At 38.6% G+C, this 70,171-nt stretch overlaps 10 protein-coding genes across 10 annotated transcripts; all 10 read left to right on the forward strand.

Moving 5' to 3' along the window:
• The first annotated feature begins 2,102 nt into the window (after positions 1–2,102).
• On the forward strand, positions 2,103–6,212 carry LOC113165237 (extracellular calcium-sensing receptor-like). Its single transcript, XM_026364623.1, has 9 exons — positions 2,103–2,227; positions 2,478–2,772; positions 2,908–2,994; positions 3,217–3,486; positions 3,881–4,087; positions 4,191–4,466; positions 4,781–5,008; positions 5,097–5,220; positions 5,302–6,212. Exons 1-9 carry the CDS (start codon positions 2,118–2,120, stop codon positions 6,210–6,212), a joined length of 2,508 nt encoding a protein of 835 aa, XP_026220408.1. The 5' UTR covers positions 2,103–2,117.
• Positions 6,213–7,758: 1,546 nt separating this feature from the next.
• Positions 7,759–12,420, forward strand: LOC113172432 (extracellular calcium-sensing receptor-like). Its single transcript, XM_026375402.1, has 9 exons — positions 7,759–7,946; positions 8,219–8,513; positions 8,672–8,758; positions 8,989–9,258; positions 9,608–9,814; positions 9,901–10,176; positions 10,488–10,715; positions 10,801–10,924; positions 11,507–12,420. Exons 1-9 carry the CDS (start codon positions 7,837–7,839, stop codon positions 12,418–12,420), a joined length of 2,511 nt encoding a protein of 836 aa, XP_026231187.1. The 5' UTR covers positions 7,759–7,836.
• Positions 12,421–16,076: 3,656 nt separating this feature from the next.
• Positions 16,077–23,283, forward strand: LOC113172442 (extracellular calcium-sensing receptor-like). Its single transcript, XM_026375413.1, has 9 exons — positions 16,077–16,249; positions 16,435–16,729; positions 16,881–16,967; positions 17,146–17,415; positions 18,470–18,670; positions 18,751–19,026; positions 19,226–19,453; positions 20,910–21,033; positions 22,376–23,283. Exons 1-9 carry the CDS (start codon positions 16,140–16,142, stop codon positions 23,281–23,283), a joined length of 2,499 nt encoding a protein of 832 aa, XP_026231198.1. The 5' UTR covers positions 16,077–16,139.
• A 1,715-nt stretch (positions 23,284–24,998) lies between these two features.
• LOC113165245 (extracellular calcium-sensing receptor-like) lies at positions 24,999–29,281 on the forward strand. The gene is made up of 9 exons (XM_026364637.1): positions 24,999–25,198; positions 25,395–25,689; positions 25,847–25,933; positions 26,153–26,422; positions 26,607–26,804; positions 26,890–27,165; positions 27,467–27,694; positions 27,782–27,905; positions 28,356–29,281. Exons 1-9 carry the CDS (start codon positions 24,999–25,001, stop codon positions 29,279–29,281), a joined length of 2,604 nt encoding a protein of 867 aa, XP_026220422.1.
• Positions 29,282–33,356: 4,075 nt separating this feature from the next.
• Positions 33,357–34,265, forward strand: LOC113149745 (succinate receptor 1-like). The gene has a single exon (XM_026342009.1). The coding sequence runs from the start codon at positions 33,357–33,359 to the stop codon at positions 34,263–34,265; it is 909 nt and encodes a 302-aa protein (XP_026197794.1).
• A 2,283-nt stretch (positions 34,266–36,548) lies between these two features.
• On the forward strand, positions 36,549–45,829 carry LOC113165255 (succinate receptor 1-like). Its single transcript, XM_026364648.1, has 2 exons — positions 36,549–36,785; positions 44,894–45,829. Exons 1-2 carry the CDS (start codon positions 36,549–36,551, stop codon positions 45,827–45,829), a joined length of 1,173 nt encoding a protein of 390 aa, XP_026220433.1.
• Positions 45,830–49,649: 3,820 nt separating this feature from the next.
• On the forward strand, positions 49,650–50,588 carry LOC113165266 (succinate receptor 1-like). The gene has a single exon (XM_026364658.1). The coding sequence runs from the start codon at positions 49,650–49,652 to the stop codon at positions 50,586–50,588; it is 939 nt and encodes a 312-aa protein (XP_026220443.1).
• A 4,507-nt stretch (positions 50,589–55,095) lies between these two features.
• On the forward strand, positions 55,096–56,034 carry LOC113165275 (succinate receptor 1-like). The gene has a single exon (XM_026364666.1). It carries the CDS (start codon positions 55,096–55,098, stop codon positions 56,032–56,034), a length of 939 nt encoding a protein of 312 aa, XP_026220451.1.
• Positions 56,035–61,121: 5,087 nt separating this feature from the next.
• Positions 61,122–62,060, forward strand: LOC113165284 (succinate receptor 1-like). Its single transcript, XM_026364678.1, has one exon. It carries the CDS (start codon positions 61,122–61,124, stop codon positions 62,058–62,060), a length of 939 nt encoding a protein of 312 aa, XP_026220463.1.
• Positions 62,061–63,406: 1,346 nt separating this feature from the next.
• On the forward strand, positions 63,407–68,298 carry LOC113165291 (succinate receptor 1-like). Its single transcript, XM_026364692.1, has 2 exons — positions 63,407–63,469; positions 67,366–68,298. The coding sequence occupies exons 1-2, from the start codon at positions 63,407–63,409 to the stop codon at positions 68,296–68,298; spliced, it is 996 nt and encodes a 331-aa protein (XP_026220477.1).
• The last annotated feature ends 1,873 nt before the right edge of the window (positions 68,299–70,171 follow it).

The raw sequence follows: 70,171 nt of genomic DNA on the forward strand, positions 1-70,171 counted from the left end.
GCATGCTGGATCCAGTTCATCTAAGAGAGTATGAGGTGGGCTGCTCAGAGACAATTGAAATGGCTGCATGTATTGGTAATGCTCATTAATTAATTTTATTTATTTTTTTTATCCCTGATGTGGCCGTGGATGTCCAAACTGAGGGAGATGTTGACAACGAAGCTGAAAAAAGTAACACTGGAGAGAGACTTTGTGTAGCTTTTGAGGCAGCTATTAAAGTGAGAAGACAAAAGTTCAGTACACCATAATAGCAAAAAAAAATCTTTTGATCTTTCCCATTCCCATAATGGAAAAACCTGCTGTGGTGGTAGTGCCGCAATAAACACTGACGTCCTTCATTGGCTTACTGTGAAAAATGGACTTTGCATACTGATAAAGATTTGTGTACCAGCTGAATGTCTGACAGTGTGTTAATCTTACAAGCATGCAAATACAGGTATTTCTCTGTTGCATAATACTTCTGTCTCCTGTGTTTGTTTCTTTAATGTCATTAGCAAATAGTCAGCGTCAACAGAAATATCTGAAGTTAAGCAAACCCTAGTGGCTAAAGATTATCTTTTTAAGAATTAATTAGAGTTTAATCCAGACAAATTTGACACGTTAAGGGAGATGATTATACTGTATATCAACATAAGGCAAAAATTTAGGACTTAACTTGGATGATTCTGCACAGCATAGATCAAGAAACAAATCTTTTAAACACCTTTATTGATTTATCTGTTACAGGTACCAGGTTGCAGCACCTGTAAGCAGCTATACATATCCTGAAATACAGGAAAGAACTGATGAGACAGGGAGACGTGGCTTTCCTTTGCTGAGATCTCCGCCATTATTTATTTACACACAACTTATTCATGCAACTTTGTCACTTACTACTGTACATTTTATCCATTTTCAGAGTTATCACTGCCCATGATGTGTTTTTATACATACTTCATGTCCACAAAACAAACACAAATAACAAACAAATCTTAACCATGTTCAGACTGTTAAATTCACACTTTACACAACAGATTTTGCTGCCGGAGTCACTGTGGAGATGCACAACTATTAGTGAAGACGTGGCCCAAGCTAATCATTTATCCCCGAATAGCATGCTTGCTAGCAAATAAACCAGTGTACGGCCGCTTTTGCCACTACTCGGGGGAAAGATACCGTTCTCACAAATGCAAACAAACAAACTAATCATCAAAATCATCTCTCGTTCTTTGTTAACAGAACTTTTGCAAAGTTTTACACCTTACTAAACTGAAATACAGGAAAGAATTGATGAGACAGGGAGACGTGGCTTTCCTTTGCTGAGCTCTCCGCCATTATGAGAAAGACGGCGCGAGACACGCTAGAGGCTGCGGTCTTTAACGTAAACCACCGACTCACACTGCCACCTACTGTCGTAAAATAGAACATTGCCTTGACACTATACCACATAACCCTTTGTTAAAAAAAAAATAGGTCTTTACAGAAGAAAACCACATCATCCATTAATATTCACATAAATGTGATCACATATTAGTGGGCATCACATATCAAGTCAAATGTTTTCTGGATTTGAGATAAACCACAAGGTATCATCTGCAAACAATGTCACTTTTTGACCTTATGGTTTTCAAGACTTATTCTCTCAATATTATGTGGTTTCTATATTCTGCAAGAGGTACATTTGTAAACAGTAATGAAAAGATGGGAGAACACTGGTGGGTTTGTCTGTTCTTGAGGAATCCTATTTACATTTATAAATATTTTATATTCTTTGAGAGAAATGTCTACAATCAGAATTATGTGTGATGTCTAATACCAGAGGGAGTGAATACAGTGAATCAAGACAAAATAAGAAAGTCCTGCCCACAACCTGTGCCCTGATAGGTGAGGCAAATGATCAAACAATAACTGAAACCATGGGAAGAGGATGACATATGCTGTATATAAAACAAAGAAACCTTGTTTGAAGAACACAAAAGTGTGAAAGACGGAGAGCAGTTATGAAGGGTTTTACTGGCACTTATTTTAGCATCTGTGTCTACTGTGTCTTGTTTATCTGCACCTCCTCCTCTTTATTCTCAGACTCATCCTATCATTCCTCATCTTGTAAACTACAGAGAAAGTTTAATTTTAATGAAATGCATCGGCCTGGTGATGTAATTTTAGGTGGGCTGTTTGAAGTACACTACACTTCTGTCTTCCCTGATCGGACATTTACATCAGAGCCACAACAGCCCATCTGCAAGGGGTGAGTTTGTCAAACTGCAGCTCACTGCAGGGAAATATTGATGCTGTTTGCCTGAGGTGTTGTGGTAATAAAGAAAATGCTACTGAGCTGACATGACAAATGAGTAATAAATATAACTTCATGCCAGTTTTAGCAACATTTTTTAAATAACTAACACAGAAATAATATGTTCATTATTATTTAGATATGTCCACCTATTACGACTGTCATATCATTTTTTAATGATTAACAGTGATGTTTTGTGTTTTAGTTTTGACACCCTAGGCTTCAGACATGCTGTTACCATGGCCTTTGCTATTGAGGAGATCAACAACAACTCCAACCTACTGCCTAATGTAACCTTGGGATATACTCTTTATGACAACTGTGGTGCACTTGTTATAGGGTTCAGTGCCGCACTGTCACTGACCAGTGGTCGAGATGAGCAGTTTCTCCTTCAGGAGAACTGTTTAGGCACCCCTCCAGTCCTGGGGATTGTGGGTGATCACTATTCAACATTTTCTATTGCCATGTCTAACGTGCTAAGTTTATACAGAATGCCTATTGTAAGTGTCTTACTGAATTCTTCTTCTTTATCTAATTGTAACATTGTTGGTACAGTAGGAATTATAAATAATTTTGACTGGACGTGACTTGCAATATATTAATACTTTGAGTACATTTTATATATTTCTTCATAGGTTAGTTATTATGCAACATGTTCCTGTTTGACTGATAGACAACGGTTCCCATCCTTCTTCAGAACAATACCAAGTGATGCTTTCCAGGTGGGACACTGTCAACAGCATTAAGAACTCAAAAGCAGTTTCGAGGACAGAACAGCATGCGTGTTGCCCCCAGGGAAACACTTTCTTAACTGCTTTCAGAATATAATTTACTGGTGACTGTGATTCCATTGTGAAACATATGTAAACAAATGAAGTTTATATCTTTTAAAATAATGTTTAAACAATTCTATCCTTCTAATCCTTTCATTTTTGCATATTTAGGTGCGTGCTATGATTCAGATTCTAAAACACTTCAGCTGGACCTGGGTTGGCCTTCTGGTTAGTGATGATGATTATGGACTCCATGTTGCCCGGTCCTTTCAATCTGGCCTTCCTCAGTCTGGTGGAGGCTGCTTGGCCTACCTGCAGGTGCTGCCTTGGGACAATGACCCAAATGAACTCAGGAGGATTGTACATTTGATGAAGACTTCAACAGCTCGTGTGGTCATGGTGTTTGCACATGAAATCCACATGATTCAACTTATGGAAGAGGTTGTAATTAAAACTTACTTTAGAGTTACATGAAAAAAAAAAAAGTATTATATATATATAAGTCATTTCTTTGCCAGCAGCAAAGTTCAGTGACCAAAGATCCCTGCAAGATAATTATCAGGTCAATGTTTCAAAGGTCAAAGATAATTTTACCGGTGCACTGTATACTGCTGCAGCATACATTTGTTGGTTTCTGTACTAGAATGATGTCAATACAAAGTCAGCAGCAAACAGATACCTGACATTAACCTTTGTTGAATTACTGTTACTTTTTAGTCTATGAACTTTACTGGCTGCCAACTGTTGAACAGTGGTGAACATATTTATTCTTTGCGGTTGTATGGCAGCCATTGGCACAGACTATACACCTTACGACTGGATTGGTAATATATAGGTGGTGAGGCAGAATGTGACAGGCCTGCAGTGGATCGCAAGTGAAACCTGGACAGCAACTTCTGTGCTCCAGACCCCCCGCCTCATGCCATACCTAAGCGGCACACTGGGCATTGCTATCCGTCGAGGAGAAATACCAGGTCTTAGAGAATTTCTGTTACAAATACGTCCTGACCAAAGTGTCAACAACAGCAATGGAAATAGTTTGGTAAAAGTTTGATTCTCATTTCTCTCTCTTTTTAATTAAATCTAAAACTGGTTAAATTATGTATTATAATTTAAGGTATGTATATGTTTTAAATTTATTTCAGGTGAAACAGTTTTGGGAACACACATTTCAGTGTAGCTTTGCACCACCTCCAGCAGGTTGGGTGGAAGCTGGTGGAGCACTGTGCACTGGGGATGAAGATCTACACAATGCAGAGAAAGAGTTTTTGGACATTTCAAATCTTCGGCCAGAGTATAATGTTTACAAGGCTGTGTATGCTCTGGCATATGCCCTAGATAGCATACTGAAATGTGAGCCAGGGAGAGGACCTTTCAGCGAGCACAGTTGTGCTACTTTGAAAAGATTGGAGCCATGGCAGGTGTGATATCACTTTAAAATCCACCTGTTTATATTTTGAATACAGGTGCTACACTATAAGGTACTTCATGTATATAGTTTTGTGAGTATAGAATAGTGAAATAATTTGATAATGTACAAAAGTAAAATATTTATTTAAGATAAAACACTCTTCACAAATGTTTTGGGACTTTGACAACTAATGACCTTAATTTAAGTTTCAGAATGTCTCTCTGCTTAAAGATTTTATTGCGGATCATTTAAAATGTAGGATGGTTTTAGGTTCTTCCGTACTCCTCCTTTTTTAATTCAGTTTGTTTTTGTTTCCCATTCTAGCTTGTACATTATTTGAAAGAGGTCAGCTTCACCACATCATTCGGTGATCAAGTATCATTTGATGAGAACGGTGATGTCTTACCAATTTATGATATCATGAACTGGTGGTGGCTCCCTGATGGAAGTACTCAAGTCCAGAATGTGGGTGAGGTTAAGAGGTCGGCTTCCAAAGGTGAAGAACTCACAATTTATGAAGAAAAAATCTTCTGGAACTTTCATTTAAACAAGGTTATTACTACTTGATCAGAAATGTCTTCTTTTTTGACAACTAATTGTAGCAAAGTGTAGTAAAATGACTTTACTTTTCTCTCTACAGCCCCCTCAGTCAGTGTGCAGTGAGAGCTGTCCTCCTGGGACCCGTATGGCCAGAAAAAAGGGGCAGCCTGTCTGCTGTTTTGACTGCATTCCTTGTTCTGAGGGAAAGATCAGCAATATGACTGGTTGGTTTTTTTGTTTCAGTATATGTACTGCTAACATTATATGCATAATAAGTATGTTTGAATACCATCTTCTTTTGTCAGACTCCATGGAGTGCACAAGGTGTCCAGAGGATTTTTGGTCCAGTCCTCAGCGTGACCACTGTGTTCCTAAGAAAACTGAGTTCCTCTCCTACTATGAACCTCTGGGTATCTGCTTGACAACAACCTCATTGCTGGGCACATTTATTTGTGCTGTTGTTCTGGGCATTTTCACGTACCATCGTAGTACACCCATGGTACGTGCCAACAATTCAGAACTGAGTTTTCTTATATTGGTGTCACTTAAATTGTGCTTTCTCTGTTCACTACTGTTTATCGGTCAACCCAGACTGTGGACGTGCCAGCTGAGACATGCAGCATTTGGAATCAGCTTTGTTCTTTGTGTCTCATGTATTCTGGTGAAAACCATGGTAGTTGTAGTTGTGTTCAAGGCCTCAAAGCCAGGAGGTGGAGCCATTCTGAAGTGGTTTGGTGCTGTGCAGCAGAGAGGGACAGTGCTAGTTCTTACTTGCATTCAGGCAGCAATATGCACTGCATGGATTGTCTCTGCCTCACCAGCTCCTCATAAAAACACTCAATACCACAATGACAAAATCATTTATGAGTGTGTAGTTGGCTCCACAGTTGGTTTTGCAGTGTTATTGGGTTACATTGGCTTATTGGCCATTGTCAGTTTCATGTTAGCTTTTCTGGCAAGAAATCTTCCAGACAACTTCAATGAGGCCAAACTCATCACTTTCAGCATGTTGATCTTCTGTGCTGTGTGGGTGGCATTTGTTCCTGCTTATGTCAACTCCCCAGGAAAATATGCAGATGCTGTGGAGGTATTTGCCATCCTGGCATCAAGCTTTGGCCTCTTGGCGGCATTGTTTGGACCTAAATGTTACATAATTCTAATGAGACCAGAGAGAAACACAAAGAAAGCAATCATGGGCCGTGGCATCAAGACCTAAAACCACATTGAATTTATCAGATTATCAATGTATATTTCTTAGTTTCATTCATTTATTTGTGATCATCAGTCTTAATGTAGAGCCAATAATGGCATACTAATTAAGTTTACTGACAATATTTGCATGTAAATGATTTTCAATGTTCATTATTTGAAAGACAAACATTTCCTAAATAAATAAAAAAATCCAACAATAGTGGATATCTATCTATCTCATATATTCCAATATACCGGGTTTGGCTTCACCACATATTTTGCCAGAAGTTTCACTTGTCCACAGGGTCGAAGGTGGATTCTGGTGGTCAAAGGTTACCATGACTGTAATGATATGACAGGAACTTCTAAACACCAGGGCCATCTCATCTATTTACCCCATGCCTGTGGACATCATCACAGGAATGAGCATTTGCTCAAGTTTGGCACAATTGTCCAGTTTGAGATGATGGTCAACTGATTTAGTTATGGTCCCAAGGAAGTTTTATGAAGAAGGTGAAACTGCATGTTGCTTAGCTTCATAAAGCTAAAGTAGGTAATGACCTAGCATATTTAGTTAACATCACACAGGAGCTCAGCACACTCAAACCAACCTATACAACTAACATTATAGAAAAACCCAGCTCATTGAAAACCTCTGCCACATCCTGACAGGTAAGACTGAGTTCAGTAGTTATTGGTATGTTGCTGCCACAAAAATGCTACAACATGAATTGGACCAGTCTAACTTATCAAGATAAACCTTTAATGAATTATCAAAAGTAAGAATTAACAGACAGTTGATGCAATGTGTATTGGTGCAATACCAGCTCCAGCATCTGTGAGCTGATTATCTTTAGACAGTCTCAGTCATCCAGATCACCGTTACCCCAAATGTACTCCCACCAGGCCCATCTTGAGTTCTAATTCTATACACAACCATACAATTAAAATATGTAAAATTATTTAATTGATGACACTTTTCATGTTCTGCCATCTATCCACATGTTGAGTCAGTAACTCGTGTGACAGTATGAACAGCAGACTTGCTTTAGGAGAGCTGATAGGAGAGCAGTGTAAGTGGGTGAAAGTAATGTCTTAAACGACCTTCTTTGTTTAGTTATGGTTAGTCCAGTTTGACATACTTGTCTTTCAAATGCAGATGGGCTGCTGAGTCTTGGCCTGAAACACTTGTTTTGTTTCTGTGCATTATCTAGTGCAATGAACTGCTTACATGACATGGCTGCTGGTTAGACTACAGGATTTGCAGAAGCAAATTCATTTAAGCTTGTATTTTCACCACTGCATAAATAGGGTATAGTACTAGTAATTCAGATTTTAAAACAAAGATCTGCCTCAGCACAAAATCACTCTGGAATGAAATGCATTTTAGGTCCTGCCCCTACTACTGCTACTTCCCCTGTGATGGGTTGTGTACAAAATTAAACAATACTGCAAGTCAATAAAAGGTGGGGACATAGTGATGAAACGTAAGGGCTACACTCCAAGGAGAAATAAATGGAAGGAAAGTCATGTGGGCTTTTTTAGATCCCCACTTGCTTTGGCTCATATTCTGTTCTGTTTCCTCTGCTGTATCCTCCCCTGTTTATCCCTATTCCTGCCAGTTACAGGGACAGTTTCATCTAAATGGGATGCACAAGGCTGGAGATGTGATTATGGGTGGCCTCTTTGAAATGAACTTCTTTGCTGTGTTTTCTGACCTGTCCTTTACCTCAGAGCCACAACAGCCTACCTGCCATGGGTGAGTCTCTTGGGAAATCAGCTAAAAGCTCAAACTGCAGAAAATCAGTGCCACTGATTATCAGCTCATGCTTTGAAAGAACTGTGTATCTATGTGATTTTTAAACATATTTATTTTATTATTGTATTTTATTCATTAAATCGTTATTATCACTGTTGTGCTTTGAAGAGGCTTCACTATTTGCTACATGTGTCATTGTCTGTTCAGGTTGGCACAGTTACTGTATACATATTTTTTTCTTTACTAAACAGAGTTTTTTTTTTTTGTGTTAGGTTTGATGTTATAGGATTTCGGCTGGCACAGACCATGGCATTTGCTATTGATGAGATCAACAGAAACTCCAACCTGCTGCCCAATGTGACTTTGGGATACAGTCTGTATGATAATTGCAATGTACTAGGAATTGGATTCCGTGCATCACTGTCTCTGGCCAGTGGTCAAGAAAAGCAAATAATATTACACGAGACTTGTGTAGGAATGCCTCCTGTCCTGGGGATTGTGGGTGAATCTTCCTCTACACGTTCTATTGCTATTTCCACTGTCTTAGGTTTGTACAGAGTACCTATGGTAAGTCTTCCTCCTTAGTATCAGATTTTTTGATCACTTTGGTTTTATTTCAAATTCAAACAGTCCTATTTAATTACAAAGTAGCCCACTGTGTAGATACCAGGTAAAGACTTGTAATGTTTTTTGGGAATGAACGGTCTGTGTTTTTACTCAACTAGGTGAGTTATATTTCCACATGTTCCTGTCTGAGTCACAGACAAAAGTTTCCGTCCTTCTTCAGAACAATCCCAAGTGATGCCTTTCAGGTGAAACCTTTCTGTTAAAATAGAAATGTAGAAACTACGGTGTGTAAAAAAATGTAACAATTCACAGTGTTTTGTATTTTAATAACTACATTCTTTATGTACTTGATAGAATTGAATGGTCTCAAGGCTAAACCTTACAAGCTTAAAGGCATGCTGTGGAATCAGTTTTGCAGCTTGTCCAGTAATTATTATAGCATGTGCACTAATCCCTCCACTCTTTATCCACTTAGGTGCGTGCTGTGATTCAGATTTTGAAACGCTTTGAATGGACATGGGTGGGGCTACTTGTCAGTGATGATGACTATGGTGTACACGTTGCCCGTTCTTTTCTGTCTGACCTGAATCAGTCTGGTGGAGGATGTCTGGCATACTTAGAGGTTTTGCCATGGGGTGAAGACCTTATTGAATTGAAGAGGATTGTGGATGTGATGAGGAAATCCACAGCTCGTGTTGTCATCGTGTTTGCACATGAGAGTCATATGATTAACATCATGGAAGAGGTTAGAATTAAAATACACCTTAATTCCAGATAAATATAATTATACTAAATATATAATTTAACTTAATGTCTGTCAAAAAAAATTACAATATCAAATAAGCCTAAAAGCAACAAACTGACAATTACTTGCATCGGTCAAAACCTTTCGTTATAAGCACAGCCTAAAAGTTGGATCACTTACTCAATCAGCAATTATCAAGCCCTGATGTGATGATATGCAAAACTGTCCTAATCACACCATGTAAAACACAAGACTGCATCTATGTGAAAGAGTTAAACTAGAACTGACTGTGTAAAAAGACACTTTGTGAAACAACAGAATAAATGTAAATATTGAGTATAATAAACAGGTGGTGAGGCAGAATGTAACAGGGCTGCAGTGGATTGCCAGTGAAGCTTGGACATCAGCTGCTGTGCTTCAGACTCCCCGTCTCATGCCGTACCTGGGTGGCACACTGGGCATTGCTATACGTCGTGGAGAAATACCTGGACTCAGAGACTTTCTGGTGCAAATACGTCCTGACCTGCACCAAAACAGTACCTATGGAAAGAGCTTGGTAAGTTTTTAACCATGTAATTTGATGCAGTATTTGTGAAAAGAAATTGTCATTGTCTGTAACAGGTGGTTTTGAATACATTTTAGGTAAATCAGTTTTGGGAACACACATTTGAGTGTAGATTTTCACCACCTCCAGCAGGTTGGCTGGAAGCTGGTGGAGCACTATGCACTGGACAAGAAGATCTAGAGAAAGTGGAAACTGAGTTCTTGGATATTTCAAACCTTCGGCCAGAGTATAATGTTTACAAGGCTGTGTATTCTCTGGCGTATGCCCTTCATGACATGCTGCAGTGTGAACCAGGGCGAGGGCCTTTCAGCAATCACAGCTGTGGCAGTTTGCAAAGGTTGGAGCCATGGCAGGTGTGATTTTAATTTGTACTGCAACTGTTTATATGACTAAATATTGTGTTTCTTATGGGGCAGTATTTTGGCCAATAAATGTTATTAAACATTTTTATATATAACATATTAAGTATGAAATATTCAAGATTTCTGACTGCATCATGTCACTAGATATATGGAATAATCAGCAGTCACTTCACATTGGGCAAAATGCATTATTAGAACTTAGTATGCAGTTTTATTATTGAACATAAGGTACCACTGTATTTACCATGGTCACTAAATAGAGATTTTTTGTTCTTCTCTGTCCCATGTTTTGATTGTCATAGCTTGTCCATTATTTGGAAAAGGTCAACTTTACCACATCATTTGGTGATCAAGTATCATTTGATGAGAATGGTGATGCTTTACCAATCTATGATATCATGAACTGGCAGTGGCTCCCTGACAGAAGAACTAAAGTTCAGAATGTGGGGGTAGTTAAGAAATCACCCTTTAAAGATGAAGAAGTCACACTTTATGAAGACAAAATCTTCTGGAATGCTGAATCCAAAAAAGTTACTTGGCTCATATTTTTGACGCTAAACATTTAATTGAAGAAGTTTATAGTATTGCAGAATAATATTTTTTATCTCCCTATAGCCACCTCGATCAGTGTGCAGTGAGAGCTGTCCCCCAGGTACCCGCTTGGCCCAAAAGAAGGGGGAACCTGTCTGCTGTTTTGACTGCATCCTTTGTTCTCAGGGAAAGATCAGCAATAAGACTGGTTGGCATTCAGTTTTTGTTTTTTTTATTATGCCAGTTTGAATATGTGATATATATACACATGTAGAATGAGTTCCAAAAGCCTGAGACGCATAGAAAATTGGATACCCAGTAAGATATGCCATATAAATTAAAGAAAATTTTTTAACATTTCCACAATTTCAGCACAAGTCTGTAGCACTGATGACTTAACTTCTTTGTAAAAATTTTCTTCATTACTTGTATACCCTCCATTGAAGAACACTGTCAAATGATAACCAAGTGGGTGTACCATCTACTTATCAGAGGTAGATCCAGTTTCTACAAAGTGTTTTAGATTGTAATGCACTGCCCTTAGAAGCCATAACTAATCTAAGTTATGTCCTTCAATGGAAGGGTTACAACTCAAGGAGGTCTGGTCTTCTTATAGTTCCTACATAGAAATAGCGCAAAATTAATTAAGTATTTTGTCTCAACTTGTTTTGTCTCCAAATCTTCAAACCTATCGATTTCTAGGTTTACTGTAACGGAAAATATCAGTTTATGATGTGGTCTTCAGCATTTAGAATCTACTGCATTTCCTCAACATCCCTGTTTTTTATAGACTCTATGGAGTGCACCAGTTGTCCTGAGGACTCCTGGTCCAGTCCCCAGCGTGACCAATGTGTACCTAAGAAAACTGAGTTCCTCTCCTACCATGAGCCTCTGGGTATCTGCTTGACAACCGCCTCAATATTGGGCACATTTATCTGTGCAGCTGTACTGGGGATTTTCATCTATCATCGCCAAACACCTATAGTACGCGCCAACAACTCAGAACTGAGTTTCCAGCTATTGCTGTCACTTAAACTGTGTTTCCTCTGCTCACTGCTGTTTATCGGACGACCCAGACTGTGGACGTGCCAGCTAAGACATGCAGCATTTGGGATCAGCTTTGTTCTTTGTGTCTCATGCATTCTAGTAAAAACCATTGTGGTTTTAGCTGTATTCAAGGCCTCAAAGCCAGGAGGGGGAGCCAGTCTGAAGTGGTTTGGTGCTGTGCAGCAGAGAGGGACAGTTATGGGTCTTACTTGTGTTCAAGCTGCAATCTGCACTGCCTGGATTGTCTCTGCTTCACCAGTTCCATATAAAAACACTCAATATCACAATGACAAAATAGTTTATGAGTGTGTAGTTGGCTCCACAGTTGGTTTTTCTGTATTACTGGGTTACATCGGTGTACTGGCTATCCTCAGTTTTCTGTTAGCATTTCTAGCTCGGAATCTTCCAGACAGTTTTAATGAGGCCAAACTCATCACTTTCAGCATGCTGATCTTCTGTGCTGTGTGGGTGGCTTTTGTCCCTGCTTATGTCAGCTCCCCAGGTAAATATGCAGATGCTGTGGAGGTATTTGCTATATTGGCCTCAAGCTTTGGTCTCTTAGTTGCACTGTTTGGACCTAAATGTTACATTATCCTGATAAGACCAGAGAGGAACACAAAAAAGGCAATCATGGGTCGAGGCAGCACAAATAAATAAATAATAATTTACAAGATCCCAAATGATCACAGAGATGTGTTTTTTTTCCTTTTTCTCTGATATGATAAAAATAAACTTACTAGGTGACATGAGATAAAATAAATAAATTAAATAACAAATTAATTAATTCATGGCTAATGGTTTAGTAATAGTACACAAAGTATCTAATTGTGTTGAGATTAGAGGATCTTCTCATGGTTAAATTCTATGTACACACATCCATTTCATTCGTATTAAGCTTACTTTGTGCATGTAAAAAAAAGGTTAACTTCCTCCTATATCAAAGTAATAATTAATATGGCTATCAGAGGGTCATAGGACCAGTGTTTGAAAGAACTGAGCTGCAGGTTTATTAAACTGTAAAATGCCTACATGAATTTATCTGAAGGTCTTTGACTCAATACATCTGAATACTGCTACGCTGTTGGACAGGATACTGGTCAATATTTACTTAAATTATCTTTGTGAACCCGCTTGTGGGCTACTGTCCAAAATGTACCTAAGCATGTTTAAAATTTCACTTGTACCATCACAATAAAACAGAACCTTTGTGTACCTTATCTGTTCCATGGAATTTGCACTTTTTGGAACAAGTATTTGTCTTTGGTAATTTTGTTTATATTGGTTTAAAATGTGTGTGCAGCACAGCAATTGTGTTATTTTTACTCGCCTGCTGTAAAATCTGTCACTGCCAATCTGAAGCCTAATCAAAAAAATGTACCTGCACCTTAACATCAACTTCTTGCAGCTATAGAGCCTTTGGAGCAATTTTCAGTGATTGTGTTGACCCTCCTCATACTAAATCTGAAGCAGTACCCATCATGTGTGCAGCTAGTTGGTTTACTAAAGCCATTTCCCTATGTTATATTATAGCTGGGGCAGTTTGGGCTCCCAAGGATTGTTCAGACTCTCCAAGAGTCAATTTTAATGTCCTGTTTCATTTCTCAGATGCTCTGTTCCGCATTGCACAGCATCAACTTACCCTCCAGAACTCAAGGGAGCTCTAGAGAGAACATAGTGCACTGAAACCTTTTGTAAAACTGATTGTGAAGCCTAACTTGATTACGTGGTTATCTGCAGCTTATCTAGGTCCTAGCATGAAAATCAGTTGGCAGATGTATTTAGAAAGTTAGCTGATGCTAACTTGACCTTAACCCTCGTCATATGTGAATTTGGACAGGCTATGTTACCTACAGGGAAGTTGTTGGAGATGGAAAAGTTTGTTAGAGCATTGTAGTAGAGGCTATTTATAGCTGTAGTGGTGCTGGGGTTGTGAGCTGAAGCATTTTCTCAGTATGTCAGGATATTATAGGGGTTTCAGTAAAAGCTTTACCACTGTTGCTGCTCCTTTAACTGCCCTGCTTAGTACAAGGGATTGTGTTTGTCTGTTCAGATACATACCATGCCTTTCAAAAATCTTAAAATCGCTGTTCGCTCTCCTGTTCTTGCTGCTCCGGATTTTGATAGGCCCTTCAAGGTGACCATTGATGCCACTGATGATGGTGCTGAAACTGTTCTCCTCCAAGAGGAGCCATTATGGGTTCAGCACTCAGCACACCAGTCTTGCAAGTAATCTGGAATTCTTCCACCATCCTCATTGATTTGTGACACTGGGAATCTGATGTTTAAAAACTCTGCCAACTCCTTCCCATTCATCTTCCCTGCAGCCAAGTTATCAGCCACCTTACCTTGACCCTTAGTTTGTTTGTTTATTTCTATTTTACTTGCAATAAAAATTTGTTGGGTTCAGTTCAGTTCATCTTTTTATTTAATGTGGACATCACATATACATTGGACAACCAGATGTATTGCTTAGTTGTGTTAGCACATGTGCTAATTTTCAACACCAGTCCAAAGAGGGCTGTTAGAAAAGATAGATTACAAAATACAAAATAACATTTTAAAATGTAAGACAAATACTACAAATACAAGTAATTAATTAACAGTACAGCACAGTGCAAACATGTTAAAACCTTTTTTATGTATATTCACTTGGTTTCTCTGTAGATTCTCTTGAGGGAGAGTTGTTAGTTGTAGTTTATACCTTATATGTGTTTGTTAATGCATTTGGGAACAACTATACTACACTACGCAATATATCAGGTTTTAATTACACCAATGTGCCAACAAAAAAATTAATTGCCAGCTGAGTGCAGTGGTTAACAAAATAAATTAACGTATTTCACCTCACTAGGCATAAATAGCTGGATGCAGCTCTACAAACAGAACATAAAAGACTATGCCCAGTTGCAATTATAATCGCACTCCAATTGTCAGATTGCATGTATCTTACAACTGGTAGGGTTTGAAAGAGGCCATCTTCAACAGTTTGGGAGCAACAGCTAATTCCTGGGAGAGTTTCATCACCTGCAACTGGATGCAAAATATATTTTCTTCTCCTACTGATGCAATCATAGCAATATGTGGTTTCATCCAGATATCGTACCAAACATATCATGTCAACCACTGTTTTACAGGAAAACAAAAAAAGATTTCAGCACTCTTTGTTAATATTACAGTTTTTTTAAACTAATATTATAGTAAATATTAGTTTTTTTTACTGCAGTTGAATTGTTTTTAACCCAACATATAGTGTAGTCTGTTCCATATATCTATGAACAGTGACACAGTTTTCATTATTTTGGCCTTGTGCCAACCTTAATGATTTGAAAGGAAACTGTCAATATCTTTTCTCACACATTTAGCTAATTTATTGATCCCATGTGGCACTACTACTGGGTGTCTGCGTCTTGTTCAAAGATATTTTTACTTGTGGCTTCAAGCCAATATACCAATGCATTCACAGTGCCTGCTTTGAAAGTGGAGTGACAGCTTTAATTTGGTCAAAATATTGTAAGAACTGTGTAAGATTTACAGCTTATTTAATATTCCATAAGGCAAATGTATATCTGAAGATTCTGTATCCAGGATCATATTTGAACATGTAGCTCTCTTCACATTGTATTATTTGAAGAATCAAAGCAGTGGCTCAGATCAGTATGGAGTACTGTACAGTATGGATCAGGCTGCGTATCTCAGCATGAATCTGACCAGAGCCTAAGAAAGTGCTAGCTCAAATGGACAAGCATATTGTATTTCATGTCAAAACCCAGAATTAAAAGAACTTAAATGGGGAAAAATACATTTTTCTAAAATATTTACTAATAGGCAGATGCAGCATGTGTGTAACATGTTTTAAACTCTAAGTATCATTGTAGGATATTGCATGTAATACTAAACCTAAACGATACACGCAGGTATTTTTGTTGTATTTTGGTGAGCAGCGGTGCCAAGTTTGTGGCACCAACAATAGTATGATACTATACTATTTAAAGATGATAAACAATTGAACTTCCACTTAATAACAAGATTGTGACCAAGATCAAATTTGATCTTTGAAATAGTGCAGACATTAATTCTGCCTCAGTACAAACCATTATTTTCAAATGAATGTATGTCTGGCCCTGCCCCTACTTCTTTTTCGACCCTGAGGGGTGGTGTACAACATTAAACAATACTGCAAGTCAATAAAAGGAGTTGACATAGAACGAAACCTAAATTCTACACTGTGAACAAAGACAAATTGGAGGAAAGTCATGTGGGCATTTTTAGTTGCCCGCTTGCTCTTGTTCATGCTTTTCTATACTCACCTTTCCTCTGCTGGGTCCTCCAGTCTTTATTCTTCCTGCCGGTTACAGGGGAAATTCCAGCTAAATGGGATGCATAAGGATGGAGATGTGATTCTAGGTGGGCTGTTTCAAATTCACTTCTTTTCAACATACCCTGACCTGTCTTTTAACTCAGAGCCACAACACCCCACCTGCCATGGGTGAGTCTGTCAGGGAAGATCAAATGCACTGATAAGTATTATTCTGATGAAATTGTAATTTATATTCATGTAATTTGATACATGTTTTTTATTTATTTGTATAGCAGAGTGACTTGATTTATTCTTTCATTTAATAATTATTTTTGTTGTATTTTTCAGTACAGAAGAGTTGTATTTTGTGTTAGTTTTGATGTTCTAGGATTCAGACAAGCCCAGACCATGGCTTTTGCTATTAATGAGATCAACAGAAACTCCAACCTGCTGCCTAATGTGACTCTGGGATACAGTCTGTATGATAACTGCCTCCAGCTGGGAATTGGATTTCGTGCAGCTTTGGCATTAGTCAGTGGTCAAGAGGAGCAAGTTGATTTACCTGAAACCTGTGTAGGAACCCCTCCAGTACTAGGGATTGTGGGTGATTCATCATCAACACGTTGTATTGCCATCTCCTCTGTCTTAGGTTTGTACAGAGTACCCATGGTGAGTTTTACTATGTATTATCTATTCATTATTTTATATCATTATGATTTCTTATCATAAACAAACAAGGAGCAGCCAAACTTACAAAGCTGACAGATCTTGTAAAGGCTTTGAATGTTTTTTCAGTATGCACAGTCTGTGTTTTTTACAGGTGAGTTATTTTGCCACATGTTCCTGCCTGAGTGACCGTCAAAAGTTTCCATCCTTCTTTAGGACAATTCCAAGTGATGCTTTTCAGGTAAAACTTCAAAAATGAATCTGCATAAAATAAGGTAGTTTGTAGTACAATGAAAAATGTTTTTCTTTATTCCTCACAGTCTCACTGAGGGAGTTTAAACAAGAATAATTAAGTATTGTCCTCTGTGGAACCAGTTTAGCAGGTTTTCCAGTAAACCCCCCACTCTCTATTTACTTAGGTGCGTGCTGTGATTCAGATTTTAAAACGCTTTGGCTGGACTTGGGCAGGTCTGCTCATCAGTGATGATGATTATGGACTTAATGCTGCCCGCTCCTTTCAGTCTGATCTGAGTCAGTCTGGTGCAGGTTGTCTGGCCTATTTAGAGATTTTGCCGTGGGGTGAAGACCCAGATGAACTAAGGAGAATTGTGGATGTGATGAAGAAATCCACAGCTCGTGTAGTTATTGTGTTTGCACATGAGAGTCACATGATCAACATCATGGAAGAGGTTAGAGTGTAATTTCATATGATTATATGTATATATAGTTTAATGATTTTTTTAACTAAATCATTACAGTAACACAAATACTTAAATACGAAAGATACTTGATTAAATCATTCACTGTGTTGAACAAATGTTTGCATCTATGTAACAATGACTAAGGGAAGATATTGACTGACTGTGTAGACAAGATAGAATAGACACTTCAGCAGTAACATGAAGGCTATCGTCCTATATGTTTTTACAATGCAGAGATGTAGTACAAAAACTTAACACTCAAGCAGATAAGGTACCGGTAAGATAACCAAAAAACAGCAGGTTCAGCAGATTAATTTGAGAAACTTTCAAAGTTAAACATTAAGAATTCAATTGTATTGGAGATGGAGTTCATTTTTTTATAATCTGCAAAAAAATAAAAAAAGAATCTGCAGTAGCTACAGCTCTCTAAATATAGTAGTGTAAAAAATATCTTCCTCTTACCTGTAGTGGAATAAAAGTAACATTATGTAAATCATCCAGTATAGTACAACTATTTTTGGTTTAGATTTACTTATGTACTGTATTTGTGTATATATTTAATCACTTAATTACTACCTCATATTGTTACTCCATTACTGTACCAACCTTCTACTGTTTCCTATTGCTTTGCATGTCCCTGCATGCATCAGTTTTAGGAATGCTTATTTTGCTACTTTTGTCTTAATGGTATACTGTCTTTTCCCTGTGATTTTGACCATGACTTCTTTGTTTCATGATATGCAGAGGACTGCAACTGAAAATCTTTGTACAGTGTAATGTTTGTCAAATTGAAAGATTTTATTTCATTATTTACAAAAAGGACAAGCCTAAATTTGACTAAAATCTAACCCTAACCCTAACGTCTTGCCGTCTAACATCTAAGTCTTTATTATATAATGAATTTATGATTATGATTATGATTATGATTATGATGATGATGATGATGATGATGATGATTATTATTGTTGTTGTTGTTGTTGTTGTTGTTGTTGTTGTTGTTGTTGTTGTTGTTGTTAAAAATGTGCATGTACATGTTAAACAGGTGGTGAGGCAGAATGTAACAGGGCTGCAGTGGATTGCCAGTGAAGCCTGGACATCAGCTGCTGTGCTTCAGACTCCCCGTCTCATGCCGTACCTGGGTGGCACACTGGGCATTGCTATACGTCGTGGGGAAATTCCTGGACTCAGAGACTTCATGTTACAAATACATCCTGACCTGCATCACAGTTATGAATATAATTTGGTGAGACATCTGTACATTCTGATTTGGTATTTGTAATATGTTGTCATAGATGATAATACACTGTTTTGAATACATTTTAGGTAAATCAGTTTTGGGAACACACATTTGAGTGTAGATTTTCACCACCTCCAGCAGGTTGGCTAGAAGCTGGTGGAGCACTATGCACTGGACAAGAAGATCTAGAGAAAGTGGAAACTGAGTTCTTGGACATTTCAGACCTTCGGTCAGAGTACAATGTTTACAAGGCTGTGTATTCTCTGGCGTATGCCCTTCATGACATGCTGCAGTGTGAATCAGGGCGAAGGCCTTTCAGCAATCACAGCTGTGGCAGTTTGCAAAGGTTGGAGCCATGGCAGGTATGAAATAAATTTATACTGCAACTGTTTTTATAACTAATCTGGTTCTTTAGTATTTATTGCACAGTCACTATAGTCACTATGTTATTTCAGTTTGTGAAATGACTTCACTTAAAATATATATTTTTGATGCATTTTTATTGTTGTTTTTATTGAGTGTTCATCAGGGTTTTTCTGTCTCTTTCCCTTATTGTCATAGCTTGTATATTACTTGGAAAAAGTCAACTTCAGCACACCAGTTGGTGATCAAGTCTTGTTTGATGAGAATGGCGATGCTTTACCAATTTATGATATCATGAACTGGATGTGGCTCCCTGATGGAAGAACTGAAGTTCAGACTGTGGGTGAGGTTAAGAAGTTGCCCCTCAAAGGTGAACAGCTCACACTTGATGAAGACAAAATCTTCTGGAACTTTGAATCTAAAAAGGTTACTTCCGATTTTTCCAATCTTGTCTTTTAAAACTTACATTACTTTGCAACTAAACTGCAAATGTGCTTGTGTTTCTGTTGTACATATAGTGAACACATTATTTGAATGAATGAAACATTAAATTTTTAATGGAAAGTGAGTCATTAGGAGGTGGTTGGGGTCATATAATGCACAGAAGTGACATACTAGAGACCACTGTTCAACTCTAGAGTCAGGTGTCTGGTAGATGAGTCGTGAGCCAACTGGACATCCTAAACTAACAACTTTCTTGTTCAGAGGAAACGTTTCACTAATCATCCAAAAATCTATTTCAGTTTGAGAAAGATTTATAGAAGATGTCAAATGTATCTTTGCTTCTCACCTGACCTGAATAGGTTTGTTAGGAGGGCAATGGAAGGAACAGAAACCCACACAGGTTCCTGTTGTGGATTTCATTATAGCCATATAATCTGCCAGCGTCATAAGCTGAACACCGTCAGAAGAACATTTCAGCTTCCTGATTTCGGGAGTCAGGAAGTTTAAACCAGAGGCTGACCGAATATGCTTGAGCCTGGACACCGCCTATTTCACTTACCAGAGGTGACTTTTACAGACAGAAACATAGCTGTGTCATGGGACACCATAGACAAGCAGCTGGTTTTCCTGGACTGTGTAGTCATCATATTAGCTTATGGCAGCCTAGAAATAGAAATGTACTCACATCACTGCAACACTAGAAAGTATGAGGTCTCTAACCTATTGGATGGCAAACACCCATCCCCACCACCATAAAAGCCAAGAAAAAGGAAGACTGGTTAGGTGAGATGTGAAACCACTCTTGAAGTTAACCTTTAACCTTAAAGTAAAGGTTTCTTGACAACTTTCTTCAGACTTAAGAAGCTACTTGGATAAAAGGTAAAGTGTTCTACTGTAACAAGAAAAACCTCCACTTGCCATGACTCAACTTGCAGACAACCTCACCTGGATGACTGAGAATCTTCACATGACAACATGATCCAGTGTGTGGTTGGGTTTAGGCAAGAAAAGTTAAAAGCTAAGTTTAAAGATTAAAACTTTATAAAAATATCTTTCTCTAACCTTAATCTAGTGCTATGAGTGCCTGAATCCAGCCATAATCTACTTTAATGCTGTAGTCAAACTGGAGGTTGTATAAGATATTTTATCAGAAAAGAAAAATTGTTGTTATAGATTAGAGATTTTGGCAGAAAATAATGATTATATGTTCTGTCTTAACATATTGGCAAATTGTCATTTAACTAACTCATTATGTCAACAGAAAGCAGAATCTGGTTGCGATTGCATTCTTTTCAAAAATTATTTCTGATTGCAGTTCGGTTGTATAGAAATATAGTATATAGGACTCATTTTCCAGATATTTTCTTAGTTTCTATTTCATTATCACACCATAGGTTAAAATATATTATTTATTAATTATTATTTTTCCCTTTCGCAGCCTCCCAGATCAGTGTGTAGTGAAAGCTGTCCACCAGGAACTCGTATGGCCAGAAAGAAGGGGGAGCCTGTGTGCTGCTTCGATTGCATTCCGTGTTCTGAGGGAAAGACCAGCAATAAGACTGGTTGGTGTTTGTTTTTCATTGTAGTGCATATATGATATGCAGATGCAACCTGTTTATACAGTAGGTAAATAAACATATTGCAGAAGTCACTTTTAAGCTTAAGTGTATTACACCCGGCCACATTCTTTATCTATGAAAGTTCTTATCTTTTTTAACCCATCATTTGCATGGATCCATTTGAAAGTGCAAATCCTCTCTGTGTCCTTGTATCTTTCTCATCTTTTGCTGGGGTTCAGTTTGGCAAACCAGCAACAATAAAGCTTGGTACCAGAGCTGCACCTATGTACACATATGCTGCGTACATGATAAACATGTTTGGTCTCAGATTTGGAAAAGAATAGGATGTTGTTGAGGTAAACAAAGGTAAATTTGTATAACATATCTCCCAAATCATAATTGACCATGTTCTGGAGTATATAGCGGGTTAAACCAAATGGCATTGTCAAGTACTCGGGGTGGCCAACTGCTGTGTTGTCATATTATAACCAGGTGGAAGGCATTGCACTGGTCCAGCTTGTTGAAGATTGTGGCCCCCTGAAACAACTCAAAACCAGCGGAAATCAATGAAAATGGGTCCCGGTTCTTTATTGGGATTTGGTTTGGTTCAATGCAAAGTCTATAGTTAGTTGTCATATGCAGTGGCTGCTATGTGTGTTGTTGCTCTGACACCACCAGATCAAACCACAATGTTGTAGTAATGTTTTGGCTGATTTGTGTAATCAGTCACTGTAAAGCTCTCTCCCAGGATGTAGCTGTTTAAACTGTAAATTGGAGTCTGCAGAATCACTGGTCCTATGATATTGTCTCAGTGCAAAACAATTACGCAGTCAGCTTGAGTTGTAAAGTGACACAATGTACAAATCGTCTCTCTGCATATCCAAATTCTGACAGTTTAAATTATAAATTATAGCAATAATTAGATGTGATCAAATAACAACAGTTAACACTGTGCTGTTAATTTTATTTTGTTTTCATTTTCATCTTTATTCACTTGTCACATTTCATTTCCATTTTTTTCCCCAGTGCCCGTACCTGCATTTTCAATAAGAATAATGTTTTTACCTGCTGCAGGTTATTAAAGCCTCACAAAGTTTGAAACAGCATAATAAAATGTAATCCATGACTAAAACATTTACCAAAACTTAACTAAAATTAAAATAAGATTAAAAAAAAAGATGATTTCTGGCAAAATTAACACTGTTAATTAACAACATTATCTTTGCAATACCTTAGTAGAAACTGTTTCTTTTCAAATTAATTTGCATTTTTATGCAAATGTGATTTATATGACTTATAAATATAATATGATTCATGTGTTTAAACACTTTCCCTGTTTTGTCAGACTCCACAGAGTGCACCAGTTGTCCTGAGGATTTTTGGTCCAGCCCCCAGCGTGACCACTGTGTTCCTAAGCAAATAGAGTTTCTCTCCTACAATGAGCCTTTGGGAATCTGCTTGACAACAACCTCATTGTTGGGCACATTTATCTGTGCTGTTGTCTTAGGAATTTTTATCTATCATCGCCAAACACCTATTGTACGTGCCAACAATTCAGAACTGAGTTTCCAGCTATTGCTGTCACTAAAACTATGTTTCTTATGCTCATTGCTGTTTATTGGCCGTCCCAGACCATGGACTTGCCAATTAAGACATGCAGCATTTGGCATCAGCTTTGTTCTTTGTGTCTCATGTATTCTGGTAAAAACCATGGTGGTTCTAGCTATATTCAAGGCCTCCAAGCCAGGAGGTGAAGCCAGCCTGAAGTGGTTTGGTGCTGTGCAGCAGAGAGGGACAGTACTGATTCTCACTTGTGTTCAAGCAACAATCTGCACTGCCTGGATTGTCTCTGCCTCACCAGCTCCTCATAAAAACACTCAATACTACAATGACAAGATAGTTTATGAGTGTGTAGTTGGTTCCACAGTAGGTTTTTCTGTATTACTGGGTTACATTGGTTTACTGGCTGTCCTCAGTTTTCTGTTAGCATTTCTAGCTCGGAATCTTCCAGACAGTTTTAATGAGGCCAAACTCATCACTTTCAGCATGCTGATCTTCTGTGCTGTGTGGGTGGCTTTTGTCCCTGCTTATATCAGCTCACCAGGCAAATATGCAGATGCAGTAGAGGTATTTGCCATCTTGGCTTCAAGTTTTGGCCTCTTAATGGCCCTGTTTGGACCTAAATGTTACATAATCCTACTGAGACCAGAGAGAAACACAAAGAAAGCAATAATGGGTCGAGGCACCAAATAATAAAAAATTGCATACAACACCATCTATATCTTCTACATCTTTACATAATACAAATACAGACAGAAAATATACCAATAATAACAGTAATGTCAGCTTGGTAAAAAATTGCTAATAAAGTGCATATATACAAAGAATATGTTTTCTGTTTTCCTAACACTAGCTTGTACCTTTGATAGCTTTGCACACTCTTAACATTTTCTCAGTCAGCCTCATGATATAATCACCTAGAATGGCTTTCCAAAAATCCAAAAAGGTGCTCCTAGCGGTGTTGAGTACCATCTCAATTGCAGTCAGATTATGTGATTGTGGAGGCCAGGCTATCTGATGCAGCACTCCATCTCCACCCTTTTGTACAAATCGCTCTAACAGAACCTAGAGGAGTGTCTGGGGTGATTGTCCTGGATTGTCCTTGGAAATCAAATGTCATTAGTCATTAGTTACTTTGGACAATATAGAATAGAATAAAATAGAATACATGTTCTGGGTTATTTACACATTTTTGCTGACTAAATAATTCCATATTGGTTCTGTCATAAATTTTAATGTTCAAAATAATAAAACTTCTCTCTTTTATTCTTTTGACTTAGCCATATTTCTACCATGCAATCAAACATGACACCCACAACACCACAGTTTAAATAATCAAGCTTGATTTGATGTACCATGTGTGCTTCAGATGATACCTGATTTGCAAACATGTGCTCTTATGAGGTATTTTATTCAGGGAGTTCTGCCATATTGAAAGTTGCTTTTTGTGTTGAATTTGATGGGACTATTTGTAACATTACTTGTGTTGAGCTATTTAAATAGTTCTTGTTTGATGTTTTTCATTTCAAACAGCTGAAAACTTAGAAATTCTGACAGTAAATTAAAAATGTCACCTGTACTTGTATACTGGCCCCCACTTACAACCCCAACTAATCCAGGTATATGTGGATATATCTGTGCTTACACAGTACTACAGTAACACCTGACTTAAGGTGTTAAGTCAGGTGTGGCCAAGATGCCAAGGCTTATGGCCAACTGTAAATAGGTGGTCAGCAACTCTGTTAGTTTTTTTGTTGAAAAGCTAGCTTTAAAAGCAAAATTGCCTCACTTTGAGCAAACATTTATTCATGTAAGACCTGTGGTCCTGTCCTTGATGAAAGTGTGCAAAAGCAATGCTTTAATCGATGCAGTATTCTTCTACATTTAGGGTAAAGAGGGGTAGAGATTAGTACTGTCACCAAGGCTGAAGGAGTTGTTCATTCATTCAGAAATTAAAGCTCAAAGCCTCCTTATAGGTTCACAAGTTTATTCCTGTAATCATATACATCCTGTTATCATTTAGTTTTTCACTTACAGGAGTGCACATGAGCATGTGTCAACATGTATATGAACCTAAAAAATTATGTTATGTAAATTTCAGTACATCTTAATTACTGGGGTGATAAACCTATCAAATATGGATTGGAAAAGATGCTACCTTTACATTGCAACCTGTGAAATGTTTGTATGTGTGTAATATATGTATAATCTGCCCTAACAAGTATCAAAATGTATTTAAGCCATGCCCCTATCTCAACCAGAGTGGTGTTGTGCAAGATGAACAAATACTATAAGTCTATAAAAGGAGACAACATGGCAATGGAACATAAGGACTAGACTCTGATGAATTAGTCCTGTCTGGGGGGAAAGTCATGTGGGCATTTTTAGATAACAACTTGTTCTTGCACATGCTTTTGTATTTCTTCTTTTCTACTGCTGTGTCCTCCATTCTTTATTCCTCTTATTGTCAAATGCAAGGACAATTTAATCTAAATGGGATGCATAAAGCTGGAGATGTCATGCTAGGTGGGCTTTTTCAAATTCATTTCTTTTCAACCTATCCTGACCTGTCTTTTACCTCAGAGCCACAACAGCCTACCTGCTATGGGTGAGTGTGGGTGAGGGAAATGGTAGAAATTAATTTGTCATTAGTCATTAATTAAAGAGATTTAGGAGGTGCATTTATATAATGTAAACATTTTCCTTTTCTGCTGATTATTTGTTGTCAGCTGGCCATTTTGTTTCCAAAATGTTAGATGTTTGATTTGTATTTTTTAATAGTAAACAGTGGTGTACTGTGTTAGGTTTGATGTTCTAGGATTCAGGAAAGCCCAGACCATGGCCTTTGCTATTAATGAGATCAACAGAAACTCCAACCTGCTACCTAATGTGACTCTGGGATACAGTCTGTATGATAATTGCAATGTACTTGGAATTGGATTCCGTGCATCACTGTCTCTGGCCAGTGGTCAAGAGGAGCAAGTTGTATTACATGAGACTTGTGTAGGAACCCCTCCAGTCCTAGGGATTGTGGGTGATTCATCATCAACACGTTGTATTGCCATCTCCTCTGTCTTAGGTTTGTACAGAGTACCCATGGTGAGTTTTCCTCCTTAATGTCTACTAATTCTTTTCTTTTGAATCATTTTGATTTACATGCATTTAACATGATTTGTAGACATAGAGCTGTCAGCCTTACAAAGACCCAGTAAAAATAGTGAATGTTATTAAGATAAAGAGTCTGTGTTTTTCGCAGGTAAGTTATTTTGCCACATGTTCCTGCCTGAGTGACCGGAAAAAGTTTCCATCATTCTTTAGGACAATTCCAAGTGATGCTTTTCAGGTGATTTTTTTTTTTATTTTGCTGAAAAGCAGCAAAATAAAAAATCGTAAATAAAGAATATGTGTTAACATAATAATCAGGAATAACATCAGTGTATGGTCCCACATTACAGAATTGAACAGCAATAATTAAACATTGTTGCCTGTGGAATCAGTTTTGTAGATTTGCCAATGATTATTGTAGTCTGTGCACTAATCCCTCCACTCTCTATTTACTTAGGTGCGTGCTGTGATTCAAATTTTAAAACGCTTTGGCTGGACTTGGGCAGGTCTGCTGATCAGTGATGACGACTACGGACTCCATGCTGCTCGTTCCTTTCAGTCTGATCTGAGTCAGTCTGGTGCAGGTTGTCTGGCTTATTTAGAGATTTTGCCGTGGGGCGAAGACCCAGCTGAACTGAGGAGAATTGTGGATGTAATGAAAAAATCCACAGCTCGTGTAGTTATTGTGTTTGCACATGAGAGTCACATGATCGCCCTCATGGAAGAGGTTAGACTTAAAATTGAAATAAATTAATAAATAGACTTTTACTTAATTTATGGTGATTTACATTGTTTAGCAGTTGAAATCTTAGGATTTAATCCATGTATTTATGAACAAACCAAGAAAATGTGAACAATTCAGTATACAAGACAATACTTTATTTATAATTTCTGTATAATGTAATGTACAGGTGATTAGGCAGAATGTGACAGGCCTTCAGTGGATTGCCAGTGAAGCTTGGGCATCAGTAACTGTGCTTCAGATGCCTGACCTCATGCCGTACCTGGGCGGCACACTGGGCATTGCTATACGACGTGGAGAAATTCCTGGGCTCAGGGATTTTCTTTTGCAAATACGTCCTGATTTACAACACAACAGCAGCCATGTGGTGAGAGTTTGTCTTCAGTTCTGCACTTTTAAGAAAAACATGTTGCTGTAATTGTGCATAACTTGCAATATTAAATATATTTTAGGTAAATCAGTTTTGGGAACACACATTTGAGTGTAGCTTTTCACCACCTCCAGCAGGTTGGCTGGAAGCTGGTGGAGCACTATGCACTGGACAAGAAGATCTAGAGAAAGTGGAAATTGAGTTCTTGGATGTTTCAAATCTTCGGCCAGAGTATAATGTTTACAAGGCCGTGTATTCTCTGGCGTATGCCCTTCATGACATGCTGCAGTGTGAATCAGGGCGAGGGCCTTTCAGCAATCACAGCTGTGGCAGTTTGCAAAGGTTGGAGCCATGGCAGGTATGAAATAAATTTACACTCCACCTGCTAATATGACCACATATGTTATAATATTACTTGTGTGGCAGTCTTTAGGGTCAAGTAATTAATACAAAGCTTTGCATTTAGTAAACACATTGGACATGTAGTTGAAAGATATTTCCCAAATAGCAGAATATAATATGCAGTACTATTAAGGTACCACTGTGTCCACTCTGGTCAGTTTTATATTTTTAATATATATGATTTTTTTTTTTCCTTTAAAAAAAATAATATTTATTTTTTATATATCTATAAATATATATTTTTTAAATATTTATAGCTTGTACATTACTTGGAAAAGGTCAGTTTCACCACATCATTTGGGGATCAAGTGTCTTTTGATGAAAATGGTGATGTATTACCAATATATGATATCATGAACTGGTTGTGGCTCCCTGATGGAGGAATTGAAGTTCAGACTGTGGGTGAGGTTAAGAAGTTGCCCTTCAAAGGTGAACAACTCACACTTGATGAAGACAAAATCTTCTGGAACTTTGAATCCAAAGAGGTTATGTCTGATTTTTCATATTTTGCTCCTTTATTTCTGGCAGATCAACATCTTTATTGTAGAATGACACAGTTTTTCTCCCTATAGCCACCCCAATCGGTATGCAGCAAGACCTGCCCTCCAGGTACGCGCATGGCTAGAAAGAAGGGGGAGCCTGTCTGCTGTTTTGACTGCATTCCTTGTTCTGATGGAAAGATCAGCAATGAGACTGGTTGGTATAAACTTTTAAACATTTAAGTTTGATTATACAGTATAACATACACATGCACAGTGGGCTCCAAATATTTCACCCCACATTGAAAATCTATTAAATTTTCATGTCAATATGGAAATAATTACAATGTCTGAGGATTTAGAGAGATATTTAAGATTCTAAGGTAATAAAGTGAAACCAATTTGTTACCTAGACCAACTCCTTTAAAACTAAAGTTGTTAGTTTTATAGTTTTATTGCTTCCATTTAACTATTCAGATGATAGCCCTCTTCTGGCTGATCCTTCTCGTTACAGTTTCCAGGGTTGTTCCAATAAATAAACTTGAGTTGCAAACTGGATCAGTTTTATCCAAAGCACAAATAGTCATATATTATATATTATATATAACTTGTTGAACCTTTGCAAATATATAATATATACATTGACAATTTCATTCTTCTTCTCTAGATTCTATGGAGTGCATCAGCTGTCCAGAGGATTTCTGGTCCAGCCCTCAGCATGACCACTGTGTTCCGAAAGAAACAGAGTTCCTTTCCTACCCTGAGTCTCTGGGTATTTGCTTGACAATCGCGTCACTGCTGGGCACAATTATCTGTGCTATTGTCCTAGGGATATTTATCTATCACCACAATACACCTATTGTACGTGCTAACAACTCAGAACTTAGTTTTCAGTTGCTGTTGTCACTAAAACTATGTTTTCTGTGCTCCTTGCTATTTATTGGACGACCCAGACTGTGGACGTGCCAGCTGAGACATGCAGTATTTGGGATCAGCTTTGTGCTCTGTGTTTCATGCATCTTGGTCAAAACCATGGTGGTTCTAGCTGTATTCAAGGCCTCCAAGCCAGGAGGTAGGCCTAGATTGAAGTGGTTTGGTACTGTGCAACAAAGAGGAACAGTTCTGGGTCTCACTTGTGTTCAAGCAACAATCTGCACAGCCTGGATTGTCTCTGCCTCACCAACACCTCATAAAAACACTCAATACTACAATGACAAGATAGTTTATGAGTGTGTAGTTGGTTCCACAGTTGGTTTTTCTGTATTACTGGGTTACATCGGTTTACTGGCTGTCCTTAGTTTTCTGTTAGCATTTCTAGCTCGGAATCTTCCAGACAGTTTTAATGAGGCCAAATTCATCACTTTCAGCATGCTGATCTTCTGTGCCGTATGGGTGGCATTTTTCCCAGCTTATATCAGCTCTTCGGGTAAATATACAGATGCAGTGGAGGTATTTGCCATCTTGGCCTCAAGTTTTGGCCTTTTGTTTGCATTGTTTGGACCCAAATGTTACATAATTCTAATAAGACCAGAAAGAAACACAAAGAAAGCAATCATGGGACGAGGCAACACAAAAGGAAATCTTGTTAAATAGGCCACAACATAATACCACCTTGTGATGTTAATATTGTTAATATTATTACAGGTGTTAGAACACACAGTGCATCAAGGCTTGCTGTGTTTAGGGTTACAAAACCACAGAGTAGGGTTGGTCGATAAAACGATATCTATCTATTTAGTAACTTTTCCACAATAAAACTTTTAGACTGGTTGAAATAACTTTGATAGAAAACATTCCAACCATGTTTTGTCATGAAAAGCCAATGATAATGAACATTTTACTGCAGGAACTAATCATGTGGCTGGAAAAGTTAAAGCCAAGTCAGGTTAGGTTGATGCACACGGCCCAGACCACAGTATCAGCTGTTAACAGTACACATACTAATTTTGGCTCCTTCAGCTATGCACACAGTATGGGAAACGTTCAAAAGGACACAGCCCAAGGCTCAAAAGATGAAGATAATGTGGAAAAGAATGGGAACAACTAATGGGATACTAGTTTAGGCTTGAAATGTAGGACTAAAATGTAGTCAGGTTAGGGGAAGGCTTAGGAAAAGATCTTGGTGTGCGTAAAAATAAATAGTGGTTCTTGTCATAACCAAGTTTATTAACTTATTTCTTCACCTTAGTAAGCATACATTTTGGATGATAAAAAAGCTGACATAAACCTAAAATGTTGTTTTGGTACATTTCTTACCAAAACCATAACTGTAATTCTGTCTTACCTGACTGTCAGTTGCCTAAAACTGTGGGTAACATAATCTGCATAATCTGATGCACTTTTTAATTGTGTGAATAATCACCAGACCATACTCAAACAAATAAAAATGCCAACAAAATATCTTCTGTTTCCAGTTATTTGAGAAAACCTGCCCCCAGCTGCATGAGATCTGAGACTAAGTTGATGGTTAGCATTTCAATATGACAGTGTTCAAAAGCATACAGCATAGACAATGCTTATATTACTTAAGGACAAATTACTTGAGTTGCCCTACCCAACTTGAGCCCCATTGATCTGTGGAAAGACCTCAACAGGGCATTTCAGATACTGCCCTTACAATCTATTGCAGTTAGAGAGCATCTACCAGGAAGAATGAAATTAATTGCACAAATCCATGAGTAAGAAGCTAGTAGGTAGGCTTAACCAAGAAAATTTAGAGCTGGCATTACAGCTCTACATTAAGCTCTTTATTAAAATAAAAACTTGGATTAGTTTGGATTGTAAAGGACGCAAACATGACTATACCTCTGTATGAAATAAAAAAAAAGGAAAAGACATCTTAAATGAAATGCATTTCAGGCCTAGCCCCTTCTTTTTCGTGTGTGTGTGTGTGTTCTGATTAGTGTTTTGCAATACTAAACAACAACACAAATTAAGAAAAGGGGTGACACAAAGGGTTAAACTGGAAGAAATTAATGAGGTCACGTTCAGATGCCAGCATGTTCTTGCTCATGTTCATGCTCTCTTTATTCCCCCTCCTGCTGCTTGCAGGGACATTTTCTTCCAAAGGGGACACACAAGGCTAGAAATGTGATTCTGGGTGGGCTGTTTCAACAGAACCTTTTATCTCAGTGCCACAACAGTCTATCTACCATGGGTGAGTCTTTCTGAGTGGCAACAATTAGTCCCATTAGTAAAGTACAAATTAGATATTATTTGTCTAAAATAATTCATAGTTTATTTGTGCTTTATTTCAATTCAAGTGTTTCTGCACTGAACTGTTTTTTGCAAAATTTGTGCAAATGTAGACATATTTGTTTACAATAACAAAAATGAAAATGGCATCAACAAAAACGCTTCCGCATCTTCCTTTGCACTTTTCTGCGCTCTTGTACTTGCATGTCATGAAACAGAAACACTTATGTGATAGGTCTTTGTTTTGATGTTTTTCTCTTTGACTTAGATTTTTCTTGCCTTGTTCCTCACTTGTAAGTTGCTTTGGATTAAAGCATCTGCCAAATGACTAACTGTAAATGTAAATGTAAAAACAATGGGTCCCTTAACCTAATATTTTGTTGTCTGTTTTAGCAATGGGCTCCATATGTTCAACAGGATTCAGAAGTAAGAGAAGGACTTCAGAATAGTCTAGTGTATAGTTTGTAGCCATTCTTTATGCTTTTAGCTGTGTGTTTTGGGTGTATATCCTATTAGAGTACCTACAACCCACAGCTGAGACAGAGCTTGAGACTGGGCACTACATTTTTATAGCAAATTCTTTAATAGCCTTGAGATTTCATTCTGCCTTGCACTAATTCCAGGAACCCAGTGTCAGACACAGCAAAGCAGGCCCAAAATATAACTGATGTTTCAGAGTAGGTATGGTGTTGCTTTCTTTGAAAGCTTACTTATTTTTAAGCTTAACATTGAGCAGAGGTGACTTGGTAGAAATCTGAAATTTTGTCTTGTCAATGTGTTTTGAAGTTTTGTCTTCTTGATATATATTTTAAGAAATTCCAGTCTGCCTTTTTACTATAAATGATTCATGGATATATATATATATATATAGATATATATATATATATATATATATATATATATATAGATATATATATATCAACAGTGGACCACCCATCCTGGGTCTTCTTCCTTTTTCTGTGATGTACTTTGACCTTGGACTTAAGCAGGTATCCCTCTGAAAGTTGTCTTTGGCTCTTTGTCTACCATTTGCATTGTGGGGTTGTGTTTTCTCTTGCGTCCATGTCTAGGGAGGTTGACGGTTGGCTACAGATGCATGGACCTTAAACTCCTTAGTAATGTTTGCAAATATAGTCACAAAAACATTAAACTACATGGAGATTATCTTTCTAATTTCCTCTAAAACAGACTTTTAGCAACTGGACGTCTCCATACTGCACATTTCTGTTACCTAACCCATCAAGTATGATCTGATCGTTCAGGAAGTGGATATAGTGTAGATGATGGGAGATGTAGTCCATAGAAGTGGTGTCTTACATGTGAGAGAGGGAGAGACGCTACCAGAGTAGAAACAAAGGTTGACAAACACAAACACACAGGGTCCAGGAGGTCTGGATCCTTTTCATGTGGACACAACAGGTAACTGGTCCGCTGAAAATCATAAGTCCAAAAACAATCCAAAGTCCATAAATACAGTAAGGTCCAAAGCACAGACTAAAAGGGAGATCCAAATGACAGAGAGGATACAGAAGGAAAGAGAAGCAAAGATAAAGAAAGATTCAGAGTCAGTGTCCAGAGTCCAGTGGAATATACCAGAAAATCAGAATCAAACTCACGAGTTGCAGGGAACGGAGAAAGAAAGACAAGGTACAGGGCAGAGTCAGAGTCATGTCCAGGTCAACAGTTTTTTCAGGAGACAATCAGATGACAGTTGGATAGTAAATGCTGAGATCAATCTATCTGGCAAATAAGTTATAGGAGACGGACAGCTTAAAAAGGGAATAGATGACAGATGAAAACAATCAAGGCTAGTTAGTGTGAAGATGAAGGATTTCAGAGAGTACTAGGACAGGAAATGATATGTCAAAATAAGAGTCAGGAATCAAAAGTCATAATGTGTTACATCTCTCACAAACATTGGCAACTGAAGCTCATGCTAAAACTGAGCAGATCATGTTGGAGTTGGAGATAATAGATGCTGAACAACAGTTATTTTTATGGAAATTACTGCAACGTAGATAATAGAGATGATGTCAGAGGACATAGTAGTCTGGCCTGCATTGTTGTGGTGTATATTTGCCTTCCTGGGGAAGTATACACCAAGCTACGATATAGGATATGCACCCACCCAGTGCCTACGCGGAAGTATAGATCAAACTTCTTTGTATATTTAGTAGTTGTCTGTAGAAATGTGTGATGTGTAGTTTGTATTACAGTTTTCAGTGATCTGATTGTGTCTACACCCACTCATGGTAGCATTCTCTATTCACAGCGACTACTAGAACAACTGTTCTATGGTAAGCATGATCATGTTGTGCTGAATATAGTTAGCTCTGGACCTAAAAATGTATATTTTGTTGAACATTGTTGTTAAAAGTCTGTATTTTTAGGCCAGACTTTATGTTACTTACCCATTCATTTTGTCTCACCTCATTTCTCCTCGATCTCCCTCCCTTTTCCTTTCTCACCCTAGATGCTAAATTGTACAGAGTTGGTTGGCATGCTGGGAAGATACTATCTTTCACCAGCCTATGGCATTGAGTTCGGCATTGGTTTCCTTGGAAACCTTTTGGCTATACTTGGTTATATATTTTGTTTGCCAGAATGGCAAAGCTGCAATATTTACCTCTTCAACATGGCAGTCTCAAACCTTATTTTTCAGTGCACACTTCCACAGCTCTCTTACCTTTATGCAAACAATCAATCAGAAACCAGGCCTTATGCTTGCGTTATCAACCGCTATGTCCTGCACGTCAATCTTTACTCCTCCATACTCTTTATGGCTTGGGTTAGCATGGATCGCTTTCTGCTCATAAAATATCCATCACGGAACCACTACCTGCTGAGGGTACGAACAGCTCTGATTGTGACAGGACTGAGCTGGTTAGTAGTCAATGTGGAAATTGCTCCAATGATAGTGTTGATGATTCAGGACCTGCAGAGCGAAAACTGGACTCGCTGCAAGGATTTTGCCAGCCTACAGTTAGAAGGAGATATCAATTTATTAGGCTACAGCCTGGGACTAACCTTGACTGGTTACATTCTCCCTCTTGCAGCACTTTGTGGTTTCTCTCACAAAATTGCTCATCTGCTCCATATTCAAGAAAAAGCCTTACAGCGCAGAACAACATCATATAAACGTCCTCTCAGGGTTGTTGCATCAACTACAGCCATGTTTTTAATTCTCTATACTCCCTACCATGTGCTGAGAAATATCAGAATAGCATCTCGTCAATGCTGGACAGGGTTGGAACTGTGTACAAAAACATACATTGAGAGTCTGTACATCTTGACCAGACCATTGGCCTTCTTGCACAGTGCAATTAACCCTGTTTTCTATTTCTTCATGGGTGAGAGAGTTCAGAGAGCTCCTATTCGCTAAGCTCAGAAAACTGGCTAGTAGAACAGGTTAGCAACCTTAAAAAATCCAGCACAATGAGACATAAATTACCATTGTATGTCCTCATATGTGGACCAGTTGTGTCTTTACATATTTAATTTTGTTAAATATTTAGTTGAAGTTGTTCTAATTCTCAGTTTTACATGTGTGTATTCATTGAATTTGTATGTTTTCAACAATTAATACAATGTATATCATGGCTATTAATGTGTAATTTCTTGTAGTGAGTAGTATAAAACTGATTCAAAAACACAAAATGCTGTATGATAACAAAATGTGCTTTTTTAAATTACTTTACTATGTGTATACATTGATGTGCACAGAGGTTGCCCTGTATTAAAAAAAAAAAAAAAAAATATTGTGTAAATTGCATTGTTACTGCATCATCTGTTTTTTTTTTCAATATTAAACATATTTGTTTTGTGATAGTTCTGATGTTTGAGGTTTCAGGTAAGACAACACTACGGTCTTTGCTATTACCAAGATTAACAGAAATTCTGAATGTATTGTAATTTCCATTTTTTTGGGTTTGAAGTTTTTGTCTTTGTCATCTCATGATTTTGGATAAATGTAATATTTATTTTAAATTAACATTTTGAAAAGGTTTAAATTAATTTAGAGACACATCTGTCAACATGACAAAATACATTTAAAATCCAATAAAATTGAGGACTGGTTGTTACTATGCAAAATATACTTACATACTTAATACATACAAAATGTGTCTGAGTGGCATTAAAAATAAAGTCACAACAAATGGGCATAAATAAAGTTAAGAAACTGACAAGAAATATCCCTAAAAATATACACTGCATGTCCAAGAGTTGCATTAATTTTTCTCAAAGATTCTCAGTGGGGTTAAGGTCTGGACTCTGTAGTGGCCAATCCATGTTTGAAAATGATGCCATGATCCCTGAACCACTTTTTCACAATTTGAGCCTGATGAATGCTGGTATTTGTCATTTTGGAATATGCCCGTTACATCAGGGAAGAAAAAATCAATCATTCAGTATATTCAGGTAGTCAACTGACCGCATTCTTTGGATACGTAACATTGCTGAACCTAGACCTGACCAACTGCAGCAACCTCAGATCATAGCACTGCCCCCACAGGCTTGTACGGTAGGCTTCATCAGACCACATGACCTCCGGTACGGTAGGGCTAGGGTTCAATCCCCGGTTAATGCTATCTGTCTACCTCGAATAATGAGAGTTGGAAACACAAGAGTCAAACCGGCTCAGACATCGCCCGGGTCAACAAGGTCTGCGTCAGGTGTTGGGGAACCAGGGCAACCTGATGAGCTACTGGAACAAGGATAAGACAAAACCCTAGTGAGCGGGGCTACATGAAGAGGATGAAACACTTCATGTCACAACTAGAGATTGATTAGGTACAACACAAATGCTGTGACAAGGGGGGGGGCCAGGACGACAGGTCGGCGGGGAGATATTACAATCATCCTCCCCACAATCAGAGATTGGGTTCGAAGCCCCAGTAACAGAGCTTAATGCAAGAGCAGCTGACCTAAGATTGAAGATCATGGCTAAGATGGACACCTGGAACCCCCGAGTCCGGTTACCAAGAATTAGTGAAGTACCTTCTGAAAGTCTGCTAGAAGATGTGAATGCAGCACTACAGACAATACCAACTCTGACCATCACTAAGACCAATCAGCTGATCTACAGCACAGCAAACGTGATCCTTGAGGCTATATATCTTATACTTGGCTATAAGATCAATGCAAGCCATAAGGTGCACTATCCTCCATGGAAACAGAGGTTGGATGCTAAGTTCCAGGCAACACGGAGAGAATTTTAGCCAACTATCAGAACTACAGACAGGCAGAATGAAGAAGAACCAGGTACTTAAGAAGTACAGTAAGATGACCATACCTGAGGCCTTGGAGACTGCCAAGCAAAGGCTCACAGCCCTGGCTTCCCGGCTGAAGAGATACACCACAAAAGTTGAGACCAGGAGAATAAACAGGATGTTCTCCACTGAGTCATCCAAGGTGTACTCACAGTGGCAGGGTAATACTATGAGAGCAGAGCCACCAAGGCTGGAGATTGAACAACAATGGAAAAGCATATGGGAGAAGATGGCATCACATAACAGCAATGGCAAGTGGCTGGTGGACTTGAGAGTAGACCACAGCAACCTCCCTGAAGAGGAGATCCAGTATCCAAGATCCAGTAACCATCACAATGGCAGACATCCAAGAGAGGGTCTCGGGTATGAAGAACTGGACAGCTCCAGGTCTTGACATGATCCATGCCTACTGGCTAAAGAAGTTAACCTCACTCCATGAGCGCCTGGCGGCACAAATGAACAACCTACTAGAGGATGGAACCTACCCTGAATGGCTAACGGAAGGCCGGACAGTCCTGATCTTGAATGACCCCCAGAAGGGAGCAGACCCATCCATCTACCTCCCAATAACCTGCCTCTGCACAACATGGAAGCTCCTGTCAGGGATCATAGCAGCCAAGATGAGCAAGCAGGTGGGTCAATACATGAGCAGTACCCAGAAAGGAATTGGTAGTAACACCAGGGGAGCAAAGCACTAGCTACTGGTAGACCATACATACCAAACACTAAGTACCTCCAAAGGGTAAGGCAAGTCCTGAGAAGTCCGCTGAATGGGAAGAACAAAGTCCGGGTGATCAACACCTATGCCCTCCCGGTCATCAGGTATCCCCCTGACATAATAAGCTGGCCGAAGGAAGAGATGGAAGCCACTGACATCAAGACAAGGAAGCCCCTTACAATGCACGGAAGGTTTCACCCTAAATCCAGCACCCTGAGACTGTACGCTAAGCGGAAGGAAGGAGGCCGAGGATTAGTGAGCGTCAAAGCCACTATCCAGGGATCTACCATACCAGGCAGGACCCCAGGTGCAGGCTGTGCAAAGATGCCCCTGAAACAATCCAGCACATAACAGCAGGATGCAAGATGCTAGCAGGCAGGGCATACATGGAACGCCATAACCAGGTGGCTGGCATAGTGTACAGGAACATCTGTGCCGAGTACAGGCTGGAAGTCCCAAAGTCAAAATGGGACACACCTCCAAAGGTGGTCGAGAATGACCGAGCTGAGATCCTGTGGGACTTCCAGATACAGACTGACAAACTGGTAATGCCCAACCAACCCGACATAGTAGTGGTGGACAAACAGGAGAAAAAGGCTGCAGTGATAGATGTAGCAATCCCAAGTGACAGCAACATCAGGAAGAAGGAGCACGAGAAGATCGAGAAGTACCAAGGGCTGAAAGAAGAGCTGGAAAAGATGTGGAAGGTGAAGGCCCAAGTGGTACCGGTGGTAATAGGAACACTGGGGGCTGTAACTCCCAACCTGGGAGAGTGGCAGATCCCAGGAGCAACATCTGAGATCTCTGTCCAGAAGAGTGCAGTCCTACGAACAGCTAAGATACTGCGCAGGACCCCCAAGCTCCCAGGCCTCTGGTAGAGGACCTGAGCTTGAAGGAATAAGACCGCTCCAAGGAAGGAGCGATAGGGGAATTTATATATATATATATATATATATATATATATATATATATAAATGTGTGTGTGTGTGTGTGTGTGTGCTCGGTGCACGCCGAGACTCAGCTCCACACCAAGGGAAAATAAGCCAGCTAGTCAGGTCGTGGTAGCCGGTATGGAGCCACCTAGCTTAGCTCCCGTCAGCTGTCCTCCGGAAGTTGCAGAGCAGCCGGGGAGTCAGGCTGGCTGGGTGACGGTTTGTAGAAAGCATAACCCGAGACACTCACCCAAGGTTCACCTCGACCAGGTGACCAGACCACTGCAGATATCTCCACAACAACATTGTGCAGTAGTGAGGACTTCATGAACTTTTTCAATAACAAAATTGTAAATATAAGGCATAAAATCCAAGCTTTAAAACCAGACAATTTAGTTGACACAGATGATGAGCTAACCACAGCAGATCAATTATAGGCCGATATCAGACCTCCCCTTTATCTCAAAAATTCTCGAAAAGATAGTAGCTGGGCAGCTATCCTCGTATCATCATAGAAATAACATACACAAACTCTATCAGTCAGGATTTAGGCCTCATCACAGCACAGAGACGGCACTTGTTAAAGTTGTAAATGACCTCCTATTGGCCTCTGATCAGGGTAGCGTCACTATGCTTGTGCTACTCGACCTCAGTGCAGCTTGTGACATCATTGACGATAGTATTCTCCTTCACACACTAGAAAATGTTGTTGGAATTAAGGGAACGGCCCTCTCTTGGCTTAGGTCCTATTTGACGGATTGTTATCAGTATGTAGATCTAAATAGCGATTACTCCACATGCTCTCCAGTGGAGTTTGGTGTTCCACAGGGTTCAGTTTTAGGCCCACTGCTTTTTTCCCTCTACATGCTTCCACTGGGCAACATAAGCCGTAAACATGGTATTAACTTTCACTGTTATGCTGACGACACACAGTTACATGTTTCATCAAAACCAGATGAGATCAAACAGCTTAATAATGTTCTGAGCAATGTGTAAAGGATATTCGAGACTGGATGCTAATTAACTTCCTTCTGCTTAATCCTGATAAGACAGAAGTACTAGTTATAGGATCACTTGCAGCTAGAAGCAAGATTTTAGATCACACCGTAACTCTAGATGGCCTTTCTGTTACATCTAGTGCAACAGTAAAAGACCTTGGTGTGATTCTAGATTCCAGTCTTTCATTTGAAGCTCATGTAGATAATATCACCAGGACAGCTTTCTTTCACCTCAGAAATATTGCCAACTGTCTGGCTTTTTAACCAGGTGCATAAACAAGCTTCAGTTAGTTCAGAATGCAGCAGCGAGAGTCGCAGTATCTAAATGAACTGCTAGTGTCTTATGATCCACCACGCCTACTTCGATCAAAGGATCCAGGCTGCCTGTCAGTGCTTCGTATCATGAAAACTACAGCTGGGGGCAGAGCTTTTTCTTACAAAGCCCCAAAGTTATAGAATAGCCTTCCAAATAGCCTTCGGGACTCAGACACAGTCTCAGTGTTTAAGTCAAAGCTTGAAAACCTATTTGTTTAGTCAAGCATTTTTGTAAATAGATTTGGGAAGGACTCATGGACGTAGAGCATTATGGTGATGCTGTCTTCCCCACTCTCACTGATCACTCAGGTTTGTTGATGGTGAAGTGATCGGTTGCTCCGATTCAAATAAAATTGAATTGAACTGAATCACAGATGTCCAGCTATCATTGTGTTCGCTATTTGTATGAGTGTGCATATATATGTATTAAGATGCAAACACATATTTGATACTCGAAATAGCGAATAGCAAAAAACACTGCACAGTTTTGGATACACATTTGAGTGTAGATTTGCCATGAGAGGTGTGATATCCATTTATACTACCCCTTTTTATATGACTTGACTTGCATTGTATCTGTGTGGCTGACCTGTTTTTCGCCACCATATTGCTGTAGTAAAGACTCTGAAAACCTATCTTTGGCTGTTTATCCTCATTCACCTCATTGAGTAGTGTATGTAACACCAACTATATCTGGTGGGTGGAACAGCTTTCCTGACTCAGTGCTGAGTAGCTCATCAGAAATGTCAAGGAGTATGTGTGAAACTTGAGGTAAATTATATCAGATTTAATTTCTAGAAACCCTAAAAAATTATATTTTATTTGAGGGGCATAAATCAGGCAAACAAAAGCTGTTTGAAGCCACCCATGTAGATCTGAATGGCTGATTAGTGCCATTCATTTAATTAGTGAACGCTCTTGTTGAACAAATGGTTTGTCAAGTTGGTCTGCTTCCTGATTGGATAAACTAACAAAGAAAATGTGACATGTTGCTAAATGAAGAGACATAAACACAATTTTACCATTTTATATGCTTTTGCAAATGTACTTCTCTACTGGGGACATTGTGGGATAGTGGAAGGAATATTTTGAGGATCTCTTTAACCCCGATAACACGCTTTCTGCAGAGGAAGCCGAGCCTGAAGACAACATTTCTAGATGCAGCTAAAGGGGCCGGAGGGAGTCCCTGCTTTTTGCAGGTGATGTCCTGCTTGCTTCATCAGGCCAGGACCTTCAGCGTGTACTGGGGAAGTTTGCAGTTGAGAGTGAAGCGGCTGGGGTGACAAGCAGCACCTCCTAGTCTGAGGCCATGGTTCTTGACCGGAAAAAGGTGGCTTGCACTCTTCAGGTTGGAGGAGAGATCCTGCCTCAAGTGGAGAAGTATTTTTGAGTCTTGTTCACGAGTCAGGGAAGGATGGAGCATGAGATTGTCAGATGGATCAGTGCATCAGCAGCGGTAATGCGGTCGATGCACATGTACATATCTGTCATGGTAAAACTCTTCATTTACCACAATCTATGTTTCTAAACTCACCTATGGTCATTAGCTCTGGATCATCACCGAAAGAATATGGTCTCGGATACAAGCGACTGAAATGAGTTTCCTTTGCAAGGTGGCTAGGCGCACCTTTAGAGAAAGGGTGAGGAGCATGGTCACCTAGAAGGAACTCTGAGTAGAGTTGCTTCTCCTCCACATCAAGAGAGGCCAGCTTAGGTGGCTTGGGCATCTGTTTCCGATGCTCCCCGGGACATGGAGGTGTTCAGGACATGTCCCCCCGGGAGGAGGCCCTGGGGAAGAAGTGGGACACGTTGGAGGGACTATGATTCTCGGCTAGCCTGGGAACGCCTCAACGCTCTTTGAGAAAAACTGGAGGAGATATCTAAGGAGAGGTAAGTCTGGGCATCCCTGCCTTCTCTTCTTTTCTCTCTCCTCTTTCCACTCACCCCAACTGAGGCAGGAGGGATGTTTTTCTAAATGGATTTTTCCTCTCCACTGTTGCCTAAAGCTTGCTTAAATGGGATTGTTGGGTTTTCTATAAAATTCTTTATACAATTAGACTTTGTAAGGTCTTAAACCTTATACTGTAAAGCATCTCAGGATGACAAAAGATGTTAATCTATTTCAGAAGGGTCAAATTATTGGCATGAATCAAGCAAAGAAAACATCTATGGAGACTAAAACTGGGATAAGAACTGTCCATTGGAATAGGATCATGTGGTCTGATGAGTCTAGAGTGATAGGTTCATCAGGGTAAGAAGGGAGGCAGGTGAAGTGATACAACAATCATGCCTGGTTCCTCCCGTACAAGCTGGTGGGGGCAGTGCTATGATCTGGGGTTGCTGCAGTGTCAGGTCTAGGTTCAGCAACATTATGTGGCCAAAGAATTAGGTCAGCTGACCTGAATATACTGAATGACCAGGTTATTACATCAATGATTTTTTTTCTTCCATGGTGGCACAGGCATATTCCAATATGACAATACCAGGATTCATCAGGCTCATATTGTGAAAGAGAGAGCATGATACATCATTTTCACACATGGATTGACCACCACAAAGTCCAGACCTTAAACCCATTGGGAATCTTTAGAATGTACTGGAGAAGCAGCAGTCCGACTCTCCCATCAGCAATACTGCGAAAGTTAATGCTCTAACTTAATGCTCTAATTAATGGTAACTCTGGCGGGCAATAAATGTTGTGAAATTGCAGAAGTCTTTTCTCTCTTCTGACCTCTCCTAAAGTTTCTCAGAAGTAATGTACTCAACACAAAACAAATCTAAAATCTTCCCAATTAAGAAGAATTAATTCACAGTGTTGGGATTTTACAGCAGCATGCAGCCTGTAGATACATTATGCTACACAAGCCTACTGCAACTTAAGTGGGGGCATTGCACATCTGATTTATCTTAGTGGTTGTTTGACACCACATTTTAATGTTATGTGATACAAAATTCCACTCTGTCTCATTTTCAATATAAAAGTAAAAGAGTGATAGCTCCACTAAACACTGTCTTTGTGTACCAGTGTTATTCAACCCCTTAACAACATTAACAGTGCATTTTTTAAAGGCTGTAACTTTGTGAACAATACTAGAGAAACTCATTAAACCAGAGAAACAATGTAAGTCTTCCTCACAACCAACAACAGTTATGTTGCGCGTGTTATGTTGTACAAAGGTATGTAGGGTAAGTTTAAGCTTAAAGCTTAATCTGATACTGTTATAATTTTGCCAACTGCACTTATTTTTATTTATTATTTATTACAGCTCGAAACCCACATTTCCAACACTGGTGCCACCTTTCGAAGTGTTCACGTTTCATAAGATGCACCACTTCCTTGACTTTAAAATTACTCCACAAAGCCGGCTTTATCCATGCCTGTAATTCACATTCTAGCTACTGTTCTACTGTACTGTGATGATTGGCCAGTATCAGCTTAATACCGGTACTGAATATCAGATCAGTACACTTCTAATTTCTATACAGTATACATATGTATTGTAAGTATACTGTTGCTTCAGAAACTATGCACAAAGTGTGTGTGTGTTTTGAGTTTTACATCAGTTTTTGTTAAACCTATATCATCATGTTAACCCAAAACTGGCATTGAACAGTTGTTATTGAAAATGCACAAATCATGCCTCAGTGTAGAAAAAAAAGACAATCAGTGTTAAATAAAGTACATTTCATTGCCCTGCTCCTTCTTCTGCTACTTCTTGTGTCCTGGTGGGTGTCAATCAATAAAAAGCGATGACAAAGATGAAGTGCAATTACCTAAAGGGTTAAACTCAGGAGGTTGTGTTCAGATGCCAGCTTGTTCTTGCTCATGTTCATGCCCCCTTTATTCCTCCTCCTGCTGGCTACAGGGACAGTTTCATCTAAAGTTGATGCACAACGCTGGAAATGTGATTCTGGGTGGGCTGTTTCTATTGTCCCTTACCTTTTACCTTAGTGCCACAAAACCCTATCTACCATGGGTGAGTCTTTCGGAGTGGTGACAATAAGTCTAATTAGTAAAGTGTGAATTTGATAGTTAGATAATATTTGTCTGAAAGAATTTGTGGATTTTAAAAATACTGTTTGCTTTATTTACATTCAAGTGTTAGTGTGGCTGTTGCTAATGAACAAAATCTTTAGTTGTGGAAATGTAGACAAATTTATTTGTGCCCTTGCACAAAAAACAAATAAACAAAAGAAAACCTCAAAGTTAATAAGACAATTTCGTTGTGATGACATAAGTGTTTCTGTATTTAGTATAAATTAGATTTTGCTTTATGGTTTGTGATTCACTACAATATTTCCAATAATAACATGGCACAATCATGTTCATTTAAACAGGCTGAATGACTAATGGCAAGATTGAAGATGTTATTCTGTTTATTGTTATTTACTCACTTATCATTTTCCAGGCCACTTTAGAATATTTTTTAGAATAAGCAAATATTTTGAAGTCAATGTCATTGAATCAAGAAAAATTAATTGAGTCTGACATAATTTACAGGCCCCAGGAAAGCTGTTGTTAAATGTAGTTAATCATTATGTAATGTATAGCTCATAAAAGATAATGCAATTCTTGTTTTTGTTCTGCACTCTTATGATTTTTTAACCTGAAATATTGCCAAATATTACCTCTTCTGACCTTTGGACAAGATAAACTTGAACAAGTGTACAGGTAAGTAGGTATGAAAATAGAAAACATACAGGATTAACTTATTGACCAAGTCCTTGAGGCTGTTGTTTGTGATGCTGTTAAAGAGTTTTAACATTTATCCTCAAACAAAACACAGAAAAATCAACCTGTGCAAAAGTCTTCTTTCTTCATTTTATAAAGCAGTGAAGTTAAGCTATTGTGTGACTGTCAGAAGTCCAGGTCTGTCTCCTGGGCTAACTTACAGACATGGAGGAAATTATTGGCACCCTTCCCTTAAAGAAAGAAAAACCCACAAAGATCACTAAAATAACTTGAAACTGACTAAAGTAATAGTAAATAAAAACTTAGTATTGCAAAAAAGGATAGGAAATGATATGTCAAAATTAAGAGTCAGGAACCGAAGGTCAACCTGAGGAGTGTGATGCCACGTGTAGGATTGATTTATGCTTTAGAGGTAAATCTATGCAGAGCCTGTGCTGACCTTGCAACTGACTGCAACTAGTGTGAGTCTTTTTTTCAGAGAACTACAAATATTGCCAACTGAAACATATGCTGAAACTGAGCAGATCATGTTGGAGCTGGTGATAACAGATGCTGAACAGCAGTTACTTTTATGAAAATTACTGCAACATAGATAATAGAGAAGATGTCAAAGGACATTGTGTGTGACCACCACAATGCTACTAAATGGACAAGGTAGAGTTGTAGCAGTTTGGTCTGCATCATTTTGGTGTATAGTTATCTTTCTGGGAAGGTACACATTAGGCTATGGTACAGGGTGTGCACCTGCTCAGTTCTTACACATATGCATAAATTAAGCTTTTCTCTGTTTATTTACTTGTGTTGGAAAATGTGTGTTGTTCAGTTTGTATTACAGTTTTCAGTGGTCAAATTCTGTCTACACCCACTCATGGTCGCATTCTCTATTCACACTAGGAGCGACTATTAGAACAACTGCACAATGGTAAGCATGATCATGTTATGCTCAATGTAGTTAGCTTGGAACCTAAAAAATTATATGTTTAAAAATGGTTTAAAATTCAAGAGTTTTAGGTCAGACTTTGTCTTTGTCTATTTTACTTACCTATTTATATCTTCTCACCTCATTTTCCCTCTATCTCCCTAGATTCTAAATTGTACAGAGTTGGTTGGCATTCTGGGAAGATACTATCTTTCACCAGCTTATGGCATTGAGTTCTGCATTGGCTTTCCTGGAAACCTTTTGGCTGTACTTGGTTATATATTTTGTTTGCCACAATGGCAAAGTTGCAATATTTACCTCTTCAACATGGCAGTCTCCAACTTTATTTTTCAGTGTACACTGCCAAATTTCTCTTACCTCTATGCAAATAACCTATCAGAAACCAGGCCTTATGGTTGTGTTATCAACCGCTATGTCCTGCATGTCAATCTTTACTCCTCCATACTCTTTATGGCTTGGGTTAGCATGGACCGCTTCCTGCTGATAAAATATCCATCACGGAACCACTACCTGTTAAGGCCACAAACAGCTCTGATTGTGACAGGACTGAGCTGGATAGCAGTCAATGTGGAAGTTGCTCCAATGATAGTGTTGATGATTCAGGACCTGCAGAGTGGAAACTGGAGTCGGTGCAAGGATTTTTCCAGCCTGGAAGGAGATATGAATTTATTAGGCTACAGCCTGGGCCTAACCCTGACTGGTTACATTTTACCTCTGCTTGCACTTTGTGGTTTCTCTCACAAAATTGCTCATCTGCTCCATATTCAGGAGAATGCTTTACAGCGCAAAACAACATCATATAAACGTCCTCTCAGAGTTGTTGCAACAACTACAGCCATGTTTCTGGTTTTCTATACTCCCTACCATGTGCTGAGAAATATCAGAATAGCGTCCCGGCAAAGCTGGCCATGGATGGAACTGTGTACAAAAACATACATAGAGGTTCTGTACATCTTAAGTAGACCAGTTGCCTTCTTGCACAGTGCCATCAACCCTGTTTTCTATTTCTTTATGGGCGACAAGTTCAGAGAGCTCCTAGTAGCTAAGCTCAGAAAATTGGTCGGTAGAACAGACAGCTAAGAGAACCAGCCTGAAGAAACATAAATCAGCATAGTACATGCACACTTGTGGACCAGTTGTGTCTTTATATATTTTAATATGTGACAAATTTAATGGACATTGTGTCTATCATTTTAATTTATATTGTTGAACCGTAAGTACCATAAAATACTAACTGGTTGTACTTTTGTAAATATACATGTATAATTTATAACACAAAGAGGTTGCTCTGTATTGGTTGAAAAAACATATACTGTACATCTACATAGTGCATCAGTTTTTTTCCAATAGTAATCATTATTATTTTTGAATAATTTTAGTTTACTTTGAAATTTTAATTCATGTGGAAACACACAGCTGTGAACAATATGAAGTTGAAAGACCCAATAAAAGTGATGGATGGTTGTTAGGATGCAAACCGTGTTTTTCGCATGTGAGTTATTTTGCCTCATGTTCCTTTCTATGAGACAACAATAAAGTCAGCACAATATGATCCAAATAAGGGTTACAAAGTAATTGGAACGATGCTTATCAGTTTGTAGTGATTTAATTTTGTAGAAATGTTATTGTAAAGCTTTAAATTTAGGTTTGGAAAAAAAAAACATCTTAGTGAGGTTTAGGCAACTGTTATGGTTTGTGTTAAAATAATAGTGATGTTATGTTGATGAACAATCAGATTTGTTTAAATGACTCCTTGATGTAATGAAAGTATGCTAGTCCTACATAAAAGCTGTTCCACTTAATGCTGTGCCCTAATTTTTGATACTTCATTAATCGCCTTGGAGACATTTGGGCATTTTTGATGATAAGTGTTTGAGTTCAGGGAAACAGGAGTCAAACCACCAACCCAGGTGTTTGTAGATAACTGAGCAACTGTCATCCCCAAAGAGCTACAGTCATCATATTCGCAAAGCAAGCCACTTTACAGGTAAAAAACTAAACAAAAAACATAATGAATCGTAGTACAGTAAGGTGTTAGGCCATGATGTGCTGCCATGGTTTTAGTGCACCATGGCACTGATTCTACAAAGTTCTAGCACTTAGCACACTTACAGTTTGTGTGTTTTTATAAGTAAAGGTAGCTCAAAACTACACAGCTAATATCAATTCATTAATTGGATTTCACGTTTGCTAACTTCTGACTTGAGTTGGCTTTTAGTGACATCAGAGGCCTTGTGTTTGACTTATTTTTCCCCCATCCCTCTGTATTTTTATTGGGGGTGTTAATAACTGACTAATGACTGTTTTATGTTTTTCCAGCTTAGAAATATTGTGTTTGTTGATTTTTGTGGCTTTAAAGTTGATGACCACATCAAATTTAAAGCCCAGTTTATACAGAAAACCAGGTACCTTTTGTTGTTACTGTAACTTAAAGAAGGCACAGGCCTGTGTATATAACAACCCACAACTCATACTGCATGTCAGGATAAAAACAATTAACTCTATGTAGACTCCCTAATATAATGTCTAAAGTTTTGAGTGTTTCCAGGAGTGTAATGCCCTCAGTGGTTGTGAAATGGAAAAAGCTTGGAACCAGCAGTACTTCTAGAGTTAGATATCATGTGTAAGACAAAAAGTACCTTGGTCATTGAGGCGACCAGTAGCCCAAAGGTCAATCTAACAGTCCTGAGATGTAGAAACCTGGGTGCATAAGGATACCTATCTCAGCTATAATCTATCAGTCAGTAGAATTGTTAGATAGAATCAGCCTAGTTTGTGTTTTTACGAAACTTAAAGGACTCTGTAAGCAAGGGGACCAAAATTCTGTGGTGGTATAAATTGCATAAAAATTTAATAAACTGCCCAAATCCAAATAGGAAAGATTTGTAAAGACTTAATCAAAAAGAATTTCAGCTGTAATAATAGTCAAAGAAATGTAAATGAGAGACTGAAGTTTTCAACTATTACTTTATTAGCTACATTTTTTCATGAAATTATGGGACAGAAATACTTTCTGAGTTGTGTGTGTGTTTGAAGATTTACTTCATGAAAAGTTTATTATATTCTATTATCAGGGACAACAACAACTTCAATTCAGAATGCAATGTTGAGCTGTTGAAAAGCTGTTAATGAAAATGCAGGAATTAATTATGCCTGAGCACAAAAAAAAAAAAAAGAAAAAATCAATAAAAGGGGGCAACATACATAAAAGAGGAAACAGTGACTTAAAGTGTTAAACTGGAGGAGAATCACAAGGTCATGTTCAGACGCCAACTCATTCTTACTCGTGTTCATGCTGTCTTTATTCCTCCTCCTCCTGGTTACAGGGACAGTTTCATCCAAATGGGATGCACAAGGCTAGAGATGTGATGATGTGATGACAGAGCCACAACAACCAGTTCACATCTGACACAGGTGAGTTTGCAAGGGTGGTGACAGTTTATCTCATTACTAAAGTGCATTTTTGATACTCAGATTGTAGCTGAAATAATCGCATTTTATATATGTATAGTATATAAAGTATTACTGTGATCATTATAACTGAACTATCTTAATTGTTTGCAAAATCTGTAGTTGTGCAAACAACTGTACCCTACAACAACTTTGTTTTTTCCACAAGAAAAAAGAAATCTCTTAAGTTGAAACAAGGTATTAATATCCATCACTGTTTATGACAAACACACAGGAACAATCTCTTGAGACTGTCGGTTTTTGTTGCTGCTTAAGTGTTTTGACACTTATGGCATATTCTAAAAATATGGCAAATGAAAGTTCTCAGTTAGAAAATGTGTCTTACTGTTCTTGTCTTGAAACAGTGAAGATGAAAATGAGGTGAATCTCAAACTGTCAGAAGCCCATTTCTGCACACTCTTGGGTAAATCTTGACAAGAGGTGTACATGCAACCCCTATACCATCTTTCAGTATACACTAATAGTACTTTACAAGGTTTTACCAGATATGCTTGTTTACAACTAATTTTGGATCATTACATATGACTTTGCGTCACTTGGTACATCCATTCAAACTCCCTAACTAGCATCAAATAAAAGATACCTGCAATTATTGTTAATGTTAATTTGGCAAAATGCAACTTACTTGAACATTTGGTGTGATATTTCTTTTGACAAATTTTGTGACAAATTATTGGTTTGCCAAGAGTTTTTCCGGAGGCCAACTGGATGATTATTTTAACTGTTGTTTTTACAGGAATAATGTTTATGTAGGTTGAACAGAGTATTGTTTCTATGTGGCAAGCATAAACTAAATTTAATAACAACTAGTAATGGCTAAAGTTAGCCTACCTGAAATGCATAGCTTTCAGAGAATAGACTGAGCCATCAGGTTGGTTTCCAATGTTTGCAGGGATTAAGCAACTGGAAAACTGAGTGATTCATTTTGGAGATGGAACTAATACATGTTGAATAGCAAGTAATTTTACTAACACTGCTGCAACTCAGAAAACGTGGGGGACATACAGTAGTCTCTATGGCCACTGTGGTGCTCACGTGGACCAATTACTGTTGTAGACATCTGCATTGCCACAACATGTATTTATGGTCTAGGACTACATGGTGCCTATATACAAGTGTAAATCAATCTATCCTCGGTTACTTTAAATGTTGTGTGAGGAAATGTTTGTTAGTAGTGTCTACTACTGTTTCCAGAGGTCAGACTGTGGCTCCACCCTCTCATGGTCACATTCTTTTCACACTAAGAAACTACTAAAACAACTGCTCTATGGTAAGCATGCTCATATTGTGCTAAATGTAGTAAGCTCTAAATTTAATAATGAATATGTTGTTTAAAATTGTTCTGACTTTGTCTTTATTCTACTCACCCATTAATTTCTTCTAACCCTCTTTTCTTCTCTGTCTCCTTCCCTTCTCCCCTTCTTGATAGATGCTAAATTGTACAGAGTTGGTTGGCATGCTGGGAAAGTACTATCTTTCACCAGCATATGGCATTGAGTTCTGCATCGGTTTCCCTGGAAACCTTTTGGCTATACTTGGTTATATATTTTGTTTGCCTGAATGGCAAAGCTGCAATATTTATCTCTTCAACATGGCAGTCTCCAACCTTATTTTCCAGTGCACACTTCCACACCTGTCTTACCTCTATGCAAATAACCAACCAGAAACTAGGCCCATTGCTTGTGTTGTAAATCGCTATGTCCTGCGTGTCAATCTTTACTCATCCATACTCTTTATGGCTTGGGTTAGCATGGACCGCTTTCTGCTCATAAAATATCCATCACGGAACCACTACCTGCTGAGGCTACGAACAGCTCTGATTGTGACAGGATTGAGCTGGTTAGCAGTCAATGTGGAAATTGCTCCAATGATAGTGTTGATGATTCAGGACCTGCAGAGCGAAAACTGGACTCGCTGCAAGGATTTTACCAGCCTACAGTTAGAAGGAGATATCAATTTATTAGGCTACAGCCTGGGCCTAACCTTAAATGGGTATGTTCTCCCTCTTGCAGCACTTTGTGGTTTCTCTCAGCAAATTGCTCATCTGCTCCATATTCAGGAAAAAGCTTTACAGCGCAGAACAACATCATATAAACGGCCTCTCAAAGTTGTTGCATCAACTACAGCCATGTTTCTGGTTCTCTATACTCCCTACCATGTGTTGAGAAATATCCGAATAGCATCTCGGCATCGCTGGGCAGGGATGGAACTGTGTACAAAGACTTACATTGAGGGCCTGTACATCTTGAGCAAACCATTGGCCTTCTTGCACAGTGCCATCAACCCTGTTTTCTGCTTCTTCATGGGCGACAAGTTTCGAGAGCTCCTAGTAGCTAAGCTCAGAAAACTGGTCGGTAGAACAGGGTAGCTAGGAGAACCAGTCTGACTAAATACAACACAAAGAGATATAAATCGACATAGTACATCCACACATGTGAGTGTACATATTCTATTTTGTTGCAAATTTAGTTGACATTCCGTTTTTTATTTGTATGCATTATTTTTATGTATATTGTTTTTATCTGTTAATAAAAAAACATCAACACTGTCTAGTTTTGTTAAAATCACATCACATTTTGTCTTAGCAGAATATGTCATGCCTATTAATGTAAGTTTGATTCTAGTGACAACATTAACATAAGATACTACAAAGCACCATAAGATACTAACTAATTGTGCTCTCATTAATTTACCTCCAATGCATTTATGTGCTCAGAATTTGCTCTGTATTTGTTGACACATATACTTTATATTTACATTCTTACTACATGAGGTTATATATTTCAATAGCAGACAGTTGTACTTTATGCTAGTTATGTTCTAGGATTCAGGCATGCACACACAGCATTTGCTATTAACAAAATCAGCAGAAACTAATTGTATTGCAATGTTTTTGTTGTTTTGCCATGGATGGGATGACTGGTTGTTAGCATGAAAAAGTCACTACTTTGCTACATGTCTTTAATAAACATGATATGACCCAAATAAGCCTATAAAGAAGCAGGAAATATACCTGAAAAGAAATAACTAATGATTTCATGTTGTAGAAATGTTATTGCAAAGGTTTAGATTTAGGGTTGAAAAAAATCTGCAAGTTTCTGACACGTTGGTTGAGGAGTAGAGCACCATTCATCCACCCCCACTTTGCATGTTTAATGGGTGTGTTCAATAAAGGCATAAAATATTGTGACTGTTTGTGTTTTATCAACTTAGAAATATTGTGTTTGTTGATATTTGTTTGGTGAAAATCACATCACTTTCCATGACCAGTTTATGCTAAAACCTTGTTCTCGTTATTATTATTATTTTTTTTTTGTTGCTAGATTTGGTAAGGCACAGACCAGTTTACTGTGATTGGGCATAACATTATGTCCACACCTAATAGTGTGTTGCCCCCCCTTTTACTGCCAAAACAGTCCTAACCCATAACTCCTGTAAGTTACGAGATGGCGCCTCCAAGAATCAAACTTATTTGTCCAGCACATCTCACAGATGCTCGATTAGATTGAGATCTGGGGACTTTGGAGGCTAAGTCAATCCCTCAGACTCAGTGTTCTGCTACTCAAACCATTTCTGAACCATTTTTGCTTTGTGGCAGGGCACATTATCCTGATGAAGGAGGCCACAGCCTTCAGGGAATAACTTTGAGTTTAAAATGTTCAGTTGCTGCAAAATATATCCCACCCACTATCAGGTGCCATGATGAAGGGACATTTAACGTTTAACGTGTTCCCAGAAGTACAGTGATTTCAGTGCTTGTGAAATGAATAAACTGCATTAATCAGTAGGTGGAATGTTAGACTGAAGCAGTCTGACTGGGGTTGAACTGATGACCGAAAATAAACTCTTTGAGCAGAACATCTGTGCAGAAACTTTACAATGGCAGTTGAGATACTTCCTATTCAACCTATAGGCGCTTGAGAGGATTTCCCAGCATAAATGGGAGAAACCGCCCAAATCCAAGTGGGAAAAGTTTGTAAAGACCTAATCAAAAAGAATTAGAGCTGTAATAATGTTCAAAGAAACGTAAATGAGAGATTAAAGTTTTTAATTTACATTATTTACTAGATGATTTTATGAAATTATGGCGTCCTAATACTTTCTGAGGTTTGCTTGTTTGAAGATTTATCTCTTTAAAGGTTTTTTAAAACCTCTCTTATCAGGGATAACCACAACCAAAACTCAGAATGCAAAGCCATGTTACCATGACCTTGAAGAGCTGTTATTGAACATGCAGAAATTAATTATGCCTGAGCTGAAAAAAAATCTATAAAAGGGGGCAACATACATAAAAGAGGAAACAGTGATATAAAGTGTTAAACTGGAGGAGAATCACAAGGTCATGTTCAGACGCCAACTCATTCTCACTCGTGCTCATGCTCTCTTTATTCCTCCTCCTCCTGGTTACAGGGACAGTTTCATCCAAATGGGATGCACAAGGCTAGAAATGTGATGATGTGATGACAGAGCCACAACAACCAGTTCACATCTGACACAGGTGAGTTTGTAAGGGTGGTGTCAATTTATCTCATTACGTACATTTCATACTCAGATCGTAGCTGAAATAATCGCATTTTATATAAACATTATTTAAAAAAAAAATGTTTTCTTATATTGTTTGCTTTATTTACATTGACATGTTACTGTGGTTATTACAACTGATCTGTCTTAATTGTTTACAACATCTGCAGTTGTGCAAATGTCAACAACTTTGTTGGTTCGACTTCCACAAGAAAAAAAGCTAACTTACTTTCTCTGAAGTTGACAAAAAGTATTAGTATCCATTGCTGTTTTTCCATAACACACAGCAACAATCTCTTAAAAATATGGCAAGTAAAAGTTCTCTGTGAGAAAATGTGTTTTACTGTTCTTGTCTTGAAACAGTGAAGATGAAAATGAGGTGAATCTCAAACTGTCAGTAGCCCATTTCTGCACACTTTTGGTCAAATCGTGGCAAGAGGTGTACATGCAACCCCTATACCATTTCTCAGTATACACTAACTGGACTTTACAAGGTTTTACCAGATATGCTTGTTTACAATTAATTTTAGATCATTACATATGACTTTGCGTCACTTGGTACATCCATTCAAACTCCCTAACTAGCATCAAATAAAAGATACCTGCAATTATTGTTAATGTTAATTTGGCAAAATGCAACTTACTTGAACATTTGGTGTGATATTTCTTTTGACAAATTTTGTGACAAATTATAGGTTTGCCAAGAGTTTTTCCGGTGGCCAACTGGATGATTATTTTAACTGTTGTTTTTACAGGAATAATGTTTATGTAGGTTTATGAATATTGTTTCTATGTGGCAAGCGTAAACTAAATTTAATAACAACTAGTAATGGCTAAAGTTAGCCCACCTGAAATGCATAGCTTTCAGAGAATAGACTGAGCCATCAGGTTGGTTTCCAATGTTTGCAGGGATTAAGCAACTGGAAATTAATTTTCACAATCTTCCACATGCTGCTTTGTTCAGTCTGCTCCACTGGTTTGTATGTAATATTTTCCTAAAATGACTGAAACTACTACTGGGAGAAAATGATTTATTGTATACCTTGACATTTCCAGTTTGGTCAATGTCCCATTCGCTAACATGGCTGCAATTATATATATGACCTACATTGCAACCATGACTTGGCTTGTCTTCTGGGGAGCTGTCATACTACCCATCTTTATAAACAGGTAGTCATTACAAATTACAATACTAATGTTTCTACATAATCGCTAACGATCTTGGAGTCTGAATTCTTTCTTGATACCACCTGTATTCTTCAGCTAAGGATAAAAGGATCATTTTCTTGTTGATAATTCACTATGATGTTATTTATCCTTTTGTTTGCCATTTATACTTTGATTAAGCTGCAGCATTTTAGATGAAGATGCCATTGGTTGCTTTAAGAATAAAAAGAAACAGCATTTCCCTCATAGCAAAATAAGACTTGTAGTTAGCATTAGCAAGTTGTAAAAAGTTTCTTTTAGAAAGCTCAATGCAGGTCCTGGCATGATGGAATTGGAAGAGTCTTTATTAAACAGACTTTTAAGAACTGAACAACTGCATACTGTGCAACACTAGTTGTTGGTGGGTTTTTAAGTTATTGTGTTGACCTTATTTACCACTGGGGTGAGTTTTTTTTTTTTTTTTTCAGGGTACTACAAACAACAGCAACCGAAACTAAGTGATTCATGTTGTGAGATGATCATGAGATGGAACTAATATTACATTACAGTCATTTAGCAGACGCTTTTATCCAAAGCGACTTACAAGTCATTACAAGTTACAAGGGTAGGCAGGGCAGCGTGAGGAGGTCTTGCCTAAGGACCCCTACTGGAGGTAGCCATAGCTGGGATTTGAACCCCAGTCTCCCACATGGGAGGCAGTGATGTTACCACTACACTAACCAGCCGCAACTAATACATGTTGAATAGCAAGTAATTTTACAAAAAATGCTGCAACACAATAAACACAGAATACGTGGGGGACATACAGTAGTCTCTATGGCCACTGTGGTGCTATCAAGTGGACTAATTACTGTTGTAGACATCTGCATTGCCACAACAGCTTTTTTCTGTTACTTTAAATGTTGTGTGTGGAAATGTGTGCTAAGCACTGTCTACTACTGTTTCAGAGGTCAGACTGTGTCTTCACCCTCTCATGGTCGCACTCTCTACTCACAATAAGAGCAACTACTAGAATAACTGCTCTATGGTAAGCGTGCTCATGTTGTGCTAAATGTAGTTAACTTTAAATTTGTAAATAATATGTTGTTGAAAATTGATCTAACTTTCTGTCTTTATTCTACTCACCCATTCATTTCTTCTAACCCTCTTTTCTTCTCTGTCTCCCTCCCTTCTCCCCTTCTTGATAGATGCTAAATTGTACAGAGTTGGTTGGCATGCTGGGAAAGTACTATCTTTCACCAGCATATGGCATTGAGTTCTGCATCGGTTTCCCTGGAAACCTTTTGGCTATACTTGGTTATATATTTTGTTTGCCAGAATGGCAAAGTTGCAATATTTATCTCTTCAACATGGCAGTCTCCAACCTTATTTTCCAGTGCACACTGCCATACCTGTCTTACCTCTATGCAAATAACCAACCAGAAACCAGGCCCGTTGCTTGCATTATCAATCGCTATGTCCTGCGTGTGAATCTTTACTCATCCATACTATTTATGGCTTGGGTTAGCATGGATCGCTTTCTGCTCATAAAATATCCATCACGGAACCACTACCTGCTGAGGGTACGAACAGCTCTAAATGTGACAGGACTAAGCTGGTTAGCAGTCAATGTGGAAATTGCTCCAATGATAGTGTTGATGATTCAGGACCTGCAAAGCAAAAATTGGACATATTGCAAGGATTTTGCCAGCCTACAGTTAGAAGGAGATATCAATTTATTAGGCTACAGCCTAGGACTAACCTTGACTGGTTACATTCTCCCTCTTGCAGCACTGTGTGGTTTCTCTCACAAAATTGCTCATCTGCTCCATATTCAGGAGAAAGCTTTACAGCGCAGAACAACATCATACAAGTGGCCTCTCAAAGTTGTTGCATCAACTACAGCCATGTTTCTAATTCTCTATACTCCCTACCATGTGTTGAGAAATATCCGAATAGCATCTCGGCATCGCTGGGCAGAGATGGAACTGTGTACAAAGACTTACATTGAGGGCCTGTACATCTTGACCAGACCATTGGCCTTCTTGCACAGTGCCATCAACCCTGTTTTCTATTTCTTCATGGGCGACAAGTTTCGAGAGCTCCTAGTCGCTAAGCTCAGAAAACTGGTCGGTAGAACAGGGTAGCTAGGAGAACCAGTCTGACTAAATACAACACAAAGAGATATAAATCGACATAGTACATCCACACATGTGGATCAGTTCTGAGTTTTTATAGTCTATTTTGTTGCCAATGTATTTGACATTTTTTTGATTCCATATTTTATTTGTATTAATTACTACTTATTAATTAATTAATTATTTTGATGTATTTTGTTTTCATGTGTTAATAATAAGCATCAACACTGTCTAGTTTTGTTAACATCCCATCACATTTTGTCTCAGCAGAATATACAATATGTCATGCATATTAATATAAACTTTTTTCTCGTGACAATATTCACAAGAAATACAAATCACTGTAAGATACTGACTAATTATGCTTTTGTAAATTAACCCCCTTTGTTTCTGCCTAAGTGACAACATTAAAATCAACATGATATGACCCAAATAAGCCTACGAAGCAGCAGGAAATATGCCTGAAAAGAATTTACTAATTATTTCATATTGTAGAAATGTTATTGTAAAGGTTTAGATTTAGGATTGAAAAAAACAAAATAAAGAAAGAAACAAAACAAAAAGCATCTTAGTACAGTAATGTGCTCAGTCATCATGTGCTGCAAGTTTCTGACACGTTGGTTGAGGAGTAGAGCACCATTCATCCACCCCCACTTTGCATGTTTAAAGGGTGTGTTCAATAAAGGCATAAAATATTGTGACTGTTTGTGTTTTATCAACTTAGAAATATTGTGTTTGTTGATATTTGTTTAGTGACAATCACATCACTTTCCGTGACCAGTTTATGCTAAAACCTTGTTCTCATTATTATTATTTTTTTTTTTTTTTTGCTAGATTTGGTAAGGCACAGACCAGTGTACTGTGATTGGGCATATCATTATGACCACACCTAATAGTGTGTTGCCCCCCCTTTAACTGCCAAAACAGTCCTAACCCATAACTCCTGTAAGTTACGAGATGGCGCCTCCAAGAATCAGACTTGTTTGTCCAGCACATCCCACGGATGCTCGATTAGATTGAGATCTGGGGACACTCGTTGTTCTGCTCCTCAAACCATTCCTGAACCATTTTTGGTTTGTGGCAGGACACATTAGCCATCAGGGAATAACGTTTCCATTAAAAGGGTTTACATGGTTTGCAACAATGCTTAGGTAGGTGGTACGTGTCAAAGTAACAACCACACGGCCGAACCACAGTTTTCCCAGCAGAACATTACCCAGATTTCTTCCGCCAGCTAGCTTTAGTGCATTGTGGTGCCTTGTGTTCTCTAGGTAAGTGACACACAAGCACCCATCAGTCCACTTGATATAAACACAATCGTGATTCATCAGACCAGGTCACCTTCTTCGTCTAGCCATCCCAATTCAGTCTTTGTCAAACTCACTCAAATTCTTGCACATCAATTTTTCCTTCTTCTAACACATTAGATTTTGAGGTCAAAATGTTCACTTGCTGCAAAATATATCCCACCCACTATCAGGTGCCATGATGAAGGGACATTTAACGTTAGTCAGTTCAACTGCCAGTGGTCATATTTTTATGCCTGATCAATGTACAAACAGATCAATGTAGACTTCCACCCTAACATTTAATGGGGATGCAAGCATATGAAACCATTTCTTAAGTTTTGAGTGTTTCCAGGAGTTCAGTGATTTATTTGGCTGTAAAATGAAAAAAAAAAATGCATTAATCAGTAGGTGGAATGGTTAGACTGAAGCAGTCTGATTGGGGTTTAACTGATGACCGAAATAAACTTTTTGAGCAGAACTCCAAGCACTATGTCTGGTGAATGCCAGGTACTTCTCTTTCCCTGGCTAATAACATCTATATAAGGGGTGTCCCATCTCTGCACTTACAGCTTTTGATTGGCTGAACACACCTGAACCAGGCAGTCAGGAGAGGGTTGGGCAGGGATAGTTGAAAATTAAGCAGGACAGTGGCAATTGAGGACCAGGATTGGACACCTCTGATCTATACGGTGAAGCATGGTGGCAGGAGCTTCATACCATTGGGGTTCCTATCAGCAGCAGGGATAGGAAGAGTAAACAGAACTTAGAATAGGGTAAATAAAGGCAAATGCAAAGAAATCCTTCAAGTTAACCTCTCCAGAGTGCAGAAGACCTGCAACTAAGATGACAGGTAAACATTCAGTATGACAATGATCAAAAGCATACAACCAATGTTTAAGTGACTTTAGGACAAGTTACTGCTTATCTTTGAGTGGCCTTACCAAAGTCCAGACTTAAGCCCCAGCGAAGATCTGTGCAGAAACTTTACAATGGCAGTTGAGATACTTCCTATTCAACCTATAGGAGCTTGAGAGGATTTCCCAGCACAAATGGGAGAAACCGCCCAAATCCAAGTGGGAAAAGTTTGTAAAGACCTAATCAAAAAGAATTAGAGCTGTAAAAATGGTCAAAGAAATGTAAATGAGAGATTAAAGTTTTTAATTTTACTTTATTTATTAGATGATTTTATGAAATGATGGCATCCTAATACTTTCTGAGTATGTGTGTTTGAAGATGTATCTCATTAAAGGTTTATAAAAATTCTCTTATCAGGGACAACCACAACCAAAACTCAGAATGCAAAGCCATGTTACCATGACCTTGAAGAGCTGTTATTGAACATGCAGAAATTAATTATGCCTGAGCTGAAAAAAAATCTATAAAAGGGGGCAACATACATAAAAGAGGAAACAGTGATATAAAGTGTTAAACTGAAGGAGAATCACAAGGTCATGTTCAGACGCCAACTCATTCTCACTCGTGCTCATGCTCTCTTTATTCCTCCTCCTCCTGGTTACAGGGATAGTTTCATCCAAATGGGATGCACAAGGCTAGAGATGTGATGATGTGACGACAGAGCCACAACAACCAGTTCACATCTGACACAGGTGAGTTTGTAAGGGTGGTGACAGTTTATCTCATTACTAAAGTGCTTATTTCATACTCAGATCGTAGCTGAAATAATCGCATTTTATATAAATGGTATTTAAAAAAACTTTTTTCTTATATAGTTTTTTTTAGTTTACATTCACATGTTACTGTGGTTATTACAACTGATCTGTCTTAGTTGTTTGTAACATCTGTAGTTTTGCAAGTGTCAACAACTTTGTTGGTTCGAGTTCCACAAGAAAAATTACTTACATTCTCTGAAGTTGACAAAAAGTATTAGTATCCATCGCAGTTATGACACTCATGGAATACTCTAAAATCATGGCAAATGAAAGTTCTTTGTGAGAAAATGTGTTTTACTGTTCTTGTCTTGAAGCAGTGAAGGTAAAAATGAGGTGAAACTCAAACTGTCAGAAGCCCATTTCTGCACATTCTTGGGTTACCTTGACATTTCCAAGTTGGTCAATGTCCAATTTGTTAACATAGCTGTAGTTATATATATGACCTATATTGCAACAGTGGCTTAGCTTGTCTTCAGGAGAGCTGTTATATTGCCCATCTTTATAAACAGGTAGTCATTACATATTACTATACTAATGTTTCTACACAATCACTACGGATCTTGAGTTTGTATTGTTTCTTAACACGAGCTGTATTCTTCAGCTAAAGAGGCCATAAGTACATGTTGGGAGGATAATTTTCTTGTTCATCACTCATTATGGTGTTATTTATCCTTTTGTTTGGTATTTGAACTGTGATTAAACTGTTGCATGTCTAAGTGCATTAGTTTATTAGTGTGTCTGGGAACTTTTTTTGTGTAGATGGAAATTGGTTACATAAAAAACACTCAACATTTGATCATAGTAAAATAAGACTTGCATTTTCCAGTCCAGTGCAGTCTAGTCCCGTGCAGTTACTTGATAGATAAAATTGGAAGCAGGGGTGGGTTTAGGATTGCATCCTTAGGGTGGCCTAGCCCTTACTACGATATAACATTACTACTGATGTAAGTCTCTGTTAATATGTTAATGGGGAGTACCATTATATTTTAGCATCGTGCGAATAGGTTAGTTTTTAGCCCATCGTGGTACACTTTTATTGTCATTTGACTAGGATGCAAAATGTGTCATTCTGTTGTAGATATTTAAATGTGCTGTCAATTTTTATATGGTTCATTTATATATCTTTTCTTTTGTATGTTTCAGTACTACAGTGTTTATTTGGAAGGCAAATAAACAGCCCAAACTAGCAAATCTTGTCTCTCATTTGGGAAACTGTTTACTTATCTGCCAAACTGGACACCCACATTCAGGTAGGTCAGAATGCTCAAAAAAAAAAGAAAAAAAAAAAAAAAACTTAAATTTTTTAATCGGCATGTCCTGCATTTCCAGTTATTTTTATTTTTAAAATTATACTCTCAATAAATTTTAATAGTTTGATAGGTGATCATTTTAGGGGGGCTGAAATGACAGACAAGTGGGGCTAAAGCCACCCTAAAAATGGTGTAGAACTGCCCCTGATTGGAAGAGTCTTTATAAAACAGAAGTTTAGGAACTGATTGACTCAATACTGCAAAAAACTAGTTGTTGGGGGGGGGTTTATGGTAATTGTGTTGCGTGTTGTGGTGAGTTTTTTTAGGGTACTACAAACAACAGCAACGGAAACCGAGTGGATCATGTTGGAGAGGAAACAAATACATTTTGAAGAACAGTTAATTTTACTAAAATTGCTGCAACACAATAAACAAAGAAGACGTGGGGGGCATAGTCTCTATGGCCACTGTGGTGCTATCACGTGGACCAGTTACTGTTGTAGACATCTGCATTGCCACAACATGTATTTATAATCTAGGATGCACAACTACATGGTGCCTACACAGAAGTATAAGTCAAGCTTTCCTTTGTTATTTTAAATGCTCTGTGTGGAAATGTGTGTTAGTAGTGTCTACTACTGTTTGCAGAGGTCAGACTGTGGCTCCACCTACTCATGGTCACACTCTTTTCACACTAAGAGCAACTACTAGAACTGCTCTATGGTAAGCATGCTCATATTGTGCTAAATGTACTTAGCTCTAAATTTAAAAATGAATATATTTTTAAAAACTGTTTAAAAGTCCACAGTTTTGTCAGACTTTGCCTCAGCCTTATTTACTCAATCATTTCTTCATTTCATCTCCCTCACTTCATCTCTTTTCCCTAGATGCTAAATTGTACAGAGTTGGTTGGCATGCTGGCGAAGTATTATCTTTCACCGGCCTATGTCATTGAGTTCTGCATTGGTTTCCCTGGAAACCTTTTGGCTGTACTTGGTTATATATTTTGTTTGCCTGAATGGCAAAGCTGCAATATTTATCTCTTCAACATGGCAGTCTCCAACCTTATTTTCCAGTGCACACTGCCACACCTGTCTTACCTCTATGCAAATAACCAATCAGATAGCAGACCATTTACTTGTGTTATCAATCGCTATATAAACCATGTCAATCTTTACTCATCCATACTCTTTATGGCTTGGGTTAGCATGGACCGCTTCCTTCTCATAAAATATCCATCACGGAACCACTACCTGCTGAGGGTACGAACAGCTCTGATCATGTCAGGACTGAGCTGGTTAGTGGTCAGCGTGGAACTTGTTCCAATGATAGTGTTGATGGTCGAGGACCTGCAGAGCGAAAACTGGACTCGCTGCAAGGATTTTGCCAGCCTACAGTTAGAAGGAGATGTCAATTTATTAGGCTACAGCCTGGGACTAACCTTGACTGGTTACATTCTCCCTCTTGCAGCACTTTGTGGTTTCTCTCAGCAAATTGCTCATCTGCTCCATATTCAGGAAAAAGCTTTACAGCGCAGAACAACATCATACAAGTGGCCTCTCAAAGTTGTTGCATCAACTACAGCCATGTTTCTAATTCTCTATACTCCCTACCATGTGTTGAGAAATATCCGAATAGCATCTCGACAACACTGGGCAGGGTTGGAGCTGTGTACAAAAACGTACATCGAGGGCCTGTACAGCTTGCACAGACCATTGGCCTTTTTGCACAGTGCCATCAACCCTGTTTTCTATTTCTTCATGGGCGACAAGTTCAGAGAGCTCCTAGTCGCTAAGCTCAGAAAACTGGTCGGTAGAACAGGGTAAAAAAAAAAAAAAACAGAATGCAGAATGTATATTATAGCATCTAATGTTAACTTTGTTATAGTGACCAAATGCCCACATATTATATGACCTGAATATTCATAAGATGAAAATATACAAAATACTGTACAATAACTTATTGTGCTTTTTAAAATAATCTTCCTTTGTGTATACATTTATGTGCACAGAGGTTGCTCTGCATTTGTTAAAAAAAACATACTGTTCACATAATTGTTTTGTGTTTATTCAGATGTTTTAGGATTTAGGCTAGCCGATCCCACAGCTTATGCTATTAACAAGATTAATAGAAATTCTAAATGTATTGTCATTTCTATTGTCTTAGATTTTTCTTTGTCATTTCTCTTCTTCTTTTGGATAATTTTGATTATATTTGAAATTTAATTTATAAACACACAGCTGTCAACATGACACAGTTGAAAGGTCCAATAAAAGGGGAATATGTTTCTGTGTACCTCCTCTGTGCATATGCCCTCTTGATTCTCCTTCAAGTTGCTTCCATCTCATCTAAAAATCTAATCTAATTATTCTAATTAGGAAATATAGCATAAGAAAAGGACATGCTAACATTGTCAAAGTTAGAAATAATAATAAGTCTTCATCAGACCTTAGGCATTCTAGCCGTCAATTTCTCAAGATAATATTAATGTAAATATTTCACTTCATGCTTCCTGGACCATCTCCCACAAGGTGGATTGGCTAAATGGAGTCTTCCTCTGCACCATATGGTCAAGCTGCTCCCGCAAAAGCTCAATAGGGTTCAGATCCAGAGACTGTGCTGCCCACCTTATTGATGACACATTTTGGAGGTCTGTTAGGGTCCTTATCCTTTTGAAGGATGAAATTGGCCCCAATCAAGTGCTGCCCACATAGTATGGCATGGCACTGCAAAATCTTATCATAGCTTTCCTTCCTCAAGGTCCCTTCTACTCTTCCAAAGACCTCAAACTTGCACTCATCTGTCCACAACACCTTCTTCCAGTTATACAGTGTCAAATGTCTGTGCTCTTTTGCCCATCTCAGTCTTTTGTTTATATTGGTCAGTCCGAAATATGGCTTTCTACTGGCAATTCTGCCATGAAGTCCAGCATCCTGAAGTTTCTTCTTCGCTGACACTGAAATTTGAAGTGCTATTTAGTGAAGCTGCCAATTAAGGACCTGTGAGGCATCTTCACTCTACACACTCTCACATATTTGTCCTCTTGCATCAGGGTCTCCCACTTTATTTTCTGTCCTTGTTAGAGACAGTTTGTGTTGCTCAGTGTAGGGAGTAGTTAACAGCATGAGAAATATTAGGTTCCCTCGCAATGTCTCGCCTGATTTTGTAATTCATGGACTACCTCACTAACAGTCCCCAGTACTTCCGCCTGCAGAACTGTGTTTCTGACACCATGGTATGTAGCACAGGTCGTCCACAGGGGACACTTCTGTCTCCCATCCTCTTCACCCTGTATACCTTAGACTTCAGGTACAACTCGGAGTCCTGCCATCTTCAGGAGTTCAAGGTGGAGACATCACAGAGTACCAGAGACTGGTGGACAGTTTTGTGGAATGGTCAACCATCTCATACTTAACATTAGCAAAACAAAGGAGCTGGTGATGGACAGAGGGTTGAGAAACTTTTTGAAAAAATGTACTTCTATGAGCAGTTTTACCGCACCATACTTTTTACTTTTACTTGAGTATTTTTGTGAAGAAGAAACTCTACTCTTACTCCGTTACATTCGGCATAGCCTGGTAGGAACAACAATGGCGGAGCTCTCTATCAGCGACGCTCCAACCGAAGAGGATGAACCCCCCCTGCTGCCTACATAGCATGTAATCACCCATATGAGGATGGGTTCCCTGTTGAGTCTGGTTCCTCTCAAGGTTTCTTCCTGTTGCCTTCTCAGGGAGTTTTTCCTTGCCACCGTCGCCCTCGGCTTGCTCACCAGGGACAATCTCATTTCATGATTCATACACATTCACTGTTCATGTACTGTTCTTTGGTTGTGTAAAGCTGCTTTGTGATAATGTAAAAAGCGCTCTACAAATAAAATTGAATTGAATTAAATTGAATACTGAAGCTTAACCATCACTTCACAGAGTGAAAATCTAAACATGCAGACCCAGTTTATTATAAAGTGAGCCCTCTGTTGTTTGCTGCCATTTGGAGGGCAACTCAAAATATACTGAAAAAGTTTAATTGTTCAAAAATGTATTCTTTATGTTGTGATATGTTTTTACTAATTCATTTTTATTCATTTCATTCATCTTATTTTGTTATTTGGAATGTCTGCATTATCATTTTAACTGGCTGTAGTGTTTACATAGTTTCTAAGAAAATTGGACATTACAATGAAACAGTTATTCAGTACTTGAGTAGTCTTTTCACCGAATACTTTTTTACTCTTACTTGAGTAATATTTTGGCTACTCTACCCACCTCTGGTGATGGACTTTAGGAAATTTGGAAATCCTGTCACCCCTCTCTTTATACAGGTGGAGAAGGTGGATGTTGTAGCCATGCTGCAGATGTTCTATGAGTCTGTGGTGGCGAGTGTCATCTTCTATGCTGTGATCTGCTGGGGCAGCAACATGAAGGTGGCAGACACTAACAGGTCGAACAAACTGATCAGGAGGGCTGGCTCTGTTGGGGGGGTGGAGCTGGACCCTCTGCACACAGAGGAGGACAGAGGAGCACGTTACGCCAAAGACTGATTAACATCAAGTACTCCACAGAACGTCACACAAGATCCTTTCTGCCCGTAGCCATCAAACTGTCCAGCTCCTCCCCACTCTGTAAGGAGGTGGGGAACTGAACCGACTATGATCAGTATTATTAATTATTTTATCATTCCACTATGTTATTATTGACCCATTCGATGTGGCATCATATTAATAAGTATCTGCAATGTCACAACATTTATTCCCATCCAGAGTTGCCTTAGTTTTTTGCCAAGATCTTGTATTGATGATGGGATGGTCAGACCATTTCTGGAATTCTAGTGCTGGGATGGAGCACCATTCTTTCAGAACACAGTTCCTCCTTTGATGTTTATCATGTCAGCAGAGAGTACGCTGTAACATTGATCCAATACCTCTTATACAATAGCTGTTCAATAGGGTTGAGAACTGGTGACTGAAGAAGTGGTCCCTTATCCCTTAGACCACTTCTAGCTTAATACTCAGACACAAAAGAAATCTGTTTGGAGTATATCCAACAGAATTTAAAGGGCTGATCTGGGTCTGATGACCAAAACCAAATTTAACTTCTTTGAGCAGAACTACAAGCAGGGTGTCTGGTAAATGCCTGACACTATTTTATATGGTGAAGTATGGTTGAGGCAGCTTCATACTATGGTGGTATATCTCAGCAGACTAATCACAATTGAGAAAAGAATGAGCACATCAAAATCTTCAACTTAACCTGTTCCAGAGTGCTTAAGACCTATGAAAATGATCAAAAACATACTTCCAATGCTGGGATGGAGCAGCATTCTTCCAGAACACAGTGGCGTAAATTGTCCAAATCCAGGTTTAAAAAGCTTGTAGAGTTAACCAAGAAGGGCCGCAGCTTTAGAGCTGAACATTGTTAAGAAATATGGGGTCTGAATACACACCACAATAATATGGGGTGTGTGTGTGTGTGTTTTGAGCTTTATCTCATTCAAATATTGATAAACCTTTGTCATCCTGGCCACCCACCAGATAAATTCTGATATTTGGATTGCAAAGACATGCTAACATGACCTTAGAGAGCTGTTTTTGAAAATGCATGAATTAATTATGCTTCAGTGCAAAAAACACAAACACAAAAAAAAAAAAAATTCAGTCTCCAATGCATTTTAGGTCCTGCCTCCTCCTTCTTGTGCTATGATGGGTGGTTGTGTAATGTTAAACAAAACTGTAAATCAATAAAAGGGAGTGACAGCCGGATAAAACAGAATACACTAACTTATAGAAGAAAGTAGCACAAATTTCTTATTAGATACCAACTCATTCTTAATCATGTTCATGCTCTCTTTATTCATCCTTCTGCTCATTATATGGACAGTTTCATCCAAATGGGATGCACAAGACTGGAGATGTGACGACAGTGCCACAACAACCTGTTGACATCTGCCATGGGTGAGTCTGTCAGGTTGGTGACAGTTGGTCCAATTAGTAAAGTGCTGATACTCACACATTATCTGAAATAATAGATTTTGTATGTTTTCTTGTATTGTCTGCTTTGTTTACATTCAAGTATTACTGTGGTTGTTTTGAATAGCGTATTGTTTGCAAAGTCTGTAGTTGTGCAAATGTCTGAAACTGACATTAATGATTTGTATAAATCACTTTTTATCCCATATTTTTGGTTTTGTTTTTTTGAGTCAACAGGATATTTTAAATAAGACGAATTAAAATGACATGAACAAAGGTGACAGGATCTTTAACCTAATTTTTTGTTGCACAACCCTTAAAGGGTGTAGTCGGTGTATCTCAGTCAACTCCCTGGCTTTCTCAGGATGTCTTCTTCACACATGATTTAATTCAGGGTTTATAGAAGGCCACTTCAGAATAGTCCAATATTTTGTTGTTTTACCTTTGTGTTTTGAGCCATTATCCTGCTGGAGGACCCATGACCTGCAATTTGTTCTCAAATTCTTTGATAGTACTCAGATTTCATTGTACTTTGCAATGATTCAAGACGACTTGTGTCACACAAAGCAAAACATAGCTGATTTCTCATATTGTTTTTTTTTTTTCTTTGAAAAAGGCAAGAAAAAAAGTGTACATGTAAGTGGGTTTGGAAATAGTGAACATTCCTAATCATTCTTAACAGTTCTTGAGGCTGTTAATTGTGATGCTGCTTAAATGTGTGGACACTTATAGCCTATTCTATAATAAGGGAAATTAATCTTCTGATAGAAAATTTGTCTTATTGTTCTTACCACCATGAGGTGAAACTCAAACTGTCAGAAGATCATTTCTGCACACTCTTGGGTTAATGTGGGCAAGGGATGTGTCAAATGTATGGTGTTGAATGCTTTTCTCTGTTGTTTTAAATACTGTGAGAGAAAATGTGTGCTGAGTAGTGTCTACTACTGTTTCCAGAGGTCAGACTGTGGCTTCACCCACTCATGGTCGCACTCTCTATTCACATCAAGGAAAACTACTAGAGCAAATGCACTATGGTAAGCAAGCTTTTGTTGTTGAAAATGTTTGAAAAGTCCACATTTTTAGGTCAGACTTTATGTTTACCTTGCTCAACCATTCCAGTCATTTATTCTCCCCTCTACTCCCTCCCCCTACTCTCTTTTTCCTAGACTCTAAATTGTACAGAGTTGGTTGGCATGCTGGGAAGATACTATCTTTCACCAGCCTATGGCATTGAGTTCTGCATCGGTTTCCCTGGAAACCTTTTGGCTGTACTTGGTTATATATTTTGTTTGCCAGTATGGCAAAGCTGCAATATTTATCTCTTCAACATGGCAGTCTCCAACCTTATTTTCCAATGCACACTGCCTCACTTCTCTTATCTCTATGCAAACAATCAATCAGAAACCAGGCCCTTTGCTTGCGTTATTAATCGCTATGTCCAGCATGTCAACCTTTACTCTTCTATACTCTTTATGGCTTGGGTTAGCATGGATCGCTTTCTGCTCATAAAATACCCATCACGGAACCACTACCTGCTGAGGGTACAAACAGCTCTGATTGTGACAGGACTGAGCTGGTTAGTAGTCACTGTGGAAGTTGCTCCATTGATAATGTTGATGATCCAGGACCTGCAGATTGAAAACTGGAGTCGCTGCAAGGATTTTACCAGCTTGGAAGGAGATGTCAATTTATTTGGCTATAGCCTGGGCCTAACTTTGACAGGTTACATTCTACCTTTGCTTGTACTCTGTGGATTTTCTCAGCAAATAGCTCATCTGCTCCATATCCAGGAGAAAGCTTTAGAGCGCAGAACAACATCATACAAGGGGCCTCTCAAGGTTGTTGCAACAACTACAGCCATGTTTCTGGTTCTCTTCACTCCATACTATGTACTGAGAAATGTCAGAATAGCGTCCCGGCAGCCCTGGGCAGGGATGGAACTATGTACAAAGTCGTACATTGAGGTCCTGTACATCTTGAGCAGACCACTGGCCTTCTTGCACAGTACTATCAACCCTGTTTTCTATTTCTTCATGGGCGACAAGTTTAGAGAGCTCCTAGTCGCTAAGCTCAGAAAACTGATCGGTAGAACAGGGTAGCAAAGAGACCCAAACGGAAAAAGTCCAACCCAATGTAACATAAATAAAAAAGTAGATCCACACATATGGACCTGTTGTGTCTTTATAGTTTTTTTCTGTTACAAATGTAGTTGTTATTACTTTAATTCTGTATTTTACTTGTATCGATTATTTTAATTTATATTGCTTTTATCTGTTGTCAAAGACAATAAAACAATTTAGCATTGTTAACATCATATACCATGTTGTCTTAGCAAAATATATATCATGCCTGTTAATATTAATAATTAATGTTTTGTGTTAGTTCTGATGTTCTAAGATGTAGGCAAGCCCACACCATGGCATTTACCAATAAAGATGTTTTAGGTTTTAGGTTTTTTTTTTTCCTGTTTAATAATTATTTTGGATCAAATAACTAGTCATTTTGTAAAAATGAGATGGTAAAGGTTTAGGGTTGAAAAAAAGATTGTGAGGGCTAGGGAAAATTAAGTAAAATAAGTATACAAGTAAAAAAAGTGCTTGCCTCTTCTTTTTTCCTTGACTCTACCCCAACCTCCTCACTCAGCATACATTGCAGATGTATGATTAGCTATAACAAAAAAATAGAGACTGAATCAAGATTAAAAAAACTTTATTAATCCTAGAGGAAAATAGTTTTGCCTTGTTACAGTTCTCAACACAACCAGAAAGGATCCCCAACTACACAAATACAGATTAACATCAAAACAGATAACTCGGTATATATACAGAATATGTAAGATGGATGAAATTATATGAATAAAAATGGGTCAATAATTATAGTCCTGTGTGGAATGACAAAAGATAAATGAAAAATAAATTGTCAGTTCCCCCACCCCTTACAGAGGGGGGAGGAGTGTAAAGATTGGCGGCCACAGGTAGAAAGGATCTCCTGTGATGTTCTGTGGAGCACTTAATGTTGATCAGTTTCTGGCTGAACATGCTCCTCTGTTCAGCCAGCACACTGTGAAGTAGGTGGGAGGGATTTTCCAGGATTGAGAGGAGTTGGAACAGCATCCTCCTTTCAGCTACAACATGTAGAGGGTCCAGCTCCACCCCCTGAACAGAGCCAGCCCTCTGGATCAATTTGTTCAGCATGACGCTGCAGATGTTGAAGGACCTGAGTCTCCTCAGAAAGTACATCCATACGACCTCCACCTCCTCCCCCTGTATAACGAGAGGGATGCCAGGACTCCCAGATGTCCTAAAGTCCATCACCAGCTCCTTTGTTTTATTGATGTTCAGTTGAAGATGGTTGAGTGAACACCAGTCAACAAAACTGTCCACCACTCCCTGGTACTCTGTGACATCTCTACCCTAAATACATCCTACAACTGCAGAGTCATCAGAGAACTTCTGAAGATGGCAGGACTCTGAGTTGTACCTGAAGTCTGATGAATACAGGGTGAAGAGGAATGGAGACAGAACTGTCCCCTGTGGAGCACCTGTGCTACAGATCACAGTGTCAGACACACAGTTCTGCAGGCGGACATACTGTGGGCGGTTAGTGAGGTAGTCCATGATCCAGGAAATCAGGAGAGTGTTAACCTGCATGTTTATTAATTTCTCTCCCAGCAGTGCCGGCCGGATGGTGTTGAATGCACTGAAGAAATGAAAAAACAGTGGATGATGGCATTATCCAGTCCAAGATGAGGTTGATAGGAAAACTGGAGGGGGTCTCCAGAATCAGTTTCTCAAAACCTTCATAATATGCGAAATCAGGGCTACTGGTCTGAAGTCATTGAGGACACTGGGACATGACATGGCGTCTTATTCACAGAAACTAGGCATGACTTTTTCCACCTAAGAGGAACTCTCTCCACATGCAGGCTGAGGTTGAAGATGTGTTGGAGAACACCACATAACTGGGGGGCAT

Source organism: Anabas testudineus, chromosome 13, assembly GCF_900324465.2.
Source record: "Anabas testudineus chromosome 13, fAnaTes1.2, whole genome shotgun sequence".
Classification (NCBI taxonomy): Eukaryota; Metazoa; Chordata; class Actinopteri; order Anabantiformes; family Anabantidae; genus Anabas; species Anabas testudineus.

What these genes read in the sequence shown, in the direction of transcription:
- LOC113165275 (XM_026364666.1), top strand. Translation starts at nt 55,096, where the DNA reads ATGCTAAATTGTACAGAGTTGGTTGGCATGCTGGGAAAGTACTATCTT.
- LOC113165291 (XM_026364692.1), top strand. Translation starts at nt 63,407, where the DNA reads ATGGACTACCTCACTAACAGTCCCCAGTACTTCCGCCTGCAGAACTGT. An exon ending in ACTGTGTTTCTGACACCATG is followed by an intron (nt 63,470 to 67,365) that starts GTATGTAGCACA and finishes TCTTTTTCCTAG; the next exon opens with ACTCTAAATTGTACAGAGTT.
- LOC113165245 (XM_026364637.1), top strand. Translation starts at nt 24,999, where the DNA reads ATGCTTTTGTATTTCTTCTTTTCTACTGCTGTGTCCTCCATTCTTTAT. An exon ending in CAACAGCCTACCTGCTATGG is followed by an intron (nt 25,199 to 25,394) that starts GTGAGTGTGGGT and finishes GTACTGTGTTAG; the next exon opens with GTTTGATGTTCTAGGATTCA. An exon ending in AACACAACAGCAGCCATGTG is followed by an intron (nt 26,805 to 26,889) that starts GTGAGAGTTTGT and finishes AATATATTTTAG; the next exon opens with GTAAATCAGTTTTGGGAACA.
- LOC113165284 (XM_026364678.1), top strand. Translation starts at nt 61,122, where the DNA reads ATGCTAAATTGTACAGAGTTGGTTGGCATGCTGGCGAAGTATTATCTT.
- LOC113172442 (XM_026375413.1), top strand. Translation starts at nt 16,140, where the DNA reads ATGCATAAGGATGGAGATGTGATTCTAGGTGGGCTGTTTCAAATTCAC. An exon ending in GGAACTTTGAATCTAAAAAG is followed by an intron (nt 19,454 to 20,909) that starts GTTACTTCCGAT and finishes TCCCTTTCGCAG; the next exon opens with CCTCCCAGATCAGTGTGTAG. An exon ending in AAAGACCAGCAATAAGACTG is followed by an intron (nt 21,034 to 22,375) that starts GTTGGTGTTTGT and finishes CTGTTTTGTCAG; the next exon opens with ACTCCACAGAGTGCACCAGT.
- LOC113172432 (XM_026375402.1), top strand. Translation starts at nt 7,837, where the DNA reads ATGCACAAGGCTGGAGATGTGATTATGGGTGGCCTCTTTGAAATGAAC. An exon ending in TCCCAAGTGATGCCTTTCAG is followed by an intron (nt 8,759 to 8,988) that starts GTGAAACCTTTC and finishes TTATCCACTTAG; the next exon opens with GTGCGTGCTGTGATTCAGAT. An exon ending in GGAATGCTGAATCCAAAAAA is followed by an intron (nt 10,716 to 10,800) that starts GTTACTTGGCTC and finishes ATCTCCCTATAG; the next exon opens with CCACCTCGATCAGTGTGCAG.
- LOC113165237 (XM_026364623.1), top strand. Translation starts at nt 2,118, where the DNA reads ATGCATCGGCCTGGTGATGTAATTTTAGGTGGGCTGTTTGAAGTACAC. An exon ending in CAACAGCCCATCTGCAAGGG is followed by an intron (nt 2,228 to 2,477) that starts GTGAGTTTGTCA and finishes TTTGTGTTTTAG; the next exon opens with TTTTGACACCCTAGGCTTCA. An exon ending in AAAGATTGGAGCCATGGCAG is followed by an intron (nt 4,467 to 4,780) that starts GTGTGATATCAC and finishes TTCCCATTCTAG; the next exon opens with CTTGTACATTATTTGAAAGA.
- LOC113165255 (XM_026364648.1), top strand. Translation starts at nt 36,549, where the DNA reads ATGATCCATGCCTACTGGCTAAAGAAGTTAACCTCACTCCATGAGCGC. An exon ending in CAGCCAAGATGAGCAAGCAG is followed by an intron (nt 36,786 to 44,893) that starts GTGGGTCAATAC and finishes CTATCTCCCTAG; the next exon opens with ATTCTAAATTGTACAGAGTT.
- LOC113165266 (XM_026364658.1), top strand. Translation starts at nt 49,650, where the DNA reads ATGCTAAATTGTACAGAGTTGGTTGGCATGCTGGGAAAGTACTATCTT.
- LOC113149745 (XM_026342009.1), top strand. Translation starts at nt 33,357, where the DNA reads ATGCTAAATTGTACAGAGTTGGTTGGCATGCTGGGAAGATACTATCTT.